This window comes from Barbus barbus (assembly GCF_936440315.1).
Source record: "Barbus barbus genome assembly, chromosome: 1".
In the NCBI taxonomy this organism is placed as follows: domain Eukaryota; kingdom Metazoa; phylum Chordata; class Actinopteri; order Cypriniformes; family Cyprinidae; genus Barbus; species Barbus barbus.
The window spans coordinates 10,621,130-10,683,265 of NC_136729.1; the positions used below are offsets into that span (position 1 = coordinate 10,621,130).

Here is a 62,136-nt window from a genome sequence, read left to right on the forward strand (position 1 = left end):
TTCAGTATATTTCTTACACCTTTTTGCTTTAACTTTTAATTATAATTGTTTATTCAAATTACTTTTCACCTGCAAAAAAGTATACAAAAGAAAAATTAAAATTTCCCCCCAGACAAATAGAAAATCTTAAATTTAATGTTTAATTTATCTGTAATGTTTCTCATTGTATACAATGTACACAATTAATGTTGTTAATATACACAAATTTTCAAGTACATTTTTCTCAACATTTCAACATCAATTATTTTTCACATTGTTTCAGACCTTAGATGTGTTATTTCCATAACCATGGCAGTCCGTTATGAAGAAGGAGGGGCATTTTTTAAAGTAAGAGAAGTGTCTTGTGAGAACTGCTTGGTAAACCATGTGGTTTTGTTGCTGTGAAAGAAGGTAAATCTTGTGGTTGGAAAACATCTAAACATTGATACATAAACATTCAAAAGCAAACAACTCATGCCATTGTGTAACTTAGTCTAAAGCATAGTTTAAACTTTGTTATGAATCTAAAATATGTACAAAAATTAACAGACTTGTTTTAAGACTTTTCTGTTTCCTGGATTGTTGATACTGTTATACTCTATTTTTTATTTAACAAATTAATATTACTAATGTAAATTGCATGCAAAACTCAGTGCATAAGTTGGTCCGCTGATGTTCACTGCAGCAAAGCTCAGTCTGCTCTGAACAACTACTTCCTTTACAGGAAATGCTTAAATTGTCTCCGCCTACTGTATTAGGTCTCACATCATTTCCTTGTACAGAAAATAACTCCTCTTCTTTGAGGCTCATGGTTAGTGATGCTAAAGTAAAATTTTCTTTAATACTTTAATTTCATATTATTTATTCCACACTTCTCTTCTCTGAACGTCAGCTAGTTGAATCTGAGTCTGTTACAGGACAGATAATCTAAGAGATCAGATTTTGCTTCTGTCTGAGCTTCATTACCCAGATTTAAAAGTGCTAACTCCTTTTCAATGAGTGCAAATAAATCAGCATGTCATACAATCTGGTGTTTGTTACTCTTGTATTTGTTTGAACAGGTCGCAGGAGCACATATAGTATTTATTATATACATATATAAAAAAATTAATAATCATATGTATATATATAAATATTAAAAATTAAGGAATATTAATCGAACATCAGCATTAACAGGAAAAAAATATGAATTTGTTAATTGCTCTTGGCTGGACACCTTTAGTTGTAACAGAAATCTAAGATATACCTAAAAAGAAATGTTCAACTATCATATTGTGTTTCTTAGAAATCTTTCTGCTGCGATGCTCCAATGTGACAATCTTTCATCACGATATCACTTCGCTGGCAAGGCCTCACTTAATTTAACTTGTTTTCGCAGCACATTTGATTTAGACATTTGCTATAAAAATACTTGAAGAACTTGAAAGGCTGGTTGGTCAGTGCCTTTCTGTTTGTTTTGTCTTGTCTTATATATATATAAATAGCCCTTATTGCTGAGGGCAATTATTATGAGAACGTTTCTCGTTATTTTGAGAAAATAAGTCATTATTATGAGAAAGTTTGACTCATTATTTCGAGATGACTTATTTTCTCGAAATAATGAGAAACTTACTCATAATAATGACTTATTTTCTCATAATAATGACTTATTTTCTCATAATAATGGCAAGGCAAGGTAAGTTTATTTATATAGCACATTTCATACACAGTGGTAATTTAAAGTGCTTTACATAAAAGAAAGTGAAATAGACATTAAAAATCAATAAAAACATGGAAATAAAAATAATAAAAACAAGGAATTTTAAAATGATATAGAAATTGATTTAAAATAAATTTAAAGAGAATGATTATACATAAAATTCATTGCAGTCAGTTCGGACATATAGCACAGTGCTCATTCAACAAGGCAAGAAATAATGACTTATTTTGCCGAAATAATGACTTATTTTGTCGAAATAATGACTTATTTTCTCATAATAATAATGACTGATTTTCTCATAATAATGACTTATTTTCTCATAATAATGACGTATTTTCTCATAATAATGACTTATTTTCTCATAGTAATGACTTATTGTCTTGTAATAATGACTTATTTTCTCATAATAATGACTTATTTTCTCGAAATAACGAGAAACTTTCTCATAATAATGACTTATTTTGTCGAAATAATGACTTATTTTCTCATAATAATAATGACTTATTTTCTCGTAATAATGACCAGAGGTGGGTAGTAACGAGTTACATTTACTTCGTTACACTTACTTGAGTACATTTTTTAGGTAACTAATACTTTTAGAGTATATTTTAAAATGGGTAATTTTACTCTTACTCAAGTATATTTTTAGAGAAAAAACGGTACTTTTACTTCGTTACTGTGGGCGACTCTCCTCTCGTTACTCTATCTTAATGCAATACAAGTTAAAAATGCTTCGGTTTATTCCAAACGCGCCGTCTACTTTTCTCTGGGCAATGAACGATGCCCATTCGCGAATGATTCATTCTTTTGAGTTGATTCGGTTTAAAGGCTTTATCAAACCAGTTGGCAAACCAGTGAATCGGTTCGCGAATCAGTTTGAATGATTCGTTCAGTTCCCTGCCGCACGCGCTGAGTCTCTGAAGCGGTTCTCACTCAGATAACAGAGAGTTTAAGAACATCAAGAGCGCTGAAGACGTGGCTTTGGATCCACAGTCAGTTGAAAGCAAATCTGCAAAGGCTTGTTTGCTAGAGCTATATGAAGATCTTTTATTAGATGAACACCGCGTGTGCTGTTTACTGTTCCACAGGTATAGGCCACGATACCCAGAGGTGGGTAGAGTAACCAAAAACTGTACTCGGGTGATTCTCTGAATTGGGTGCCCTTCAAGTCCCCCAAACTTACTTCAAAGATTTTCAATTGAAGGAAATCACAAAATGCATTTTAACGCTGTCAATTAATAGAACCAGGTGCCTTTGCATTATAATGCAACACAATTGCTTTTTTTTTTATTTTAATTTAAATATAATGGGTTGCCTAAGTAGTAGACAACAAGCATGTTTGCATGTCCTCACTAACCATCATTACATTTTCATTGAATATCAAACAAATAAAAAGTGCAATTTATACCAAAATGTTGCTGCTAATATAATCATATGTTGGTCTACTTAAACTAAAATATACATATATATATAAAAATGCATTAATTATATATGAAATTGCAATATTTATACACGTACTCCAGTTTGTTTTCAACCCCGTCACGCCATACTATTTACCCCCCTATAAAAATAATGGATCAATCCCTGTGGCATCACATCCAGGCAGTGACATCACACAAGTCTCTTGAAGAACATGCTGCAAAGAAAGGCACTTGCCAGTATCTTTTCTTACCTATATTTCATATTTTTCACTGTCAGATTAAGATTGTCAGGCTCAACATTTCAACTCTGTTATATGACTAAATGATAGTAAACAACGGTTTAAGAAGAATTAAATAATAGTTTTGCAAAACATAAAAATTTTATGATGTCCTAAATGCCATGTGGTGCTACTGTCTTAGCTAAGCTAACTGTTTTAGCTACTGTTAGCCAAAAACTTCAACCCCGTCACATTCAACCCCGTCACATTTTTTATTATAACAGGGTTGAATCGTTGTGACAGGGTTGAAAGTTTGACACTTCTTAGTAGATTACTCAATTGTAGACTTGCTGTATTGTAATGTGAACTGTCAGAAATAATCAATTATGGTATTTTATGTTCAATATTTCCAAATGGAAAGATCGATTGATGTTAGTGATTAATTAATGCTTAATGCTTTTGATTTAATGTTAAATACTTACTAAAATGTTTGTTTGTTTTTGCCAACTTTAATAAAATAAAATGTTATTGAATGTGATATCATTAATTTTACAGGTAAGAAATCCATACTATATTGAAATAATGATCATCACTTCAACCCTGTTATCATTTTCAACCCCGTTATGCAGAGTTCAACCCTGTTATTTGACAGTTTTTATAAATATTTTCGTGATAAGAAGACAAATTAGGTCAATGTTTGTTTTGCTGTGTGCAGAATTTACAGGACAGTCGGAAAAAATATGAAAGCCTAATTAAATCCTAATGTTAATGCATATTTTGTGATAAGATATGAAGACCAATGTTAGATGCAGTTTTCATGACCTGATTTGGTATTCAAATGGTGAGTATTTAAAAATAAAATTCTACATGCAATAAATGATATCAAACAAGGGACATCTCATTGAAAAGCTTCTACAAAAATTTACTTGAAAATCTTTTTAAATCATATTTAAACAGGGTCCAAGTGGTCTGTGACGGGGTTGAACTCCAAAACAACTTTCAGTAAGAAAAAACACTCAATATCGGCCACGATACCACTATGACATTACCAGTTTATTGTACATGTACCTTACATTAAATACAATGTATAATTTATACATTAAATAAGCTGTCACAGAGTATGAAATGAAAACCCGCGGAACCCGCGTTAGCTCTGCGCAGCGGCGCGCGGCCTGTTCTAGACACAATTAATATTCATATTTTTACAATATTTACGCTTGCAAAAATATAGGCTACATTTGTTTACATTTTGCAGAACAGAAGATCCGTCAATATGCATTTGTTTCGTTATGTTCAGAGCAGTCATGTGAGGCCTTTTCAGAGGTTATAGGATAATACATAATTAATTTACTTTAAAATATAATTTAATTCAGTGATGCAAATCAGATTTTTCATCAGCTGTTACTCCAGTTTTCAGAGTCATATGATCCTTCAGAAATCATTATAATATATCGATTTATTACCAGTGTTGGAAACAGTTTTGCTGCTTAATATTTTTTGGAACCTGTGACATTTTGTTCAGTATTCTTTGATGAATAGAAAGCTAAAAAGAACAGCATTGATAATAAATCAACATGATTTCTGAAGGATTATGTGACTCTGAAGACTGGTAAAGGCTGATGAAAATTCTGATTTGCATCACTGAAATAAATTACATATATATATATATATATATATATATATATATATATATATATATATATACAGTGAGGTCAATAAGTATTTGATCACCCTGTGATTTTGCAAGTTCTCTTACTTAGAAATCATGGAGGGGTCTACAATTTTCAGCATAGGTGCATTTCCACTGTGAGAGACAGAATCTAAAAATAAAAATCCGGAAATCACATTGTATGATTTTTTAACAATTTATTTGTGAATTACTGTGTCAAATAAGTATTTGATCACTTGCTTATCCGCCAGATTTCTGGCCCTCAAAGACCTGTTATTTTGCTTTTAAATAGTCCAGCTACACTCTGCTCATGATTCTAAATTAGTAGCAACTGTTTGAGGTCGCTAGCTGTCATAAAGACACCTGTGCACCCCAACAATCAGCCAAAGTCTAAGAAGCAACATGGGCAAAACCAAAGAGCTGTCAAAAGACACAAGAGACAAAATTTTAGACCTTCACAAAGCTGGAAAGGGCTACGGGGCAATTGCCAAGCAGCTTGGTGAAAAAAGAACAACTGTTGGAGCAATTGTCAGAAAATGGAAGAGGCTAATGATGACTGTCAATGTCCCTCGGACTGGGGCCCCACGGAAGATCTCTCCTCGTGGGGTATCAATGATGCTAAGAATGACGAAGAATCAGCCCAGAACTACACGGGAGGAGCTGGTCAATGCCGTGAAGAGAGCTGGGACCATCGTTTCCAAGGCTACTATCAGTAATACACTAAGACGTCATGGTTTAAAATCTTGCATCGCACGGAAGGTTCCCCTGCTTAAGTCAGCCCATGTCCAGGCCCGTCTGAAGTTTGCCAGGGACCATCTGGATGATCCAGAGGAGTCATGGGAGAAAGTCCTGTGGTCAGATGAGACCAAAGTAGAACTTTTTGATCTTAACTCCATTCGCCGTGTTTGGAGGAAGACACATTGGTGTCTCACAGTGGATTCGAACCCGGGTCTCTCACACCAAAGGCATGTGTCTTATCCACTGCGCCATCACCACCCCAGTACCTATATGATCCAAAGTAACTAGTAACTAACTACTTGAGTAGTTTTTTTATCCGATACTTTTTTACTCTTACTCAAGTAACTATTCAGACGATTACTTTTACTTTTACTTGAGTAAATATTTCTAGAAGTACTTTTACTTTTACTTGAGTACAGTTTTTGGGTACTCTACCCACCTCTGATTAATATATATATATATATATATATATATATTGAACGGCAGTGTGTGTGTGTGTGTGTGTGTGTGTGTGTGTGTACACATACACATTACATAAATGTAATCTATATATCTAAATAAAAATAGACTATATTCAGTATATGATCCAAAGTAACTAGTAACTAACTACTTGAGTAGTTTTTTTATGCGATACTTTTTTACTCTTACTCAAGTAACTATTCAGACTATTACTTTTACTTTTACTTGAGTAAATATTTCTAGAAGTACTTTTACTTTTACTTGAGTACAGTTTTTGGTTACTCTACCCACCTCTGGGTATCGTGGCCTATACCTGTGGAACAGTAAACAGCACACGCGGTGTTCATCTAATAAAAGATCTTCATATAGCTCTAGCAAACAAGCCTTTGCAGATTTGCTTTCAACTGACTGTGGATCCAAAGCCACGTCTTCAGCGCTCTTGATGTTCTTAAACTCTCTGTTATCTGAGTGAGAACCGCTTCAGAGACTCAGCGCGTGCGGCAGGGAACTGAACGAATCATTCAAACTGATTCGCGAACCGATTCACTGGTTTGCCAACTGGTTTGATAAAGCCTTTAAACAGAATCAACTCAAAAGAATGAATCATTCGCGAATGGGCATCGTTCATTGCCCAGAGAAAAGTAGACGGCGCGTTTGGAATAAACCGAAGCATTTTTTACTTGTATTGCATTAAGATAGAGTAACGAGAGGAGAGTCGCCCACAGTAACGAAGTAAAAGTACCGTTTTTTCTCTAAAAATATACTTGAGTAAGAGTAAAATTACCCATTTTAAAATATACTCTAAAAGTATTAGTTACCCAAAAAATGTACTCAAGTAAGTGTAACGAAGTAAATGTAACTCGTTACTACCCACCTCTGATTGCAGACAAACACCACATGGAAGAGTGCTGAACAATCTGAATTAACCAAAAGAAAGAAAGAAAGAACAATGATCTTTATGGAACAAATTATATATATATATATATATATATATATATATATATATATATATATATATATATATATATATATATATATATATATGTGTGTGTGTGTGTGTGTGTATATATATATATTTTTTTTTTATTATATTATTAAAATCATAATTAGTATTAGTTGCTAAATATTGGACTGATAACTTCCTCTTCTGCATCATGTGAAAATTTATAGATTACTATTCTATTCTTGGGTGGAATTTTGTATCATAAGAGCAAGTTACTTAAGAATGTGTGCTGTTATTCTAATATTCTATTATTGTTCTAAACTATTGGAGAAAAAATGTAAATATAATCTATACATAATATATATTAATATGTGAGATGTATAATAATAATAATAATATAGTAATGTGTTATTATTATTATTATTATATTGTAAAATTGCAACTACTTATAATTATTGTTTGACATTTTGAATACAGAAAATACAAAGGCCTAATAATAATAATTAGCAAAGGTCTTGCATTTACAAAATAAATCATAATAATAATACAAAAATAATCTTGATGGGATAAATGAGAATAAATTTATATATCAAAAATGCAATGGTTCTATACATTATCACTTACTGCAAAAGAAGAAGTTATCAGTCAGATATTTAGCAAATTACTAATTATGATATCAGTAAATATATACAATATTCTATTTCCTAGATGGAATATTGATTTCCAAAAGCAAGTTACTTCAAAATTGTGTGATTATTCTAAACAATAATAATAATAATAATAAATGATGGCAGATGCTTTCATCCAAAGCGACTTTCATTGCATTCAAGATATACATTTACATTTTTTTTTTTCAGTTCTTATGATATTTTAAACATACATAATTAAATAATCACACACCAAATAAGTTGTAATTTGCATTCAACAAGCGATGCAGTTTATGGAAATTGCAACTGTAATATTAAAGTCAGTATGTATTTGTACATTACAGAAACTTGAGACAGTTTGCACATGCAGATATTATAGAAATATTTTCCCAAAACAGAGAAACATAAAATAGGATTGTTTAATATAAACACAATTTTTTACATTTAAAATATTTAGTAAATACATACTTATCTCAGTTTAAGTAGTAAAACTGACTTACGCATCTATTACGCATCATTGCCACCAAACTATGCCAATTACCTAATGTGAAGATATATATATATTTTCAAATATTTCATATTTAATTGCATATTAATTATATTAATAATAATTAAATATAATTGCATATTAAATTACATATTAATTCAATAGAGCATATCAGATAAGTATTAGGTTATCTTGAAAAAATAAACTCATGCGCCAAATGCACTTATGCAACAAGTCCAACTTTGCTGTTGCCACATATGTTAATTTAATTTAATTTAATAGCACAGGCCAAATTATTTATAGCAAATATGCCATATTAGCCACAAAAATACCATTTTCAGAATTTGAATTCAAAGTTTGTATGTAAAGCAGTGACAGTGGTAAGTATAAGGTTGCAAGTCCTTGTCCATGGTTCTAAATGTATACATGATAAGTATTTACTGTAAATTATGTTCTTTTGTTTAAAATTTTTGATCATAAATTATTTTATTACTGGTAGAAAAATAACATGTTAGCTTCAAGGATCTATATGAGATCCATTGATTGTTTTTATTGTGCATTTTTCTATCTGTCATGAAAACACCCCCTGGGATATTAGTGTAGTGTGAACTTTATTATGGGAATAATTTACTTCTATATTAAATGTACAGTGTGAACAGTTTCTCAGGAAATGTTTGACCACATAAATGTATGCTCTGTTGGGGCTTTTCTGAGGTTTGGTTTATTTTCACTCTTTCAGGTTGAGCTTTGTGGCCTGAGATCATAGAACAAACTGCATGTAGCATCTCATCTGTCTGCAAACATAAAGCATTAAACTAAATGGTTGATCATATGTTCTGTTCCACAAAGAGCAAATTGTGCAATAAAGACAATGGAAGTAAAATGGCAATGAATTCACAAAATACACACACACACACACACGTTACATGTACCGACAGTCTTAAAACGTATTTCTATTTTTCTAATCATTAGTGATGCAGTCAGCTGCTTTTGGTAATGGAAAATGTTTTGCTAACAATACTATTTGTGTGGTTTTGAAACAAAGGCATGAAAAGAGATCATTGCTGTGGGTTGGAAAGACTCAAACTATGATTAACAAATTTATGCAAATGATGCAAACTGCAAAAGGCCTGAATGCCTGAATGCCACATACATTTGCTGCAGAAAAACAAACAACATATTACTGCTAATATTGTGACAAATGACCTGAAGTTAACCTCAACTGGCCACACACAAAGCTTATACTTAATATTTAAGGAGTCACCATCTCTTGACTGTTTGTTTAGTTCAGTTACAATTGCAGCTTTTATTTTAAAATAAATTCAAACTGTTCATTTTCATTTTAAGTTAGTTTTAAATTTGGCTATAATTGTAAATTAACTCAAGAACAAAGTGAAGTGAAACCACAGTAAAGTATCAGTGACACACCTCATTAAAGCTTTTGTTTATCAAAATGCATGCAAAGCATGACAGGAACCATCAAGGCATTCTTTTGAATAAAACCTCACTAATAAACAATAGTTATATAATAGCACTCAAGCTCCCTAGCTTATGCATGTATGTATGTATATATATATATATATATATATATAAACTGTTGTATTTACTACACTGAAAAAATGGTAACTTGAATATGGTAACATCTAAATTAACTGTTCCCTGGATAAATCTTCTTCATTTATTTGTTGTTTGTGTATTTTTTATTTTAGTTTTTTAGTTTTCTGCTTGGTATGCTGTAGGGTGAGAATACTGACAGCAAGTGACAAGAAAGGGAGACCAGTAGGGGGCAGTATGTGATAATATTTTCCTTCAATTCCTTTTTGATAACGCCACAACACTGCAACGTATTGTGCATTAATCCATTATGAACTTCATAAAGTCATATTCTCAGTGTTAAAAATCATATCTGAACGTGAGAACGATTAAACTCACAGACCGTTATAGACAGAAATTTACACCTTAAGAGATCTGTAACATAGGAAAATATCTAAGCTATTTTAGTGTCCTAATACTGTAGTTCACTGCAATAAACATTTTATTGTTTGTGATATTCTCACCTTTGAAGTTCGAATGTTTTGATTGAGAAGTATGTTCTCAACCACAGAAGTGTGAATTTGCAACGGTGGGACTCAAGTCAGAAAGCGAGCAAAGAAGAGCATAATTTCCTGCAGACACTAAGACAGGAAAAAGCCATTCAGTACAATGCGAGAAATGATGAGGCGATGTTCTAGCATAGGGCTGTAATACAAAGCGGCCTCTTTTTTGTGGTCTATAAAAGGTCTGCATTTGAATGTCTGCAGTTGTACAAATAACAGTGGTCTGTAATTCCCCAGTTGTAAGTCGCTTTGGATAAAAGCGTCTGCCAAATGACTAAAATATAAACACTCAATAATTATAATAATAATAATATATGGCCATTTAATTGTATGTCTCAAAAACTCTTTATTCGTATCTGTTTTTATGTTATAAAAACAAAAATCTTTACTTTAAAATCTAAACTATATACTGTACTGCATGTCCCGAATCCATAATATCATTACAAAACAATTCTCAAACAATTCTTATGAAATTATATGTTCTAGATGTCTCAACTTGTATGGGATGAATTTATGCATATAGTAGGTCTAATAAGGACAGATCAACTGTAACAGAATTTCATGCATAAACATGCAAATCTACATGTTAGAACATATATATATATATATATATATATATATATATATATATATATATATATATATATATATATATATATATATATATATATATATATATATATACTTCACCAGTCACCATTAAACTGGGTAAGTTTTTTTTCTTTAATTACATAGAAATGTCTGTCTGTTAAGAAGGATGTTTTTGTGGTTTTGATTCAGAAAGGGGCTTCAAAACAGAAGCAAGAGGTCAGTCCTGTGGTTGGAAATTTATCAAACCACAATGTGCGCAAGCAATGCATGCAAAAAGGTACACACACAAGTGCAAACAAACATCTCATGATCTCTTTAATCCTTTTTACCTTTATATCAATAATAAGTGCAACAAAAATTTAACTAATCAAAAATAACTGTTAATACACTTTTTATTAAAACTCTTTTAAGAGGCTGTTTCTTTTAGAATTTTTTAATGCAATTAAAAAAAAAAATGCTGCCTTACATTTTACATTTACTCAACTTGTAGTACTGTATTAATGTCTTTAAAAGTTGCAAGTATAGCAGTGCTGACTACATTAAAATGTGGTTATATCAAATATTTTATTTAGTTCACTCAGGTGAATGTTATAGCTGGTCCGCTGAAGTTCACATCAGCACATCTCTCTCTGTACTGAGCTGCTTCTCTCTGTCACTCCTCTACAGGAAGTGATGCTGCTAACAATCTGTCTTCTGGTTGGAGCCCCAGTTGCTGTCACATCCTCTGCTTGTGCATTTCTTGTGCAAAAGCCTAGGGTTTATGATAAAACTGACCTTTTACAAACAAATAAGATAATCTGTCTCATAATTATCAGATATATGACTAACTGTCAGACTGGTCCTGGCCTACCTGAAGGACATCACTAGACCCTTGCTGGATCCTCTTCAGTTTGCCTATAGAGCAAACAGGTCTGTGGATGACGCTGTCAATATGGGACTGCATTACATCCTGCAACACCTCGACAAACCTGGGAATTATGCAAGGATCTTATTTGTGGACTTCAGCTCGGCCTTCAATACCATCATACCTGACCTTCTCTCAGACAAACTGAGACAGCTCTCTGTGCCCTCCTCCATCTGTCAGTGGATCACCAGCTTCCTGACAGACAGGCAGCAGCTAGTGAGGCTGGGCAAATTCACATCCAGGACTCTCACCATCAGCACTGGCGCCCCTCAGGGTTGCGTTCTCTCCCCACTGCTCTTCTCCCTCTACACGAATGACTGCACATCAAAGGACCCCTCTGTCAAGCTCCTGAAGTTTGCGGACGACACTACAGTCATAGGCCTCATCAAGGACGGTGACGAGTCTGCTTACAGACAGGAAGTTGAGCAGCTGGCTGTCTGGTGCAGTCTTAACAACCTGGAGCTGAACACGCTCAAAACTGTGGAGATGATAGTGGACTTCAGGAGAAACCCCCCTGCTCTCCCCCCACTCACCATCATGAACAGCACTGTGACTTCAGTAGAGTCATTCAGATTCCTGGGCACCACCATCTCTCAGGACATGAAGTGGGACAATCACATTGAATCTATTGCGAAAAAGGCCCAGCAGAGGCTGTATTTCCTCCGCCAGCTAAGAAAGTTCAACCTGCCTCAGGAGCTGCTGAAACAGTTCTACTCTGCAATCATCGAGTCTGTCCTATGTTCTTCTATAACTGTTTGGTTTGGTTCAGCTACCAAAACAGACATCAGAAGACTACAACGGACAGTTAGGACTGCTGAGAGAATTATCGGTGCCCCTCTGCTCAGCCTCCAAGAACTTTACACCTCCAGAGTGAGGAAAAGGGCTAAGAAAGTCACTCTGGACCCCTCACACACAGCTCACTCTCTCTTTGTACTGTTGCCCTCTGGCCGGCGCTACAGATCACTGAGCACCAGAACAGCCAGACACAAGAACAGTTTTTTCCCCAGGCCGTATCCCACCTGAACAACACATAACACACCCCGGTACTGTACATCTGTAAATAACCCATCAAACCTTCATCTGTACATAGGACACATGCACATTCACAGTTCTGTCTATGGTCAAGTCTCTTTTCTGTATATTTTTATTTTTATTACTATTGTTATTCTTAATTATTGTATATTCTCTTCATTAGTGTTCTTTATCACCTTAATTATATGTTGTCTGCACTATGTTTGTACTTTCTGTACTGGTAGCTCATAACACCAAGACAAATTCCTTGTGTGTGCAAACACACTTGGCAATAAAGCTCTTTCTGATTCTGATTCTGATTCTGAGATGTTCTAGGGGTTAATGATTTTACATGTAGGTGCTTTTGAGGCTTAAAAAAACATGAAATGCTTAATCTTGCATGTGCAACTGAGTCAAATAAATATGGCAAACAAGATAACGGTATCAGTTTGACATCATAGCCATGCGATATCTGGAAATTAATGAATCATCAAAGTAAAGGGCAAATTCCCCCTTTTGGTACATAATATTACTAAGATGAATCAAAAATTGATTACTAATTGTTTACTAATTAAGAGGATTTAATTTGCATTGTAGGACACAAAGAATAAACTAACCAAATCTGGTGGGTGAAAATGCAAACTGGCATTTGAATATTAGTGTTTAAAGACATTGTGGTACAATGTGGTGCAAATTTTCTTTTTTGGGGTGAACAATTCCTTTAAAAGTAGAAAATGTGAAATGTAACAAATATATAATTTGTCTCTGTCCGTGGTGCTGAAATCCTTTTTTATGATGAAGTGTGTTGCAGCAGAACACCTCAATCTGCCTTTGCCCAGATTAAGAAATTATGTCCTGATTTGTAAATGATCACAAGTAATTTTTAAATAAAAAATAGCATTTGGGAGAGTGTGAAATTGCCACACTACACTGTAGGCCTATTATTTAATGCAACCAGCCTAAAGCACGAGGCCAAACTTCACTGAGTTGCTGTTAGTCAGTCACGCTCACACTTTAAACATAAGTGGTTCAATGGAAAGTTTCAGCTGCAAAGGTGCGGCCACTGATGAGGGCTATCTCATTTTTTCCATTCTTGATCTTACTAAGTGAGTGCAGGGTTTTTTTTTTTTTTTTGTGGCCTGGGCTCATAGTTCAAAACCACAAGTGTATAAACTGTTGTGATGCTGCTTCTACCAACATTAGACAACAGAGAGAGAGATAGAGAGAGAGAGTTTCTTACTACATTCCAACTATTTTAAACTGCATTCGTGATTAATCGTTTGACAGCACTAATATATATATATATATATATATATATATATATATATATATATATATTAAAATGAGTGCTGTTAAATCAATTCAGACATGATTATTTTTGTAGTTTTTATGTTTGTTTGTTTATTGTGTGTGTGTGTGTGTGTTTTGTGACAAAAACTTGTTTGGAAATAAATGTGTCACAAAATACTGTTTATATGGTTAATTTAATGAAGTCAAACTGTACATCTCAGTTTTGTGAGTGGAAAAAAATAGACACACACTTTAAATAAACAAAATCTCTTCTCAGTTATTACACTTAAGCATAATATATAAATGACACACTGAAGCTAATGACCAAAGAATTCATTCTGAACTAAGAATAAAAAAATTATTTAATTTCTACACACCTGTGAAACTATAAAATAACTTTAGTGATATGTAGATTTATCACTAATGTAGTGGTAAATAATAAAATGAAACAACTATTGCTAATCTAAAAAGTGAACTAAAGCTCAATCATTGTGTGTTGATCTACTGAACTGCTACTTCCTGTCCCTCCCTACAGGAAACCATTCTTTGTTTCCATCCCCTGCCACTTTATTTGATGAAAGGCTGCATTTGTTATGGCCATGCGTTTAGAGTTGTGGTTAGTCTATAATCACTATGCTCACATATTTCTGAAAAAGGGTTAATAAGCTACATGCAAGTTATTTAATAATGCTATAAAACGTTATATATTCATAGACTTACTGTGCACAATTTTAGCTAGTAGCCTACATATGTATTTTACTTATAGCTATTGCACTACTTATCACGGGTTTCTTAATTTATGTTCAATAAACATTAAATAATAATAATAATAATAATGATAATCCTTCTTCATCTTTTTGAAATTTGCTATTTATGTAGGCCTATCTGCTTGCCAGCTCTGATGGCTCACAACATTTCAAATATGCTCATAAAAATGAATCATGATACTATGACAGAAATGTCTCCACCTATTGGCTGACCTTTAGCTTTAGTTTTGAAAATGTTGTAAGTCTCAAAAAATTATGCAATGTAAGGGTCTGTCATTAAGCTTTTTCATTTAGATGTAGACAAATAAGAGATTTTAAAATACATGAAACAACAATTGCCTGGCTTAACTATATATTTATTTATTTACTTGTACATCATATTATTTTGATTTTTTTCAGTGATTTTAGAATATTATGTACAACTAGGTCTACAGACCTAATTAGATCAGAAGTACTGTGATGGCACTTTTTTATATAAAATAAAAAAAAAACGAAATCCAAGACCTATAAGAAGGTGTTTACTAGCATTTCTATTATTTTATTACATTACAACATTCATTTTAGACAACTCTCCAGCCCTCGGTTTTATTGATTTTAGCTCGATCAGAGCAAGTGGCGACTCGACATCGAGATGGAGATTTTTGTCAGGAGAGATCTCCTCTCACAGGCAGGGGGGCACTATCATCACCCTCACCCAGAGCTGTGGAAGCTGTGAGTGTGGCCTCTGAGGAGGAACAACTCATAGCTTCCGGTCTCTCAACCGCATCCTCCAATCCAGAGCTCCCTCTACGAGGAAACTGTATGCCCTGAAGTGGGAATTTTTCACTTCTTGGTGCGGAGACCGCCACCTTGACCCAGTTAACTGCCCGATTGGTACAGTGCTGGAGGCCCTGCAGGCCCGTTTCTCCACAGGGGTAACCCACTCCACCCTGAAGGTTTACGTGGCAGCTTTATCGGCCTACCACGCCCTTCTCGGTGGTCAATCAGTGGGTAGACTCCCCCTGGTTATATGTTTAATCCGCGGTGTGCTGAGGCTGAGGCCTCCAGTACGATCCCGTATCCCTACGTGGGACCTGGCTGTGGTTTTAGAAGCTCTCTGTAACCTCCATTCGAGCCTATTGAAGAGATTTCTGATCGCCTTCTCACTATTGAGACTTCCTTACCTTTTGGCGATATGTGCTCTTAAGAGAGTTTGGGATTTGCAGGCCCTGTCAGTGGCCCCTTCTTATCTCGTCTTTGCGCCCGGGTTGGCCAAAGCATTCCTCTACCCTCGAGCGGGTTATGTTCCTAAGGTCCCCTCTTTTATACCACGGCCTGTCGTGCTGCAGGCCTTCAGTCCTCCTCCCTTTGGGGAGCCCGACCAGTGGAAGCTTAATGTGCAAGCAAGGTCTGCCTGCTTCTAAGCAGACCCTTAGTAAAAAAAAAAAAAAAAAAAGTGGTTTGTGGATGCTTTTTCTTTTGCTTATGGATCTTCTGCTCTCCCCTCACCTATGGGGGTCAAGCACTCTACCCGAGGTATGGCGGCCTCCAAGGCCTTTCTGGCAGATGTTCCTATGCAGGACATCTGCGATGCTGCGGGTTGGTTCATGCCCCTCACCTTTGTTCGTTTCTATTGCCTTGATCTGAGGGCCACTCCTGGCTCTTCTGTTCTTTCACCCTGCTGTGCTCCCGAGGGATACACACAGGGCAGGTACTTGGAAGTCTGGAGGCATGGGCATCTCGTGGGCACATTAAGCTTTCCTATAGCTCAAATGGTAGAGCCTGGCGCTAGCAATGCCAAGATCATGGGTTCGATTCCCAGGGAAAGCAAGAGCTGATAAAATGTAAAACTGTAACTTGAATGCAATGTAAGTCGCTTTGGATAAAAGCGTCTGCTAAATGCATAAATGTAAATGTAAATCTCATTCCCCTAGTGCTTTCGACGCAGCTTGAGTTCCTGGAAGGGAACGTCTCGGTTACGTATGTAACCCTGGTTCCCTGAAGGGAACGAGACGCTGCGTTTCGAGGCCATACTTCCTGCATCCCTGCGAGCGGTTGCTTCATTCCTATAAGCAAACGCCGGCTCCGCCGCACGTGCTTTTATGCTTCCCGGTCGGTGACGTCACCCGCCTATGACGTCTCGCCCATCCATTGGAGAGATTACAGTCTGGTTCAGAACACGGTCACGCTGAAGGCATTCCCCTAGCGCTTTCGACGCAGCATCTCGTTCCCTTCAGGGAACGTCTCGGTTACGTACGTAACCCTCGTTCCCTGATGGAGGGAACGGAGACGTTATGTCGTGACGACATAGGGGATTTACTTGGAAGCCCCAATCATCTCTGACTTAAGAGAAAACGCCAATGAAATTGGCTAGTGGATTTTGCATACCTGAGCCACTCCCCGTGCATACGGGTATAAAAGGGCGACAGGTGCATCCACTCATCCGGTTTTACCCGCTGAGGAGCCGAGAACGTGTCCCTGGCAACCAGCAATGGTTCAAGATTGTGGCATGGGGACATAACGTCTCCGTTCCCTCCATCAGGGAACGAGGGTTACGTACGTAACCGAGACGTTCCCTATCTGTCGGTCACTACGAGTTATGTCGTGACGACATAGGGGTCATATGGAAAGCGCCACAACCTGAACCCCGTCACGACCTTATGCATGCAAATGTTGACAAGCTAGTGCGTGACAGACAAATGCCATGCGAAGGTCGCAACCTTCCCATCGCCCCAGCGCAAATTCGCTAACCTTGGTGCCCGCAGGGACCACTGAGTACATTGCTGCTGGAGATAGCCAAGCCGCTGTTCCTTTCCCCAAGAAATCGGAAGGGATTTCGACCTTCTATGAAAGACTGCTTCAAGTCTTTCCTATTTGTTGTTACAGCTTGGCGGTAACGACGGGGAAGCGAGCCTTCCGGAGAAGGGCGCTACGGAGGCCACATCCTGCCCGAAGGGAGGTAACATGTGGAGACACTGATATGGACTGACCCAGGCCTGGGGCAGTACTACATACGACTGGACCCTGGGGCAGATCCTACCTAGGAGTAGGGAGGAGGGCTGCCAGCAGGGCCTGACAGAGCTCTGCCAAAGGGAAGACACGGGTTTACCGTGAGGGAAACCGTACCGTGGATGAATACACGTGTGGGATTACCCGAAGGGAATCAGGCCATACGGACACCTAGCCGAGTACAGGGGCTGACCGGAGACCCGGGCGAGCTAGCACCAGTACTGGGCCTGGCGTCAGACTGCTCCGCCCAGTCTGACTGCCGGGGGTGCTGGAGGTCTCCACCAGGGTTCGCCGTCCGGGGAACTGAACTGGAGGAGGAAAACAGGCGCTCGTATCCCCGGGTGAGGGGGAATGGCGCAGCAAGCGTGACACCGGCCAACTCTTCCCGCCACTTACCTGTTACCCAACACACGGGAAGAGACTGGCTCCACGCGGAGACTGTAAAATCTCGCGAAGGTGTTCGGTGTCGCCCAGCCCGCAGCTCTACAGCTGTCTGCCAAAGAGGCGCCGTGCGACAACGCATAGGAGGAGGCAACACTCCGTGTGGAGTGAGCCCTCACCCCAAGGGGGCACGGCTCACCTTGGGATTGGTACGCCAAGGCGATGGCCTCCACTATCCAGTGGGCCAACCTCTGCTTGGAGACAGCCTTCCCTTTCTGCTGACCTCCGTGGCAGACAAAGAGCTGCTCAGAGCTTCTGAAGCTCCGGGTGCGGTCCACGTATATGCGCAATGCTCTTACGGGACACAGCAACGCCAAGACTGGATCTGCCTCCTCCGAAGGCAGTGCTTGCAGGTTCACCACCTGATCACGGAAGGGCGTGGTGGGAACCTTGGGCACGTATCCCGGCCGGGGTCTCAGGACAACGTGAGAGTAGTCCGGCCCGAACACAAGGCACTCTTCGCTCACCGAAAATGCTTGGAGGTCCCCGACCCTCTTGATGGAAGTGAGCGCGGTCAGGAGCGCTGTCTTAGCCGACAGGAATTTCAGCTCGACTGAGTCCAGCGGCTCAAAGGGACCCCTCTGAAGTCCCGCCAGGACGATAGAGAGGTCCCAGGAGGGCATCAGGGGTGGCCTAGGCGGATTCAACCTCCTGGCACCCCTCAGGAACCTCACGATGAGATCATGCTTTCCCACGGACCGGCCGTCCACTGCATCGTGATGGGCCGCGATAGCAGCCACATACACCTTCAAGGTGGAGGGTGACAGCCTACGCTCCAACCTTTCTTGCAGGAAAGAAAGCACTACTCCAATCGTGCATCTTCGGGGGTCTTCCCGGCGAGAAGAACACCAGTTCGCGAACAGACTCCACTTCAGAGCATAGGCTTGCCTTGTTGAAGGAGCTCTAGCCTGAGTGATGGTGTCTACCACGGCCTGTGGTAGACCACTTAAGTCTGCCGCGTCCCGTCCAGGAGCCACACCTGGAGGTTCCACAGATCTGGACGCGGGTGCCATATGGTGCCGAGCCCCTGAGAAAGGAGTTCCTTCCTCAGAGGGATACGCCAGGGAGGGGCTGTCGCGAGGAGAATGAGTTCCGGAAACCAGGTCCGGGTGGGCCAATACGGCGCGACCAGCAGGACCTGCTCCTCGTCCTCCCTGACCTTGCACAGTGTCTGTGCGAGTAGGCTCACTGGGGGAAATGCATACTTGCGTAAAGCCCGAGGCCAGCTGTGTGCCAGTGCGTCCGTGCCGCGGGGCCCCTCGGTCAGGGAGAATATAGCTGGCAGTGGGAGGACTCGCGGGAAGCAAACAGGTCTACCTGAGCTTCCCCGAATCGACTCCAGATCAGCCGGATCGTCTCGGGATGGAGTCGCCACTCTCCGAGAAAGTGAGCTGTCGTGAGAGCGCATCGGCCGCACGATTGAGCTCCCCCGGAATGTGGACAGCGCACAGCGACCTGAGCTGCGTGTGACTCCAGAGGAGGAGATGGCGGGCGAGCTGTGACATGCGGCGTGATCGTACACCTCCCGGCCGGTTGATGTACGACACAGCCGCAGTGTTGTCCATGCGGACCAACACATGCTTGCCTAGCAGCAGTGGCCGAAACTGCCGCAAGGCCAGATGCACTGCCAACAGCTCCAGGCAATTGATATGCCAAAGCAGTCGAGGCCCTGTCCAGAGCCCCGAGGCTGCCTGCCCGTTGCATGTAGCGCCCTAGCCCGTACTGGAGGCATCTGTTGTGACAACAACATGCCAGGACACTTGTTCTAAGGGCACCCCGGCCCGTAGAAAAGCACGGTCCGTCCAGGGGCTGAAGGAGCGGCAACACTCGCGCGTGATACTCACCCGAAGTGAACCGCGGCGCCATGCCCACCTCAGGACTCGGGAGTGCAACCAGTGCTGAAGTGGTCTCATATGAAGCAATCCGAGCGGCGTGACCGCAGCTGCGGATGCCATATGCCCCAGGAGCCTCTGAAACTGTTTCAGTGGCACCACAGTCCTGCCTCTGAAGGAACTCAGGCAGTTCAGCACTGATTGGGCGCGCTCGTCCATGAGGCGCGCCGTCCTACTCACCGAGTCTAACTCCACACCGAGAAAAGAGATTCTCTGCCCAGGGGAGAGCTTGCTCCTTTCCCAGTTGACCCGAAGCCCCAACTGGCTGAGGTGCCGTAACACCAGCTCCCTGTGATCGCACAACTGCTCTCGGGACTGGGCCAGAATGAGCCAGTCGTCGAGGTAGTTGAGGACCCTGACGCCCACTTCCCGTAGCGGGGCAAGGGCGCCTTCAACGCCCTTCGTGAAGACACGGGGAGACAGGGAGAGCCCGAAGGGGAGGACCTTGTACTGCCATGCCCGACCTTCGGACGCAAACCGTAGGAACGGTCTGTGTCGCGGAAGGATCGAAACATGAAAGTAAGCATCCTTCAGGTCAATCGCTGCAAACCAATCCTGGGGATTGCACCCCAGGATTGGTCGAAGACCACCGCCTTTCTTGGGTACGATGAAGTAAGGGCTGTAAAACCCCTGCCTCATCTCGGCTGGAGGGACCGGCTCGATTGCATCCTTTGCCAGGAGGACAGCAATCTCCTCGCGCAAGACAGGAACGTTCCGAGCTACCACTGAGGTCTCGAGAACGCAGCTGAACTTGGGAGGTCGCCTGGCGAACTGAATCGCATAGCCGAGTCGAATTGTGCGCGTGAGCCACCGAGACGGGCTGGGCAGCGCAAGCCACGCTTCCAGACGCCGTGCAAGGGGCTCCAACGGCACAATCGACGTACCTGCGGTGGTGCAGCGCAGAGGAGTAGGGCTGGATAGTACAGAAGGCAGCGCGTTCTGAAGCATCCTTACCGAACTCCCTAGGTCCCAAAGGGGACTGGCTAGAGGTGCGTGGGGAGGCACTGCGTCCCCGAACCGCACTCTCTTGGCCGCTGGCAAGATGGGTCGCGGGCGAGAGTGAGGAGGCAGTGCGTCGCGCGCTGTCAACCCGCGAACCTGATAACCCGGGGAAAAAGGAAATTGCTCTTCTTTTGACAAAGTGGGTACCGCTGGCTTTCTTGAGCCAGCGGCGGAACAGAATGAATGATTCTCCCCCCAACCCTCCTTCGGGGGAAGGAGCGGCGCTGATCCCGCCCTCTCCTGAGATAGAGCAGCTTCCCACACCTCCGGGTTGCCCGTGTCAGGGCCGTTTTATCGCCTCCTTGGACGATATCGGGGCCAGTTGGAACACGGGGGGGGGGGGGGGGGGCGCCACGCTCCTGCAAGAGGCTCGACGCCCCAGCACAAGGCGGAGCAGCTCAAAGGAACACAGGAGGGCGCCCACGGTGACCAGCAGACTGGGGCTTGCCCTGTGGCGGAGCGGTGCATCACGCCGGGGCAAGATGTGCTGGACGGCCTCGGTCTGCTGCAGTACTGCCGAGAACTGCTGGGCACAGTCCTCGACAGTGTCGCCGAACAGTCCAGCCTGGGAGACAAGAGCGTTCGAGAAAGTGTACTTTGTCGACTTCGCCCCTCTCCACAGGCTGAGCCACAGACGGCACTCTTGGACCACAAGTGTGTGCACATCGCCTTCCCGAGGCACTGCGCTGTGACTTCCGTTGCCCGTAGGGCAAGGCCAGTCGCTGAGCGCAGCTCCTGCGTCAACCTCGGGTTGGTACTACCCTCGTGCATTTAATGCCTTGGCCTGTGTACTCGCAGGATAGCCGTGGCATGCAGGGCAGGGGTGGCCTGGCCCGCAGCACTATAAGCTTTGGCCGAGAACGGCCATCAGCCTATAGGCTTTGGACGGGAGGCGCGAACGACTCCCCTAAGTGGCGGCGTTTCGCGGGCACAAGTGCACCGCGACCGCTCTCTCCACCTGGGGAATGTCAGCGTCACCCTTAGCCGCCCCGCCATCGAGGGTAGCGAGGATGGAGGAGGCAGACGCGCCGCTTCTGGCCGTAAAAAGGGGCCGTCCACGACTTCATCAGCTCCTCGTGCACTTCCGGGAAGAAAGGAACCAGGGCAGGGCGTGGTCGCGAGCCACAGCCTCTGCCGAGGAGCCAATCATCTCACCGCGAGGGCTCAGGACTGAGAGGTGTGCACGCCTCCAGCCCGATCTCGCGGCGGCCCGGGAAAGCACGGCCGTCAACTCTGGGTCCGATTCGGCGGCGGCCGCGAACCCCGCAGCTGCGCCGAACCTTCATCCTCAGAGGACGATTGCCCATCCCCCGATGCCGCGATCGACATCTAATCCTCTATCGGCGCGCCGAATGAAACTGCTGGGCACGCCGTGAGACGGCACAGCAGAATCACCGGGGAGCCGCACAGAACAGCTGCTGCAGGAGGAGTGAAAGGTCCGTGGGGACTGGCCCGGCGGAAGGCTCTCACTGTAACCCTCAGATCGCCCAGAGCACTAGCCGATGGTTCTCTGCTCGTGGCAGAGAAGCCAGCGCGGATAGTGACAGAGGGGGCCCCTCCCATCCCCGTGAGGAGAGAGAGGCGCGATCGCAGCGCTGCTATGGTTACACGCTCAATGAACGCATAAACCATCCACGAACGCAGCTTCAGCGTGCTGGAGCCCCAGACACTGAAGACAACGATCGTGGCTGTTTACGGAGGACAGGAAACGACCGCAACCAAGAGGACACGGCCGGAACAGCGTCTTTAAAAAGACGTGAACCGACCATGATTTGCTCTTTTAGGAAATTTGCTCTTTCAGTTGAAGTGCCCAGGGGAATCGCTGCAGACAGGACACCGCTGTTCGCACCGTAACGCCAACCAGAACAGCTTCCAGACAGATGATGAATGGCTTTGTGGAGATCAACACGTTCATCCACTCGGCTCCGAAGCAAAAATCGGATGAGTGGATGCACCTGTCGCCCTTTTATACCCGTATGCACGGGGAGTGGCTCAGGTATGCAAAATCCACTAGCCAATTTCATTGGCGTTTTCTCTTAAGTCAGAGATGATTGGGGCTTCCAAGTAAATCCCCTATGTCGTCACGACATAACTCGTAGTGACCGACAGATAGGGAACCAGCGTTACATACATAACCCGAGACGTTTTCATAATATCTTATTTTGAGTTCTGCAGTTGAAAGTTACATAGAAATCATAGAAAGTACTTTTAGACATGATGCAATACAGTGTTTATAAGCAATGTGAATGCAAAATGCAGATTCCATTCAAATCTGAATCAATGTCTTTTACTTTTTTCTTATGACATTATGTATTTTTTTCAGGTGTCATCTTTGTAAAACAAGCATCTTTAACTTTCATGAAAACGGTGAAGAGGGGAACTACTGTCTCTATTCTGTGTTCAAACATGCTAAAAGAGCCCAGTTATATTGCCTGGTTCAAGCGCACAAATGATTCTCTGCCACTTTGCATTGTCACACAATATGCGGGTGAAAAACCAGCGGACTCCATATATTTGAATGGCTTTAAGAAGAATCATGCAGAGATGTTAGTGAACAAAACATTTTCTTCCCTTAAGATTGTAAATGTGGACGTCTTTTTTACTGTGAAAGTTTTTTGACAAACCACATGATATTTCACAACAAAACACAGTTAGTGGTGGTAAATGGTAATATTTATGTTTTCAGTTGATCTGTTTAGATCATTTATTTATTCCAGCACTATTTTTTATTCACTTCTTTGCTATTCACATCTTCATAGAGACTAGTCAGCCCAAAGGGGATACAACAAGTGCGGATTGTGGTATGTGCCATGCATTTTAAACTAAATTCCCTTCTTCATATTTTTATTTTCCTATTTCTATATCACAGCAATAATGTTGTTCTCTCTCTTCCCCTTTCTCTCTTTAATTATTTGAATGGTTTTATCAGGGGTGACTGGCGAAAATGAGAGATCCTGTCACATATACTGTACACTGACACTGATCTTGAACGGCTTGGTTTTGCTTTCAACTGTTTTTGCCATTGTAGTCAGGTTTAAGGAAAGAAATAAGCAGAAAGAAGGCATGTGAACAATGCAATAGCACAAAGATAATAGTACATCCAGGAATAAAAACCTTTAACTATAAGAATAATTTGTTGTTTTGTTTCTGTAATTCTGGTATTAATAATGATATTACCATATTTCCATAAATAATAACTACTGCCTTAGGATGGCAAATAATGATGACCGTCTTGTTTTGTTTAGATGCCCAGTACTGTGAAAACAACAATGAGATGAACAAACAGTTGCAGCAGGTATCTCATAGGCCTTACAGGTTATACATTTGATTTGTGCTGAGGTTTATAAACGTTAAATGACAGGCCCATATATATATATATATATATATGGGCCTGTCATGTAACGGGGTAAGCAGAGCACATCCATAATATGTTTGCATTTTTATATTGCCAGGAGCAAGATGCAGACTTGAACTATGCAGCTCCTAAGTTTAGACAAAAAGAAGAGCAGAAGACCAGTAAGAAGACTGAAGGAGGTGGAGCCAAATGTTGTATATGCTGCCACACGGTGATCCACAGATCATCAGACCTTTTGTCACAAAACAAAAATGAGTGAAACTCTGCATATGCTAAACCACAGATCATTGTTAATTGCACTTATTGCAGTTAGCTAGTGTTAGATCGAATTTTACTGGACTTCTCTCTATCGAGATCATTTCAGAGGATCTATGAAAGAGGACCTATTTTCATTAATGAATTTGTGTTTTCATAGTTACAAGTTCATATTTAAAACATTAATTTCATCAAGTATTTCAACAACTGTAAATCCATTGTAAATGCATTCATGGCACCTCTGCAACATTAAACAGTCTCTGTAAAGGTAGCTATTGCTGCTACAGATAGCTACAGATACACCTTTGCATTATTAGGTACTCTGCAGAATAATCTGAACTGTTTGTCTGTGTGGAAAGATTTCCGATCTGCTGATGGTGATGTGGTGTTATGCCATGAAGGTTCCGAATAATGATGACAAAATTGGACACGAATGTCTCATGTTACCATGATTGACAGGCATGCTGCATTCAAATAAATGATGTGGTTTATAACAGCAGGATCTCATCTACTATTTAAGTTGTGAGATCTGAAAAGGTCAGAAATATTTATTATATACAGTCAATCAACTGAACACAGGTGAATTAAAAAAAACGTTGGGATGTAACTAGTTAATATAGTGTGATCTTACTAGATATCTGAATAGTGGGTCCAATTTAACTTGCAAAAAAGGGGGGAGCGGATATACTTATGTCATCTAATTTAAATCTTGAATATATTTTTTTATTCTGAAGATATTTAAAATACTTTAGTCATTCAGCTTATCATTAGCATTTCTCTATACTGTTAAAATGAATTAATGACTCAGATGGTCTTTCATATCACATTTAATTTTCAAAAATAAATAAAACTAATTTTCAATATTCATTTAAACAATTATAAAAATTCAAGCATATTCTCAAAGCAATATGACAATGCAGTGGAATGGATTTTTTTCCGTCAAACAGCATACAGTACACATCAAATTGCTTGCTATACAAAACTTTGAATCGTGATCATAATTTGTAAATAATCTGTGTGACCTTTTGAATAAACATTTTGCTTTTAAACTCATTTTCAGTTTATTTGGTGTGGTTTTTTTTTTTGGTAAAGTGCAGAGCTGCATAATTTGCCAGCTGTGTCTACAGTCTACAAAGGGAAAATACAAAACATATATTTTGTGTTCCTTATCACAGAATGCAAGATGACCTGATGAGTGTTCCTGTGTGCTAAAGATATAATACTTATTGTAATTAATAATTATCTGACAATCAGAAATTATAAAAGTCAAGGAAATAGACATTTTACAGTTTTTTTCAATCGCTAACAAGCATTTACCAATACTTAAAGTACTTTTTCTAAACTCTTAACACAGCAACACACCTACATCACAGTTAGCCAAATAGTTAATTTTCTGGCCAAAACCACATTTTGCTAAATAAATATAAACTCTACATTTCAAAATGCTGAATACCTATTTCTTCATATACTAACTCTATCAAAACACAGCCAGCCTGATTCAAAATCGAGTCATTCGGTCAAAACATTAGCACTGGTTCTCTATCCAACAGGAACATGTAGTCAATTATAGTGCATAGAAGGGAAGTCGTGGCCTAATGGTTAGAGAGTTGGACTTGTAATCCGAAGGTTGCGGGTTCGAGTCTCCGCCCGGCAGGAATTGTAGGTGGGGGGAGTGAATGGCCAGTGCTCTCTCCACCCTCAATACCACGACTGAGGTGCCCTTGAGCAAGGCACCGAACCCCCAACTGCTCCCCGGGCGCTGCAGCATAAAATGGCTGCCCACTGCTCCGGGTGTATGTTCACGGTGTGTGTGTGTTCACTGCTGTGTGTGTGCACGTTGGATGGGTTAAATGCAGAGCACGAATTCCGAGTATGGGTCACCATACTTGGCTGAATGTCACTTCACTAGACTGTCAAAATGCTAACAATTAATGGCATTACAAAAACTGCATTACTTATCACGTATCAGTTCCACCTGTATAGAACATACAATATGAGATCCATTAAAAATATAACAACAATGACAACAATAATAGTAATAATAATTAAGCCAGCAATTCATTTTTGTGTGTGTGTGGATTCGTTTCACATAGTATGTGTACAGCATAGTGAAGGATCATCAGTACTTTATGGAATGTAAAAGAAAAGTGACAGAATTGCAGCAGTAAAGACTTTCCTGGCAAAATGAAATTGCTGTCAGTGATTAAAAATAATGAAATTTACAAGTGTGCAGTTCACAAATGAACAAATTTCGGGTTTCTCTGTATAAATGTGTCAGTTATGATGGACAATGTATTGTTATGAATGTTTTACAATTGTTCAGGCTGAATATAGCCTGTGTTAAGAAACTGTTCTTGTGCCTGGCTGTTCTGGTGGTTGGTATCGTTGACCAGAAGGCAACAGTTCAAAGAGAAAGTGGGCAGGTTGTGTGGGGTCCAAAGTGATTTTCTTTGCCCTTTTCCTCACTCTGGAGATGTAAAAATCTTGGATGCTGGGCAGGGGGGAACAAATATTCCTCTCAGCAGTCCTGACTGTCTGCTGTAGTCTCTTGATGTCTGATTTGGTAGCTGAACCAAACCAGACAGTCCTGGTCCAACTACTCCTCTCCCTAGTCCACCTTGTCCTCTCCCTGGTCCAACCAGTCCTTTTCCTCGTCCCAACTATTCCTCTCCCTCGGCCAACTCTCCCTCCTCTAAACATTTTCTTTCTTTTTATGCTTCTCTGTGTTGTTCTGTATTGTTTTGAACAAAACAAATCCAGAGAGTGCCTTTTTATTGTGCATGGCCATGTATGGAAAGACTTTGAAGTACATTTTTTATGATTGCTTAAGCACAATTTTAAAAACAAGTCTCTTTTTTTCAAAACACAACACACAATTCACACATCCAGACACACAAGTATCAGAACACCTCAGATATTTAGCAAAATTAAGCACTTCATTCAAAACTTTACAATCATTTAACAAAACTCAATTTTGGCACCACATGGCACACACATGGTTCATACAACCTGATTCTGTTTGAACCACTTACACACTATGGTGCTCAATCTTAAACACATGTAACATTTCTACATTTTTCTAATGATATACTAGTGTGATTTTTTCAGAAATATTGTTAGAGTACAGTACATGATTGACCAAACACAACACACAAGACCAGCACTGTACATTGATGAAAGTATTTATTTCTCTCCACATTGTCAAAATCCCAGTCTGAATCAAATGATTTGCGCTCCGCATTCTAAAGTTCCAATCTAAAAAAAACTACGCATGCGCTGATTTGTGACTGCGTGTTTTGAGTTTGAGCTCCATCAAATTGATTCTTTATTGTCTATTTTCTATCTTAAAAACTATTTTATACACTATGATTTTCGTTTCTATAACGTGTGAGTATATCCCCTATAGCATTCTGAAACAAAACCAAACAGAGCGCCTTATCACTAGTTTTATTTTGATTTCTCGAGTCTGCTATTAGCTTATAGCCCGTTAGCATCGGCAGCGTGGCTGCCGCTAATCTCACTTACATTGCTAATACTCTATTCATACACATTACCATTGTTTCACTGTTACTTGCTTAAATGTCAGATTTGTGTCTACCTTTGAGTGTAGGTGAGGATACATTCGAGCTGCATTCGGTGCAGCTGGAGCTGGAGGCCGTGGAGAAGCAGACCCGCGACCTGGTGGAGAAGCAGGCCCAGCTGAGAGAGCGGAGAGCCGCGCTGGAAACATCCCGGGCTGACGCTCACAAGTCCGGGGTAAGTATACAGCACGCTGCTAACACTCCCAACCACCTCTACTCCGTGTGTTTCTCTGCACAGACCCTGTGCACCCAGGACGCGATCTTCCCAGATGTCCTTCACTCCGGCGCCGGGACGCCACGGACCCTGGGTGCACCAGCAGCGGAAGATGCAAGCCAGGCCCCGGGCGAAGACCTCTACGCCTCCGGTCTTCGAGATCTCTACCCGGAACCGCTTCGCTCCCCTCCGCGAGACGGAACGCAACACTGTGATTGTCGGAGACTCCATCGCCCGGCACGTCCGTGCTACTTTAGCTGAAGGTAAAGTGCACACTCACTGTTTCCCCGGTGCTCGTGTTCTCGATGTTTATGCGCAGATACCCGCGATAGTGCTTATTGCAAATAGTGCACTTAGTGCAAATAGCCGCTGCCAAGAAAATATGCTGCATAAAAATATTCCTGTTATCATGGCTATATATGATTCCTGGATGAGTATATCCTGATGCATGTTTGAACCAGCAAACACTGTATTTTCCTTAATATTTCTATGAAATATATAAATATTTATATTAAATTATATGTAATAAATATATATTATATATAATAAATATATTACGGTGACGCATTGCTGCCGCAGACATAATATTTTTTTCCACTCAATTATGTCGTAATAACGAGATTTTTTCTCGTTAAAACGACATCTTTTCTCGTTAAAACGCAACCTAGTCTCATGGCATTTACGTACCTGGGTGCACTTTTTAGCGGGACACGAAATACATACCAATAACTACATATTACTGCAGTTTCAGTTTCCTGAAGAAACAAACACTAGAGGCAGTAAAACTCTGACACCTTTTACTCCTTTTCACACAAATTTACAGAGTTTTGATTAATAAAGAGTATTTTACGCACAATTACTTTAAGAATATCATGTTACGACTTCAAAACAATATTAATATGCTGGGAGATTTGAAAACAGATGCTTTTGAATGAATGCTTTTGAATCGCACATATCTAGCCTCGTATCTATGGGTTTTCATAGATGGAAAGTTTATTCGGTAGTTCACGGAGTACGGAGCCGTACTTAGAAGGCGAGGAGCTCTGATTCGAATCCCGTGTAACTACGGTTCGACAAAACAAGTATCTATATCAACATAATAAAAACACAGCAGTACGTACCTATATCAACATAATAAAAACACAGCAATACGTACCTGTCACGGTTCAGTGTGCCTTCTCGGCTCCTCGTGCTGTCTGTGTTGTCCTGTCATGTGCGGCAGCTCGTGGTCTGGGCAATCAGTGATCGTGCAGCGGGAGGGCACGGATCACGAGCTGACTCTCCCCCACCTGTCGCTCATTCCCCCGCTCCCATATATGTCCCTGTTTTTCTGTTTCTCGTTGTGAGTAGTTAATTTTGTCCATACTCGTGTTATGTGTTTTTTGAGAATCTCACTTCTTGTTTCTCTGACCCTCTATTCCCTTGTGCTACAGGACTCGTATTCAGAGATGGATAAAACATTCACATTAACCATTTCATTTATTATGTGTGTATTATTGTTATGTTAACTTGTTAGGGTTATATTTTTATATTTATTTCATATAAATATAATATTTTATTCCCATTTCAATTTGTGTATTGCTTTACCTAATTAACGTTCTGTATATAATTATGCTATTTGCTACCATAGATTTTACAAATACTGTAAACGCCTGACAATTATGCCAATACTTTAAAATGGTAGGCTATTTGCCAGTGCGTGACGATAAATGAGTGTGTTGTTTTCATTTACAAAAACTACGTGAATGATTAATTCTTCAACGAAACACTGGCAGTAGGCTATAATATTAATCATTATTAATTCGCAGTAAAAAAATAAATGTATGTTAAATTCAACCTTTAAACTGCATTTCCAATAGGCTATAAATTCCAATCAAAGCGCAATTCGAGCATTTACAGTAGGCTTATTTACAAAACTGGTCAGAACGTTATGTAAAGAAATGAAGGGAAAAAACGAATATTAAAATATAATAATAGGCTAATAATAATGATGATGATGATGATGATAACTAATAATAATATACAAATATTACGGAAAAAGACGATCAGTTGGACACACACAGCTAGCAAGTGTTATGGGGCGAACAAGAAGTGATTTGGCAGACGCTTTTATCCAAAGCGACTTACAATAATCCTAATAAACATGAATCTACAATTAAAACCATTACTTTAAAATGCATTTAAAATAGTGTATTTCAATTCAGCATCGTGCAAATCTTCGTTTATGTCAGACTGTGGCGACAGCAGCATGAACATTCGCTCAGCTCGCTCATGTAATGTACCATATATCTATTATAACGGAAAACGTTATAATTTTTTATGACAATGTCTTATTACGAGAAAAAAAGATGTCGTTTTAACCACATATCTCGTTTTAACGAGAAAATTATCGTTTTTACGAGAAAAGATGTCGTTTTAACGAGAAAATTATCGTTTTTACCAGAGAAGATGTCGTTTTAATGAGAAAACATCTCCTTAAAACGACATAGCATCTCGTTATTACGACATAATTGAGTGGAAAAATAATGTGTGAGGCAGTAATGCATAATATATATATATATATATATATATATAGAGAGAGAGAGAGAGAGAGAGAGAGAGAGAGAGACATATATATGACCAGTACATCCCTATATATATATATATATATATACACGATCTCATGTATCAGCTGGTGCAGCAATTGTTGGTAATCAACCGGATGACGTTCCCTTTCATCTTTAAGGTGAACAATCTATCAACACAACAGTTTTTCCCCACATGATGGACTGGAAAGAAGGTGCAGAAGTTATATAAGTATATATATAAGTTATATATTTATACATAAAAAAAATTAAAAAATCAGATGTACCTCTGAGGAGAAGCACTTAATTTTATTGTAAAGTTACTCGATCACAATGACGTTCTATTCTATTCTATTCTATTCTATTCTATTCTATTCTATTCTATTCTATTCTATTCTACTACAAAAACTATGTTAACAACAACAAACAATAGCATTAGTAATCATCTGAACTATTGCGTTGTGATCTGTGAATAAACAGTTTCTTCTGTTTTCCCTGAAGATCTTTTTGAGGTTGTAAGCCTTTTGGGAAAACTCAGGGCTATATAATTTAAGGCATCTGTTTCCTGCAGAGAAAATAAAAACCCACAGACATTAAACTACATCACTGAAAAAAAAATAAATAAATAAATAAATTATATATATATATATATATATATATATATATATACACACACATTTTGGTATAAATGTACTGTAGCCTACAGAACTTTGAGAAAACAAGTTGCTAATCGAGTTGCTAGATTTTGACATTGATCCACATATAACTGTTTTCCTGAAGTCAAAATTTTTCATCACTGTGAGCTGTCAGCATTTATGTAGGCTAATGTGCTATTATAAAACATCCAAATTCCTTTCAATACAGTGCAAATAAAAATGTATTACCTGATTCCTTTGATTTCTGGGTTGTTTTGAAGCTTCTATGGATAATAATTTTAAAAAATTATATTTTTTAAATGTATATTAATATTAATTACACTTAACTGAATTTCAAAAATAGCAATTTGCTGTTTAATATTAGTACATTATAGAATTTTACCATAAGCTTATGTTAATATATTTTTGTACCTTTTTTGTGATTCTTGTGAATCAGTCTCACCAGAAATATGTTCACAATAATGGATATTATGATTATTGTGAAGAGGGTTATAACAACTGGATTCCAAGAAGTCAAAGTCAAAGATGCTGTAATAGTAACAGACCATAAATGCAAAGATATAAGTCAAATGGTCGACTGAAGATAGTGTTGTACTATATATTCTGCATCAAAATCAAATATATCTGTACCTTCAATATTCAACTTAGTTCCATTTCCAAAGTGTATCTTCCCACATGTGGCAACAGCGCAGTAATAAATTCCAGCATCAGATGTTGTGAGTTCAGTCTGAGAGAGACTGTAGACACAGATCTGTGTAGGAGAGCCATTCTCTGACCTCTCCATGCATTGATCACTTCTGTTATCATGGGTGTAAATGATTCCTGGATCAGAATGTCCCGATGAATGTCTGAACCAGTAGACGCTGTATTCTCCTGCACAGATCTGACTGATGATCGAACACTGCAGATTCACTGAATCTCCTGGATGAAGTCTGTCAGATAAAGACTCCTGGAGAACCGTGGTCCTTCTCATTCCATCACTCTCTGAAAGAAATGTAAATACATTAAAACAACACACACATATGTGCAGTCAGATTGAGGGTGAAGCTCAGAATATTGTCATAAACTCACTTTTATGTAGAAGAATCGTCCCTTCTCCAAATTTAATAACGTTCAAGAAACTCACAGCACAATAGTAGGTTGCAAAATCATATTCTTCCAAGTGTTTGATGGTCAAATTAAAAGAGCCAGTTCCAGTTAGGATAACGTATCTATTTTTCTTGTTAAAGCCATTTTGATATGTAACACTTCCAGAGCCATGTTCTGAATATGCAATGAGAAGTGGTTTCTTCCCAACAGAATGTTTATACCATAAAACAGTATTTATAAAGTCGTCTGAATGAGAGCAGGGTATAATCACACTGCTTCCAAGCTCAGCAACTAGCAAAGGATCCTGGTGAATAAAATTATCACTTTCCCATGTTCCATCTAAAAACAAAAAAGCAATATGGTAACAAACAGAAATATGAAATAAAATGGTCAATTAAAACTAAATTTTAAACATACTTGCAAATGTAAGGAGAAAAAGGGTAGACAAAACTCTGAACTTCATTTTGTAGCACCTGTACTTAATCTAAAAGAGAAATGAACCTGTTTATAAAGAAGTTTGAAGCATGAAAATGTTTTTAAATGGACAAAATGAATGACTTTTAGATTGCTAACAATTTAAACATACTGACCCTGTTAACATCCAAATCTAATATAAAAGAACTCATTAATTTTGTTAATAAACTATACAGTAAGAATGAAAAAAAATACAGGTATACATAGTTTTGCTATAATTAATTAGGCAGATCTTAAATGTTTAAAGTGATTACTTACAACCTTAATAGAAAGATGTTAATTTGATATTACAGTCCTCTAATAATGCTTGAGGCTCAAAGAAGTAGATCCAGTATACATATTAATACAGTATATGCATTAATCTCAGATTAATATCATGCAATACAATTAAAATATGGATTTAAAAGGACTAAGGGGTCCTGGTTATGTTGATGAAAGTTTCAATTTCGTAGTATGTCTTACTTTAGGCTGCTTCCTCTTTTATACACGGCAGTGTTCAAAGATCAAACACTCAAACTATGAAGCTTGACTGGTTGCTTTAAAAAAGGGGCAGAACAAAATTTTCTTAATAGAGAATTTTTACTGACCAGTACACTGAAGACATGAGAAACATCCGCAAATAATGTCAGCTGGCAATTAGATCCAATTAGTGTGTTCAGTATGACTTATTATACAATAATTGCAGTTTTGTATGGTTTGTGCAATTTTTGCATTATGCAGTTTTTGTATTAAATACTATTATTTCAAAGTATTTAAATATTAATATTATTTAAAAGTATCAACAATAGTTTGTTGGAGGCACGCTACCTTCCTTAGAGCTGACCTGGTCTTTGGAGGAAGAATCAAGGATTTGACACTTTTTGGCTTCAATGCAGCAGAGAGAGTATTTTTACTTTATTATCCAACACAACAGTATCTTAAAATAACTGTCACTGCAAATAATGTGCAGGAGTGCCAGTAAAGAAAACCACCACTTCCGATTGGCCAATAATGTCTAAATGGGCATATCAGCTGAGTAGTAGACGTGTATGGCCTGTTACAGTGTGAACTGATTCATATAATTCCTATAGGGAATAATTATACATACAATTAACACCTACAAAACATCCAGAAATATTCAGGATCAAACACAGTGAAAAGCCAAACAATTAATATAGTCAAATTTATGAAAACAGAGATAAGGGAAAAAAAATCCTACAGATGTCCATTCCCCAGATGCTCGACAACAAAACTCGTGAAAGAAATCCCTCTCTTTGTGCGACAAAATCTGTCTGTCTGTCGAGGCACACACTTAAAAAATAATAGATTAATAGAATCAACACTTGTTCTAATTAGGATACACTGACAGACCCTAGTAAAAAAGTAATATATTTAAAATACATTTATTTCAGACTAAGTATAGTTCAAATCTATTAACACATTTACTGACAGATAAATCAAGATAACTCAGGACATTTTATTAAGTACATAAATGTGAAAATCTATTTGAAGTATGCTTAACATGAAATAAGTATAAGTATAAGTATATTTATTTTTCACTAGGGGAAATTCGTCACAAATATCACTTATTTTTAATATTCATAAATATGTTTATTTTGTCACTCAGGAATATATTTTTTTATAAAATAAGCAAAACTGCATAAAATGATGTATGATAATTCCCCTTCATTCAGCATGGCTCTATATTTATTAATTATTGATAAATATTGTATTTTTAGATACATTTTAATATTCTGCTTTCATGCAAATTAGTCCCGATGTATTTGTTTGTTTCAAATTAGTTTATATCAATACCATCAGATATTTATGGATTAATTCCAGAAAAATATTGAAATTATATGGATATAGACTTTACCATTTTGGTCACAAAGGGGGTTGGGAGGTCCCTCAGACACCTGTTCACCTCTCTCTCCCTCTCATTTTTCATGAGTTGCTCGGCGTGCTGGTAGCCTCAAGCTTATTATTGATTTCAATAACTGATTACTTTAATTTGCAATATTATTTTATATGCCCACTGCTAAGGGAAAAATAAAGCCTCTTTATTCAAAATCATTCAAAATAATTTACTTTGCACACTGATTAGAAACATACACACTGAAGACATCTGCTGGTCAAATGCATGTTATTGCAAATGGAAAGGCTCAATGCTCACTGCCATATTTGCCAAATTTATATAAAATGGCAATCTACAATATCCTTAAATACACATTTCTAAATTTTTGAATATGTAACATATATTAATGTAATTATAATTATTTTATATATTTTTGTTGTTTCAAATAAAGTTGATCATACTAATTCTATATTTATTTAATTTAGTGAAGTGAAGTGACATACTGCCAAGTATGGTGTCCCATACTCGGAATTCATGCTCTGCATTTAACCCATCCAACGTGCATGCAGCGGCGCCCGGGGAGCAGTTGGGGGTTCGGTGCCTTGCTCAAGGGCACCTCAGTCGTGGTATTGAGGGTGGAGAGAGCTCTGGACATTCACTCCCCCCACCTACAATCCCTGCCGGCCCGAGACTCGAACCCGCAACCTTTGGATTACGAGTCCAACTCTCTAACCATTAGGCCACGACTTCCCGTACTTCTAGCCCATTTATGCGTTCATAGTATAGTTTACAAGGATTTTTTTTTTTTTAGTTCATTGAGTGTCACTTTGTGACTCTTTGCTCAGGGGCATTCAGTTTATTTTGAGCTATTTGCCTGAGGCTAAATGGCATGGAAGCATTTCACCAAATTCACGTTTTCAGATATATGTAATGGATTAAATGTAGTATGTTCTAAGTAATCATATCTCTAAATTAAATAGCCTTTTGTCAGTCTATGACCTGGCCAGGTCCATTATGTGTATCTGAAGGATGGTTGCAGTATAAAAGCCACACATGTTCTCAAGTACATCAGCAGGCCCGGCCCCAGCTCTAAGGTGTAAAGTGAGCTCTCAAGGTGTAAAAGCTGAGCCTGATAAATATTGCTGCAGCATTGGGTTATACTAATTATTACAGTATATAAGACCATGAGTCAAAGAACCCTTTCAGTTTCACATGGCACTGTTGTGAATTATTGAGAAGATTTAGCTGTTTTCGCTGTCTCTGCTAGACGTAAAACTAAGGAATAAGTTGTGACAAAACTGTACACATGGAAGGGTTATTTTTGACTCCTATAATGGAGGCAAGTCATTTTTTAGTCAGAGAATGGTGCATGTGTGGTTTTGATTCAGAGAAAGGTGTGAAAACAAGCCAGTGGGTCAGTCCTGTGGTTGGAAAATGATCAAACAGTGATGTGTGCAAATCGTGCATGCAAATGTGTGCACAGAGGTGCAAACACTCTTATGTTCTTATTTATAACTTGTACATATTGTGTATATATATATATATACACACATACACATACACACACACACACACACACTTACTACAGGTGGATTAGGTAAATATGCTTGAAATAAAGTAAAATAAAATAGAATTTCTTGATAAAATGTCTTATACTGATCCAAATTAATATTTCTAATATTTAATTATAACACATTCTAAAATATCGTTAATGCAGTTTTATTTTATTCCGATTATGTCAGTAAAGAAGTTCAATGTTTCTCTGCTGATGTTCACCACAGCAGTTCTCAGGATGTACTGAGCAGCTTCTTCCTGTCAGTCACTCTACAGGAAATGATGCTATAAACCGTGGCCTCTGACTTTGAACTCTGTTTAGTATCTTCTCCTTATATAGACAAATGATGATTCTTTTTAAGCATGACTGTGTGATTTGAGGTAGCACTTGCTACCACAGTCTTTATCAGTTATAGCCCACAGTCCTCATCAGTCAAAGCAACCGTTTTGGTATTGTCACTATCCTTTTATCACATTCTTTTTGTGATGTTGCAATCGCTTGTGGACGTTTGTGGTGAACGTGGTTCAAACAGTCTCTTGATTTCAGATTGAAAGTTCAATCAGTTAGCAGAGACTTCTGATGTGGTAAAATGCCTTTATCTCTAAACTCTTATGTATTATGCATTCATTATTTCTGGGGTTCCAATGATTTCAATGAAAAAATAATAATAATAGGATCTTTAAAATGGTTCCTTTATATTTATTTTTATTTTTTATTTTTTTTAAGGCAGATATCATTTAATCTGTCTGTTGTATTACAGTGTTTGACTGTTATTTAATATAGTAGCATTCCCACCATCGAATTCCCTGTAGTACACGAAACACAGTACATAGGTCAGATGTGTTTTGAAAACAACATTCATAATGGCTGAGCATCAGTGATCAAACTAAGCATGCTCAGCTGCCTGCTATTGATACCTTATAAACTTGTTGAGGTGAATTTCCCTGAACAACAGTGCGTATTTAAAAATACTTTGCACCAATCTTTCCAACGACAACACTGAGCTCCCTTCCAACTCTTTGATCATACTCAAACTTTTCACCCAAGTCTCATTTTCAAGAGACCATATTCACAGCTCTTTCCATCACATAGGTGTTATTTCTTTTCTTTTCTGTCTGCTAGCGTTGCTACACAGATGGTTGCTATTCAAAGTGACATCTAGGCTCTCTCAAAAGGTTTTATTTAGTATTATTTTATTTATTTATTTTTTGAAGGGACTGTGTGATCCACACTTAAAGGTGATGATAAATGTAAATCGCATATCAGTATTTAGCAGAGAAATGCAACAAATGAAGATAATTCAAAGAAATGAATGTGACAGATGATCAACACATTGAACCGACATTAAAAGTACCATTAAAGATCTAACAGTAAATGTTCAACTGATATATTATTTTCATTTCATTATTTATTTAACATTAGCATTACCAGAAGAAAACAAAACAAAACACTTCATTTCATTGCATTGTTTCTATTTTATATGTGTTTTGTGAATTCAGTGCAAAATTTCTAGGGGCATTAGCTCTACTACTTCTTTGTATATGTACTTAGGTATGCATGTCTTTAGGTGTTTATGTACACACACATACGCACTCGCACACACACTTAGAATAATGTAAAGTTGTTCTTTAGCATAGGGAAGTGTAGGCCTATATAAAGGCAAACCCCTTTGTGTTTCTCTCTTTCAGTGTCACTATCAAGGAGGGACATGAAACCTGTCTGATGATTTATATGGCACAACCCCATGATCTTTAATGATGCCTGTAAGTGTACAGTTTTAAAACAGAGTTTTGTTTGTTAGGGAGAGTAGTGGTTTGCTAGAGTAACTTTTTAGTACGTCAAGCTGCTTAATGGACCACAGTAATGGATGTTTTGAAGATTGGTAACAGTGTCCTGAAAGTATATTGTTGTTGTTGTTATTATTGTTTATACATCTGGATATGTGTTCTCTCACTCTTTTTTCTCATGGTAGAAATTAATTTCAACCTCTTTGTAGCCAGCTCTACAAAATGCTTCATTTTCAGACTCTGGCTTGACGTGAGCAGACTCTGCTCACGTCAGAAATCGTGACGTGATTAAAGTAAACCTTTTGAATAACATTGTATATTGTAACACAAAATTTATTTTTAAAATAGATTCTGTTCTTTTTAACTTTTTATTAATCAGAGAATCCTAAAAAAATATCACAGGTCCCAACAAAAATTATGAAGCAGCACAACGGTTTCCAACATTGATTATAAATCAGCATATTAGAATGATTTCTGAAGGATCATATGACACTGAAGACTGGAGTTAATGATGCTGAAAATTCAGCTTTAATATATAAAATATATAAATATATTATATATATATATATATATATATATATATACTTATTTCTACATGTTCTTCCAGCCGACAACTGCATTAGTCAGTGCAGTGTTTGGTTTTTCATAGTGTACCACTTAGATGTCAAACTAAATTTTTAATTATTAGCCTATAACAGAAGTTAACGCCTGTGACAAATTTTATAAACCCATGAAATCAAAGTGTAAGTGTACCAGTGTTTGTTTTTATTGGATGTTTAACCATTACCATAATTTCTGTATATGTATATATAAATATGCACACTCTTGTGGCATATATTGGTACATACATTTCTGTCTTATAGTAACAGTCTAAGTTTTAGAAGCTGTTGTGTAAACGACACATTATATTAACAAAATGTGCTGAAATTGTGTTAAATCACTGTCCATGGTACTGAAATACCATTAAACTGCTTTTGTAATGTAATAGCATGACTTCATTAGATGGGAAATCTATCTAGAAATTGATGACATGCTTGTTCACAAAGAGATGACTTAGCCCATTAATAAACTGCTCAAGTATTTAAAGTGTGACACAAGGAAGTTCATTTCCCATGTGCAATTAATTCAGTAACAGATTGTACTAATAGCTCATCTTGACCTTTTGACCTATGTAGATCATTGTTCAAAATAACCTTTTTTTTTCTTTCTTTCTTTTTATTCATTTCACACACTGTAGATAACTAGCACACAGCAATTAATTGTTTTATAATTGTCTTCTGCCATTTTCAGAAACTATATTGTAACAGTCTTTTTACCTGCAAATATAAAAGATGTGGACTGAGATTACTGTTTATGTGCAGGTATACGGTTAATGTGCAATTAACTCTTCACATAAATAATGTTTAGAAAATGTATGTTTTTGTTTGATTGTTCTAAATTGGACCTTTTCATATTCTAACTATTAAATAGCTATACTTTTGCTGTATGCATTTTGCTGTGTTTGCCGGTTGACTTAATGATAGGTCCTTTCAAATATAGCAGCAAATCTCAAATAGTACATGATGGCCAGTCCTGAGAGACACATGGTGCAAACATTTCTGATGACATTTAAATGTCTATGTAAGTGAAATATCGCAGTGAATAATACAGGTGAGCATACAGTAAATACTGTATGATGGACAAAGGATGCAGATCAGCTCCCTCTGGTGGAAACAGTAAAATATCCTGAGGCCTTCAAAATAGTCTGTAAGGTCTGCTGTGCAGCAAGAACGTCTCGGTTACGTACGTAACCCTCGTTCCCTGATGGAGGGAACGGAGACGTTATGTCGTGACGACATAGGGGGGATTTACTTGGAAGCCCCAATCATCTCTGACTTAAGAGAAAACGCCAATGAAATTGGCTAGTGGATTTTGCATACCTGAGCCACTCCCCGTGCATACGGGTATAAAAGGGCGACAGGTGCATCCACTCATCCGGTTTTACCCGCTGAGGAGCCGAGAACGTGTCCCTGGCAACCAGCGATGGTTCAAGATTGTGGCATGGGGACATAACGTCTCCGTTCCCTCCATCAGGGAACGAGGGTTACGTACGTAACCGAGACGTTCCCTATCTGTCGGTCACTACGAGTTATGTCGTGACGACATAGGGGTCATATGGAAAGCGCCACAACCTGAACCCCGTCACGACCTTGTGCATGCAAATGTTGACAAGCTAGTGCGTGACAGACAAATGCCATGCGAAGGTCGCAACCTTCCCATCGCCCCAGCGCAAATTCGCTAACCTTGGTGCCCGCAGGGACCACTGAGTACATTGCTGCTGGAGATAGCCAAGCCGCTGTTCCTTTCCCCAAGAAATCGGAAGGGATTTTGACCTTCTATGAAAGACTGCTTCAAGTCTTTCCTATTTGTTGTTACAGCTTGGCGGTAACGACGGGGAAGCGAGCCTTCCGGAGAAGGGCGCTACGGAGGCCACATCCTGCCCGAAGGGAGGTAACATGTGGAGACACTGATATGGACTGACCCAGGCCTGGGGCAGTACTACATACGACTGGACCCTGGGGCAGATCCTACCTAGGAGTAGGGAGGAGGGCTGCCAGCAGGGCCTGACAGAGCTCTGCCAAAGGGAAGACACGGGTTTACCGTGAGGGAAACCGTACCGTGGATGAATACACGTGTGGGATTACCCGAAGGGAATCAGGCCATACGGACACCTAGCCGAGTACAGGGGCTGACCGGAGACCCGGGCGAGCTAGCACCAGTACTGGGCCTGGCGTCAGACTGCTCCGCCCAGTCTGACTGCCGGGGGTGCTGGAGGTCTCCACCAGGGTTCGCCGTCCGGGGAACTGAACTGGAGGAGGAAAACAGGCGCTCGTATCCCCGGGTGAGGGGGAATGGCGCAGCAAGCGTGACACCGGCCAACTCTTCCCGCCACTTACCTGTTACCCAACACACGGGAAGAGACTGGCTCCACGCGGAGACTGTAAAATCTCGCGAAGGTGTTCGGTGTCGCCCAGCCCGCAGCTCTACAGCTGTCTGCCAAAGAGGCGCCGTGCGACAACGCATAGGAGGAGGCAACACTCCGTGTGGAGTGAGCCCTCACCCCAAGGGGGCACGGCTCGCCTTGGGATTGGTACGCCAAGGCGATGGCCTCCACTATCCAGTGGGCCAACCTCTGCTTGGAGACAGCCTTCCCTTTCTGCTGACCTCCGTGGCAGACAAAGAGCTGCTCAGAGCTTCTGAAGCTCCGGGTGCGGTCCACGTATATGCGCAATGCTCTTACGGGACACAGCAACGCCAAGACTGGATCTGCCTCCTCCGAAGGCAGTGCTTGCAGGTTCACCACCTGATCACGGAAGGGCGTGGTGGGAACCTTGGGCACGTATCCCGGCCGGGGTCTCAGGACAACGTGAGAGTAGTCCGGCCCGAACACAAGGCACTCTTCGCTCACCGAAAATGCTTGGAGGTCCCCGACCCTCTTGATGGAAGTGAGCGCGGTCAGGAGCGCTGTCTTAGCCGACAGGAATTTCAGCTTGACTGAGTCCAGCGGCTCAAAGGGACCCCTCTGAAGTCCCGCCAGGACGATAGAGAGGTCCCAGGAGGGCATCAGGGGTGGCCTAGGCGGATTCAACCTCCTGGCACCCCTCAGGAACCTCACGATGAGATCATGCTTTCCCACGGACCGGCCGTCCACTGCATCGTGATGGGCCGCGATAGCAGCCACATACACCTTCAAGGTGGAGGGTGACAGCCTACGCTCCAACCTTTCTTGCAGGAAAGAAAGCACTACTCCAATCGTGCATCTTCGGGGGTCTTCCCGGCGAGAAGAACACCAGTTCGCGAACAGACTCCACTTCAGAGCATAGGCTTGCCTTGTTGAAGGAGCTCTAGCCTGAGTGATGGTGTCTACCACGGCCTGTGGTAGACCACTTAAGTCTGCCGCGTCCCGTCCAGGAGCCACACCTGGAGGTTCCACAGATCTGGACGCGGGTGCCATATGGTGCCGAGCCCCTGAGAAAGGAGTTCCTTCCTCAGGGGGATACGCCAGGGAGGGGCTGTCGCGAGGAGAATGAGTTCCGGAAACCAGGTCCGGGTGGGCCAATACGGCGCGACCAGCAGGACCTGCTCCTCGTCCTCCCTGACCTTGCACAGTGTCTGTGCGAGTAGGCTCACTGGGGGAAATGCATACTTGCGTAAAGCCCGAGGCCAGCTGTGTGCCAGTGCGTCCGTGCCGCGGGGCCCCTCGGTCAGGGAGAATATAGCTGGCAGTGGGAGGACTCGCGGGAAGCAAACAGGTCTACCTGAGCTTCCCCGAATCGACTCCAGATCAGCCGGATCGTCTCGGGATGGAGTCGCCACTCTCCGAGAAAGTGAGCTGTCGTGAGAGCGCATCGGCCGCACGATTGAGCTCCCCCGGAATGTGGACAGCGCGCAGCGACCTGAGCTGCGTGTGACTCCAGAGGAGGAGATGGCGGGCGAGCTGTGACATGCGGCGTGATCGTACACCTCCCGGCCGGTTGATGTACGACACAGCCGCAGTGTTGTCCATGCGGACCAACACATGCTTGCCTAGCAGCAGTGGCCGAAACTGCCGCAAGGCCAGATGCACTGCCAACAGCTCCAGGCAATTGATATGCCAAAGCAGTCGAGGCCCTGTCCAGAGCCCCGAGGCTGCCTGCCCGTTGCATGTAGCGCCCTAGCCCGTACTGGAGGCATCTGTTGTGACAACAACATGCCAGGACACTTGTTCTAAGGGCACCCCAGCCCGTAGAAAAGCACGGTCCGTCCAGGGGCTGAAGGAGCGGCAACACTCGCGCGTGATACTCACCCGAAGTGAACCGCGGCGCCATGCCCACCTCAGGACTCGGGAGTGCAACCAGTGCTGAAGTGGTCTCATATGAAGCAATCCGAGCGGCGTGACCGCAGCTGCGGATGCCATATGCCCCAGGAGCCTCTGAAACTGTTTCAGTGGCACCACAGTCCTGCCTCTGAAGGAACTCAGGCAGTTCAGCACTGATTGGGCGCGCTCGTCCATGAGGCGCGCCGTCCTACTCACCGAGTCTAACTCCACACCGAGAAAAGAGATTCTCTGCCCAGGGGAGAGCTTGCTCCTTTCCCAGTTGGCCCGAAGCCCCAACTGGCTGAGGTGCCGTAACACCAGCTCCCTGTGATCGCACAACTGCTCTCGGGACTGGGCCAGAATGAGCCAGTCGTCGAGGTAGTTGAGGACCCTGACGCCCACTTCCCGTAGCGGGGCAAGGGCGCCTTCAACGCCCTTCGTGAAGACACGGGGAGACAGGGAGAGCCCGAAGGGGAGGACCTTGTACTGCCATGCCCGACCTTCGGACGCAAACCGTAGGAACGGTCTGTGTCGCGGAAGGATCGAAACATGAAAGTAAGCATCCTTCAGGTCAATCGCTGCAAACCAATCCTGGGGATTGCACCCCAGGATTGGTCGAAGACCACCGCCTTTCTTGGGTACGATGAAGTAAGGGCTGTAAAACCCCTGCCTCATCTCGGCTGGAGGGACCGGCTCGATTGCATCCTTTGCCAGGAGGACAGCAATCTCCTCGCGCAAGACAGGAACGTTCCGAGCTACCACTGAGGTCTCGAGAACGCAGCTGAACTTGGGAGGTCGCCTGGCGAACTGAATCGCATAGCCGAGTCGAATTGTGCGCGTGAGCCACCGAGACGGGCTGGGCAGCGCAAGCCACGCTTCCAGACGCCGTGCAAGGGGCTCCAACGGCACAATCGACGTACCTGCGGTGGTGCAGCGCAGAGGAGTAGGGCTGGATAGTACAGAAGGCAGCGCGTTCTGAAGCATCCTTACCGAACTCCCTAGGTCCCAAAGGGGACTGGCTAGAGGTGCGTGGGGAGGCACTGCGTCCCCGAACCGCACTCTCTTGGCCGCTGGCAAGATGGGTCGCGGGCGAGAGTGAGGAGGCAGTGCGTCGCGCGCTGTCAACCCGCGAACCTGATAACCCGGGGAAAAAGGAAATTGCTCTTCTTTTGACAAAGTGGGTACCGCTGGCTTTCTTGAGCCAGCGGCGGAACAGAATGAATGATTCTCCCCCCAACCCTCCTTCGGGGGAAGGAGCGGCGCTGATCCCGCCATCTCCTGAGATAGAGCAGCTTCCCACACCTCCGGGTTGCCCGTGTCAGGGCCGTTTTATCGCCTCCTTGGACGATATCGGGGCCAGTTGGAACACGGGGGGGGGGCGCCACGCTCCTGCAAGAGGCTCGACGCCCCAGCACAAGGCGGAGCAGCTCAAAGGGACACAGGAGGGCGCCCACGGTGACCAGCAGACTGGGGCTTGCCCTGTGGCGGAGCGGTGCATCACGCCGGGGCAAGATGTGCTGGACGGCCTCGGTCTGCTGCAGTACTGCCGAGAACTGCTGGGCACAGTCCTCGACAGTGTCGCCGAACAGTCCAGCCTGGGAGACAAGAGCGTTCGAGAAAGTGTACTTTGTCGACTTCGCCCCTCTCCACAGGCTGAGCCACAGACGGCACTCTTGGACCACAAGTGTGTGCACATCGCCTTCCCGAGGCACTGCGCTGTGACTTCCGTTGCCCGTAGGGCAAGGCCAGTCGCTGAGCGCAGCTCCTGCGTCAACCTCGGGTTGGTACTACCCTCGTGCATTTAATGCCTTGGCCTGTGTACTCACAGGATAGCCGTGGCATGCAGGGCAGGGGCGGCCTGGCCCGCAGCACTATACGCTTTGGCCGAGAACGGCCATCAGCCTATAGGCTTTGGACGGGAGGCGCGAACGACTCCCCTAAGTGGCGGCGTTTCGCGGGCACAAGTGCACCGCGACCGCTCTCTCCACCTGGGGAATGTCAGCGTCACCCTTAGCCGCCCCGCCATCGAGGGTAGCGAGGATGGAGGAGGCAGACGCGCCGCTTCTGGCCGTAAAAAGGGGCCGTCCACGACTTCATCAGCTCCTCGTGCACTTCCGGGAAGAAAGGAACCAGGGCAGGGCGTGGTCGCGAGCCACAGCCTCTGCCGAGGAGCCAATCATCTCACCGCGAGGGCTCAGGAATGAGAGGTGTGCACGCCTCCAGCCCGATCTCGCGGCGGCCCGGGAAAGCACGGCCGTCAACTCTGGGTCCGATTCGGCGGCGGCCGCGAACCCCGCAGCTGCGCCGAACCTTCATCCTCAGAGGACGATTGCCCATCCCCCGATGCCGCGATCGACATCTAATCCTCTATCGGCGCGCCGAATGAAACTGCTGGGCACGCCGTGAGACGGCACAGCAGAATCACCGGGGAGCCGCACAGAACAGCTGCTGCAGGAGGAGTGAAAGGTCCGTGGGGACTGGCCCGGCGGAAGGCTCTCACTGTAACCCTCAGATCGCCCAGAGCACTAGCCGATGGTTCTCTGCTCGTGGCAGAGAAGCCAGCGCGGGTAGTGACAGAGGGGGCCCCTCCCATCCCCGTGAGGAGAGAGAGGCGCGATCGCAGCGCTGCTATGGTTACACGCTCAATGAACGCATAAACCATCCACGAACGCAGCTTCAGCGTGCTGGAGCCCCAGACACTGAAGACAACGATCGTGGCTGTTTACGGAGGACAGGAAACGACCGCAACCAAGAGGACACGGCCGGAACAGCGTCTTTAAAAAGACGTGAACCGACCATGATTTGCTCTTTTAGGAAATTTGCTCTTTCAGTTGAAGTGCCCAGGGGAATCGCTGCAGACAGGACACCGCTGTTCGCACCGTAACGCCAACCAGAACAGCTTCCAGACAGATGATGAATGGCTTTGTGGAGATCAACACGTTCATCCACTCGGCTCCGAAGCAAAAATCGGATGAGTGGATGCACCTGTCGCCCTTTTATACCCGTATGCACGGCGAGTGGCTCAGGTATGCAAAATCCACTAGCCAATTTCATTGGCGTTTTCTCTTAAGTCAGAGATGATTGGGGCTTCCAAGTAAATCCCCCCTATGTCGTCACGACATAACTCGTAGTGACCGACAGATAGGGAACCAGGTCAATATACTCTAGTCCTTTTTTTCACCCGTGCCCTTTAATTCTCATTGAGACACATCAATATACAGTGTGGTACATGTTTAGTCCAACTACAAAATACAAGAACACAGAAAGTTAACAAAAAAAAAAAAAGATATTGTAGTTGTTCAATCTACTTATAGACTTAAGGCAGACTTCAGCAAAAACAAATACAAAATTTCAAGTGCTCCACTCTAATAAATGGCTTTAGAACAATACAAAATGTCCCTAGTTTTATTACTGCTGTTTCCTTTTGCTAATGTTGTTGTGGATCAGAGCAATGAATCACACTATTCCACAAGTCTAAAATACTAACAATTTAATTATTTACAGACGATGGAGGAATTACTGAATTACATAAGCAAAGGTGTCTATAAATGAGTGAATAAATCAATGATTTATTTATCAGGCTTCTCATGTGATCTATATATTTTTAGTCCTTTTAGCCACCCTGCTCTTTTTTTTCTTACCTCCCACACTCATTCACAGCCCACAAACAATGTTCTCAGCGGAAATGATTTTCACTGCTCTTTTCCATTACATGCACTGTTTTTTGTTTTTCCCCCTTTTTTCTTTTTCTTTTCCTGACACTAATTATACAGTAAGTTCAACAACTGACACAAAATAGCATTTTTTTTAAAATAGGAAATTTAGAAGATGCTTCAATACATGAGTCATATCTGATGTGACTAACTAACAGATATGAGCAATAATTAATAATAATGAACTGAGAGAAGGCAGAATAATAATGCCAAATAATGAATAATGTAGAAGTTCTTCTGTCCATTTATATCATATTATTTGCTTCATAATTAAGTGGCCTCGTGGTTCAAATACTCCATTTACTTTGATTAAATATAATTATGTGTATGTTATAATGCTAAACAAGGCAAGCACAGACACACTTTTAGGTTTTCAAGGTCAAGGTTTTACACTGGTACCAGCCTCAGTTCTGCTCATGAATTTCTGGTGGTGCATAACAGTAGTGCACGATCCTCTAGCTGTGGTCAAAGTGTGACAGCAGGAAGGAAGAAAAACATACACTTCAGTTATGTTCACAGCCAACTGCTGTGCTAAAAAAAGTTTCCACATAACACCTTACAGAATTACAGTATTATTTGATACATATACAGCCTCCTCTGCTGAAAAACAACAAACATCTCTCTCAAATATCACTATAATAAATGTCATGCACATGTTTAAATCAGCATAAATACTTTGATGTGTGAATAAAATTTTTCGTCAATAAATATTTTGTAGATGTTTCATTTTCATTCAGGTATAAATGTATCAGTCTGCTACAAAACTTTAAATTTGCTGTCACTATGACTGTGAACGTGCCATTAAGATGTGCACTGTGTTGAATCAGCCAATAGGATCGTGTACATTTTCTTTCATACAGGGAGGTACAGTATATAAAGGTGAGTCTCTGTATGTCTTTCTCTTTCGGACTGTGTTTCGGACTGTCGTAGACTTCACATGAAAACCAACCTTGATCTTAAATGAAGTCTGTAAGTACAGATTTAAAACAGAGTCTGTCTTTTCATTTTTGTTTTGTTTATTTTCTGTATTGTACATCAGCTTTACAAAGCAACATTTTTATCACATATCCATGAATGATGTGAAGTCATGCATTAAAATGTTTGTGTAAAAAATATTTCTAATCCACACAATGTAAAACTTGTCAGGTAACCTAAAAATGAGTAACATCTAAAACAAGTTGTTTGACTCAAAAACAACAACAACAAAAAGAGTAAATAAAATGTTATCTTCTTCATGTATGTAATTTTTTACTATTGTTATTTTTTCTAGATGATTCACCCTAGAGGTTCTGAATCAACCAGTTTAGAACTATCTCCTAAAAATGATTAATCATTTTTTCATCCTTTTGCTTTACCTTTCAAAATGTAAGTATTTATATGCCTGTACTGCTTAATAAAGCAATTCAACAGCAAGCTATACTAACCATTTTCTCATCCATGACATTTCATTTTGAATTGGTCTAGGCAGCTCAGACAATGTAGACGTTGTGGCTCAGAATCATCTGAAGATTGTTCAAGCAGGAGACAATGTTACCTTCACCTGTATTAGTCCAAAAGAGTCAAGAACCAGTGTTGTGTGGGTCAAACAAAAAGCTGGAGAGAAACCCCTTTCAATCGCTTCATCATATCAAGCTTTAGATGTCGTGTTTGAAAATGGCTTTGACAAACATAATCACTTTTTTGTAGCAAAAGACGATAGCAGTTTTAATCTGAGCATCACAAATGCAAAAGAATCAGACACTGCAACATACTATTGTGTTAAATTTATATATCAGTTCAAATTTGAGGAAGCCACTGATCTGATTGTTAAAGGTAAGCAGAATGTTCACTTAAATATTACTGTGGCACATGTAGTACATTGTGTCTGGTCAAATTACCATCATGTCATTGTGGTTTATTTTCTTTTAAGGCAGAGAACTGAACATGCAGTCTGACCATCAGAGAGCTGTGATAGATCCAGTGCATCCAGAAGACTCTGCAGTGGCGCTGGAGTGCACTGTCCTCACTCGGAGCTGTGCAGGAGAACACAACGTCTACTGGTTCAGACGTGAATCTGGAGAATCTCCTCCAGGAATTATATTCACTCAGGAGCGCAGGAACGCTCAATGTGAGAGGAACTCTGATGTGAACTCTACTGCACACAGATGTATCTACAACCTGCCCAAGAGGAACCTCAGTCTCTCTGATGCTGGGACTTACTACTGCGCTGTGGCCGCATGTGGAGAGATACTGTTTGGAGATGCAAGAAAACCTGACATGCCAGGTGTCCATTTAAATTACAAAACTTTTCTGTCTGCTCACAGATTTGTTGCTAATTTTTTAATTACTGTAATGTTTAATTAAGGTTTTCAGGAACCTTGGAGTATAATTGCCCTGATTCTAGGAATTTTAAACTGTTTATCAGTGATTGTGATCATATTTCTGGGCACACAGCTGTACATGCAGCGACGAAAAGGTAGGAATTACTGCATAAAATTTCTCATGTGTAAGAAAATCCACATCTTTCAGAGACAGTGCAGTTACGTGTAACAATCCTTATTGTTTTTCAAGATGGGACTCAGAATATTCAGATTGGTCACTTAATGGTAAGCAGTTTAATATTTCATGTGCTTTTATACCATATGTTGCTTATGTTGCCTTAATAGGAAATATATCTGACTGAATGTATCATAATTGCTGTTTTAGGATGAAGACAGAGATGCTTTGAATTATGCTGCTTTGAGCTTTCAACAAAAGTCCAGCGCGCCTAGAAGACCCAGAGAAAAACATACAAGATAATTTAATATTTGCACATGAGAAATCTATACATGTTGGTAATAATAAATTCTCTGTTGTTTACAAAACAATAGGGCTTTAAGTGATAAAGATTACCATTAGAGTACTACAGTAGTAAAATATTTCAGGTTTTATACTTCAAAATTTCCCATTTAAGTCAGTGTTTTACTTGCTGTTTCTAATTGATTATGAAATTTACTAGAAATTTCTGAAATTAAAATTGTTTCTGGACAAAAAAAAAAAAAAGTTAAATAATTCTATCAAATAAACTGAACTGTAATTTTAAGCGACTTCCATGGACCCCTGTTTGCTGAATTTCTGCATCAACACAGCATATCAGTTTTAGATTTACTGATTTGTTGAAAAATGTCTTAGGCTGAAAAGAGGTGGAGAAGTTGAAATCCCTGTCCGTGGTACTGAAATGCGACACTTGTGACCATTTTGGCATTATTTAATATGGTAGTTAGACTACAATGTAGGCTGCTACTACTACTAACACATACTTATGATGTTTACTCATGACAACAACATTAATGAAGTCAATATATACTTCTCATGTGTCTAGAACGTAGCATAAGCAATATTTTCACAGGAACATTAAACAATGTTTCAGAAATATGTTTATTGACCTATAGGTTGATACCCTTGTGGTCAATCAATCAAAAACAAAACAGATAATCTATCAACTTTTTCGTAATGATTACAATAAATAAACTTAACTTTTGCACTAAGTGCAAATAGCGAAAGATGATATTTACACTATGTGAAAATTAGCAATATTTTTTAGTTACATGCTATTTACACTAAGTGCAGATGGTGATAGATTATGTTTACACTATGTAAAAATAGCAGTTTATTCAGTATTTTCAGTATTTACTATTATTGCAATAACTGTAGTCTTTTGCAAACTTGTCTAACCCTACCACATGTTTGTGAGCGGAGTTATAGCCTCTGCCAAAAAGGCAGGCTATTTGCACTTAGTGTAAACAGACACTGCGTAAACTTAAATACATAATCAAATTTGGGATAGCATTAGTCTGCATCATATTTTTAAATAGTTACAAAAAGTGATGCTGCCCAATATTAGCGATAAATGGCTCACAAGTACGGTGGCCGAGAGAGCGCAATGCGCTGCAAATAGAAAAAACACCTGCAAATTAAGAAAACAACTTCCTCAATTGTACAACGCACATGCTGCAAATGCTCACAACATAACAAAAAAAGAAACTCACTGCAAATAGAAAAAAACGCCTGCAAATTAAGAAAACAACTTTCGTCAATTTGACAACACACGTGCTGCAAATGCTCACAAAACAAACAAACAAAGAAAAGCACTACAAATAAAATGTATTTGCTTGTATTGTGAGCATTTGCAGTGTTTCTTTATTTGTTTGTGTTGTGAGCATTTGCACCACCTGCTGTCAAACTAATGAAGATGTTTTCTTGATTTGCTGGTGCTTTTTATATTTGCATGTGTTTTCTGAAGTTGCAGCGCATTGAGCTCTCTCGGCCACCGTACACAAGGCCCCTATAGTGGAAACGTGGCAAATATCAAAAGATCATGGAAATATGAGGCTGTGAGGCCTGTACTACAATAAAATGAAGGTATTTGAAAATTCCGCATTCATGCTAAAATATTAAATTCCATGTTTCTAACTTCATGCTAAAATTCTATGCTTACTGTCAGGTTTAAATATACAGTATAGTAAAATGGAAAATAACTTGGTGTCCTGTTAAATGCACGCATTGTAACTTGCAAGCCCAGCTGAGCACAAAGTATTTGTAGTGTTAAAATAAGCTTACTATTATGTTTTTGTCCCCCGGCCGTAATCATCAAAAGGTAATTTAATCCTTTACAAATGCAAGGTAAAGTAATTACCATTTGAGAAAGGTGCATGTGTGGTTTTTGATTCAGATAGCGGTGTGAAACACATCAGTGGGTCAGTCTTGTGGTTGGTAAAAAAAATTTCTATATAAAAAAAAGTACATATCTATCTATCTATCTATCTATCTATAGATATATATAGTAATTTTCAATTGCAAAATTAGAATGCTTCAGACTTTCAAAGTATTAAATGCTGACAGTTATGTCTAAAGTTCAATGTTTCTCCGCTGATGTTCACCACAGCAGTTCTCATTCTGTACTGAGCAGCTTCTTCCTGTCAGTCACTCTAAAGGAAATGATGTACTTTTGTCATCTTACTGGTACTCTAGTTGGTGTAACATATTTTTACATGGGCATACACTGACTTTGTGGAGGAGTCTGTGCTTTGTGGTATTAATAGCTTAAAGCCCAGTGAACTGTATTCCACTGCATATCTAGGGTTGTTTGGGCCCCAGTGCAAAAACACTTGATGGAGCCTCCACCACAATCACCTGCAGCTTAAACAGAGGATGTGTACTATTCACATTGTATTTTATGCTTATTGTCTCAACCAAGTTTGTGGTCTCAAGGCACAGACAAACTATGAAATGTCTATGTGTCTCCTTAGATCAAAGTTCCCCTAAAGGAATTATACAACATTAACCAGTTATATCTTCATTTTTAAAAGCAAGCACAACCCACATTTCATTCAGTAATCTGAAATGTAGTATGATATATTGTTTGAAATGAGAAATGTTTGTATTTTTCCCTTTCATATTCAGAGTAAGGTGTTAGACTTAATGCACTTTATGTACTTAATGTAATTTATGCATGCTAACACCACAGCTGTCAAGCACTAAATGTAGATAGATAGATAGATAGATAGATAGATAGATAGATAGATAGATAGATAGATAGATAGATAGATAGATAGATAGATAGATAGATAGATAGATAGATAGATAGATAGATAGATAGATAGATAGATAGATATTGAAAGACAGACAGACAGACAGACAGACAAACAGATATACAGATAAATATTTTTAAATATATTTTACCTCATAATTTTTTTTTGATTATTTATTTATTTATTTGTTTTTTGCAGCCGATCTGTAAGCATTAAAATATAATTTTTTTTTCTGCCAAAGGAAAGCAATGCTCTGTGGTTGGCCATTTGAAAGTTGTTTCTGTGGTTTCGATTCAAAGTGTGGTGCAAAAAAAAAAAACAGACAGAGGCCAGTCTTGTGGATAGGAAATGGCTTTAGTCATGTTGCTATTGAAGTATGCAAAGACCTTCGTATGTCAGAATACTGAACAGTGGGATGTGTTTATGAATTTAAAACACTTCTCTTTTGAAAGTAAACGTGTGTGTGTGTGTGTGTGTGTGTGTGTGTGTGTGTGTGTGTGAGTAAGAGAAAGAGAGAGAGAGCGAGAGATGATTCGGCTAGAATTCATAGAATTTATTTGTTCTATTTTATTTAATTATATATACACATGCATTTATTTATTAAAATACATATATGTTCTAGATTCAATGTAAACACTATGCTTTGGCAATACATTGTAACAATGGTCATGCCAATTTCTTTCAATCAAAATTATGCTTGCACAGAAACGTTGTGTCTGCCTGTGTTTTCTGCATGAATACGAATATAAAAAGATTTTGTTAGGTCATGTCGTATGGCAGTGTAAAATTATTGATTATATCTCTGTCCTTGGTGCTGAAATAACAAATCTGTGCCCATAAACTTCTGATTTGAATTACCTTAAGGCCTAAAGAAAAGCACAAAGCACTGGTTCTTATGGTTAATTCATTGATGTATGAAATGTATGAGGACAAGAGAGACATATTTTTAAAGTAAGAAAAATGTTTATACTACAGGGCCGTTGAATGCTTGAATCTGATTGGCTGACGAACATTCTAAGGTGTGCAATTATTTTCAGGGAAACGCACGACGAACGTAGTTCCAGGTCTAGACCGCATTACATAACCATATCAGTTATTTCAAAGGTCCTTACAGCAAAAGAACCCAAACCCACAAGGACACTGGACAAAGAAATAAATATAGTAAACAAAGAGATAAAAACGACAGATCGTGTACATGTTTTTGCCACAAAATTACGTTTTATTATGTACGGAAAGTGCATACTCTATCTCTCCCTCACAGCCGCACATACAGTTTGAACACACATTAACATAAACGCTAATAATATTAGCGCTACTCTGATGATTTTATCAGTAACATAGTTTAACAACTTAAAAACTACATGACTTTTCACAAGCGAGGTAAGAACAACGGCGTTGTTCGTGAAGAAAATGAACTTAACTAGACATTGCTGCTGAACACTTTTGAGAGACGCACAGATTCACAGAGGTGCTCTCTCTCTCTCATAATTTAGGGAGGCGATGGATGAGATGCGGAAGAAATAATCCTACTCACAATAACGATTTAAGTAGAAAAACCAGAGGAATGCCATGAAATATATAATCTGATCGATGTCTTGAGGTGTGGCAACGGTAGTATACGCGGAATAATTGACGACGGTCCATTGAATTATTAAAAAAAATAATGCACACCTGATTCAACGGAACGTCGTCAATTATTCCTTATATAATGTCCACTGCTACACCCACTAAAATATGCAACATCAGGCCAATATTTAAGGTGGGGGTGGGGTATTATGCTATTTCATGCATGTTAAGTTATTGGATTTTCAAACATGGCCAAAGTTTAAAAAAAATGATTTGGATGTAGAACAGAGTATTTCTGTGCCAAATGCACTCCTTCCAGGTTCGTACAAGTTTCGGAAAGTATTTTTCAGTCATGGCTGTTCATGATGTCATGAAAGGTGGAACTCCTTATATGGGCACTTCTGCTGTAAGAGCACACCTGCGCACACATCCAGAGCACATCGACGTGCTTCATTCGGCTGCACTATATGGGATTTGCTCGGGAAGAATGTCTCCAAAGAAGCGTGTTTTTGGCTGTAAGGGAACGATAACCTTGTTCAGCTTCCTGAAGAACCCAGCGTTACGTAAACGTGTTTGTTAATGAACGCTTTAAAACAAGGCCCAGTTCGACACTGGATTTGCACATCGTTTGATACTGAAAGATGGAGTGGTCCCAGCGATGAAAGATCCCGGTCATGATTCAGAACTGTAGACGGTAAGTGAAACGGCATCAAATGTCTGTGTTTTGTTGGCAATCGGTGCTCAAGTGCGCTCACTCTTTAGCTCCACCCACAGCGCGCCTCCAGAAACTCGGCTGTTTTTGGAGAGAATCATAAAGCTGTATCTTTCTTTTATAAAAAATGATTAAGCTCAAGACTGGAGATATGAAGGATGCAATACTCCTTTATAGGTACTCAAGATTAACATGAGATTGGATGAAACTGTGTGTGTTATGTCCCCTTTAAATATTGTTATTGTTGTTGTTACAAAATAAGAGACTCATTTCTTGTTTTTGTTCTTATGATACAAACCAAATAATCAAGCATTAACTGCATATGTATGTACAGATGCCAAACTTTATGTAAACCTTTAGTTTTAATATAGGCAGATTATCAGATGTCAGCTGTGTATAGTACATAACCCTTTTTTTTGGTAATGAAATAGCTGGGTTTTAACATGTTGTGGTTTTGATGGAGCAAAAAGGTGTGAAAACAGAAACAAGTCTCAGTGCAAACTATTTAGTGACATACTCACTAACACTCAGATATGACCCACCTGCCAAATTTATAATGCAACTAACTTTATAATGCTAAAAATAGCATTTATGACATTCAGTTACAATGTTCGTTTGGTCTGTGATTTTCAGCAAATCTGCTTTAAAACAATACAGAATGTATCAGGAAAAAGTGCTTAATTTGTAAATACAAATAGCAAAACAAATAACTTAATATTCTAATCCTAATTTTCTTTTTTCACATTTATATTATATTTAGATATTGACTTCTTAAAGAAACAAAAGTGCAACATTGCAAACTTCATGACATGAGCTGATTGGCTGCTATCACACAAGTGGTTTCAGCTCAATGCAAACCCAAGTGACCAATCAGCTCTTAAAGGACTGAATAAATAAGACAGAAGTGCATATGCGTCTCATTTGTCTGAAGCCGAGATTGAAGGAGACATGGTATGGACAGTTTACTGATCTACCTCTATTAGTTGGTGTGAAAAGTTTTTTATTATTTTGGTGGCATGGGTGGTGGGGGGCTGACTCATCTTTTTATCATTTAATTAATTAATTTTTTTTTTTTCAGGGGAATTTTGGAAGGTCGCTGATCATGAGATTTTTTTTGTTGTTGTTCTCCTCAACAATAGGTAAATGTACTTTTATACTTTACAACAATCTATCACTACATAACACTAAAGGTCCTTGCACACTAAGTCTGAAATTTTCGTATGCGTTTTTTAGTTTTTTTCGTATTAGTCATCCTTACCTATCAATATGCTTTTTACGGATGTGAAAATGCAGAAAATCCAACCTGATCCGAATTTTTTATGACGGACAAGTTTCGGAGGTAGTGTGTAATTGTGATTGACACAACGTGAGGTCGTATTTATTTTTAACGTGACAAAAATTTTGGACCTTAATGTACCTTTTTAATTTTGCAGTCTGCTCCTCTGATGTGGATGTCGTTCAGGAGGATAATGTAAAAATAGTTCGAGCTGAAGTGGATGTGAACCTCACTTGCACATTTTCAAATGTTCTGCAATCAACAAAAGCATGGATTAAACAGACGGCTGATGGAAAATCTTTACAAATTGTATCTTTATATTTAAATCAACAACCCATTTGGAATGAGGACTTTGAGAAAACAAAACGTTTTAATGTTAATAAAGGAGATAATCATTTAAATCTGACCATTTTAAAGACGAAACCTTCAGACTCAGCAATGTATTACTGTGTAGTCTCGTCATATCACATTATTAGAATGGGTGCAGGAACCAGATTACTTGTCAGAGGTAAGTTTTCCTGTTTGTTATTGTAGCTTTGTTTGGGTTGTGGTGTCTGATTTTTTGTCCTTACTATCTCTGTCTCTCTTATGTCCCTTTTAAACATGCAGCCAGAGGTAGAAACACAACTCTTCAGCAGTCTTTGATAGACACGCTTCATCCAGGGGATTCTGTGAGTTTGCAGTGCAGCATCTTCACTGAGAGTTGTGCAGGAGAACACAGTGTCTACTGGTTCAGACAAAGCTCAGGAGAATCTCAAGGAGTGCTTTACACCAAAGGAGAGAGAAATGGTCAATGTGAGAACAGCACAGAGTCTCAAACACAGAGCTGTGCCTACCATCTCTTCAAGAGCAACATCAGTCACTCTGATACCGGGATTTACTACTGTGCTGTGGCCGCATGTGGAGAGATACTGTTTGGAAAAGGAACTGAACTAAATTTTAGAGGTAAGATGAAAATACCTGCTTTAAAATGCTGAAATGTTTGGTTTGATCTTCCCTCTCTAGAAGAGCATTCGATTCAGATACTATAGTACACAATGCCGAACTTATCTAATAAATGTAAAAAAAAATGTTATCTAAGAAGTTAAAAATCTTTTTATTTATTTATTTTTTATTTTACTTTGTTGAAGAGAGAAGTTATGTGAATCCAACTCTTATTGCTCTTGGAATTTTAAACATCCTTTTTTTGGCCCTTGTTGTTTTTCTGGGAATAAAACTATGCATGGGTCAGAATAAAGGTAAAATTTTCTGAACTTAACTTTTTTTAATTTTCTTAATTTATTATAGTAATTTAAGATAAGACATGACTGGCGTTTATAATGACTGTTTTTTGATTTCCTAAAGCACCAAAATCTCCAGAAAGTTTAGTAAGTATTTATTCTATTTGAGATCTTAAATGTAGAAAGACTTTGTTTAATCTGTGTATCAATTTAATGTTATATTTTATTATTATTATTATTATTTAAATATTGCAGTAAGTACAAAAGATAAAAACTTTATTACTTTTGGTGTATTTTATGCCATATCACGTGTCATTTTCCTCTCATAACTGAAGTATCTTTTCTCTTTTAATATTAGAATGAAGACACTCTAAATTATGCAGCCATTAGTTTTGGTCAGAAACCTCTGAACACAAGAAGAGCCAAAGCAAAGATTAGCCAGGACCAGTCTCTATATGCACAGGTCAGATCATACCAGTGACATTCAGAGCTTTAGAGGAATATTTGACTTCTACACTGTAGAAATGTTTCCATCATTGTCTCTTAAAAACACATTTGTTGCATATGTTTAACTTGTCAAAATAGTTTCTGTCAATTCTACTTATCTTCAAAGTATAGCCAAGGATTTTTAGTGTAATGAATTATCACTGCTGACACAAATTTGATTTTCATTTGAATTTGTCAGCAATTACAAATATACTGGGCAGCTATTTTCTAAAAGACACTTGTAATGTATTATAATTTAATCTATAATGCCTATAAGGATCATGTCCAGGGTTTTCCTAAGAGTTAAAATAGAGTGTTTTGTTACCTCAGACAACAGTAACTAACAATGTCATTAAAATATGGATGGCAAGATACAGGTGGTCATTTTAAATGTCTTTAAATGTTACTGTGCTATTTAGACTTGTACTGTATATTGTTAGATGTATGAATTTGTTAGGCATAGTAAGGTTTGTTAGACTGTGTTATTTTCTGGCCAACTTTGAAAATTTATGTTATGTTCCGTAACATGTTCAATAACAATTTTGTGTATGTTTGTTTCTTTTACATCTTCTAAATGAATAAATATATATGTGCATGTCATGTGCATTTATTTATGTGTTCATGTATGAGTATTCATGTGCATTGTCCTATTGTGGTGTTTGCAATTCATAGGAACACTGAGAATTTAGAGAAACTGATGGTGGAAATTGCGTTGTTTTTTATACATTTCATTCAAATGATAGGTTCCTGGTGCTGGTGTAAAGTACAGTTCCCTGGGGAAGTATTTGTGCACATTTTGTCTTTACTGCAAGAATTATTCAAACATTAACTTGCTGAATGCTGAATTCAACCCATGGTCTCTACTGTCACCTAGTGGTAAGAGAATATTGGTATCCTGCTCCTGCTTTTGAAGTTGTTTACTCGTCCGCTACACAGTTCTCTGCTCATTAAAGCTATTCCATTGCTTTTTGCTAATGTTTGTGTTAGGACAACCTCATTAATTAGGTTTTTTTTTTTTAATTCAGTAAAGTGTTGTAGTGGTGTTTGTTCCTATAGTATTTCATGAGAAAATAAAATTAAAAGAGTCTATAGAGCTGTTATAACATACTTTAATGTTCCAGAGCATGGACTCCTTTGTACATATGGCCTCACAAACATACAAACATATGTACAAACAGGAGAAAAACAAAACAACAACAATCTGGACAATGGCAATTATTGGAACGCCAAGCCAATTAGATGCTTATTTAAACAAATATTTATGATGGTATTGTCTGTACTTTTTTGTATGTGTTTTTGCAGTTTTATGTTGCTATTCCAGTGTCAGAAGAAATCTAACTAAATCTGATTCCTAAGTAAGAGTAACTAAGAGTAACTTAGTAAGTCGTTTCCCTGTTCCAAAACAAAAACAGATTTCCACCGTGTTTATCACTCAATATAGATGCATTATCAGAGGAATCCCATTCGTTGTCACATCCTCTGCTTATACATTGTTTGTGCTAGAGCCTGTGGTTTTTGCTAGAACTGACCTTAAAAATGAATGAATGAATGTGTCAGACTTTGTTTCCCTGTGTCTTGTGTTTCCACATGCTCCCTGTGTTTCCATGCCCTTATTTGGTCTTCCAGTCCCTGACCTCATTTCATGTCTTCATTAGTTAACTAGTTCCCAGCCCTGTGTCAATTATCTAGTTTAGTCTGCCCTGTGTTTCCCTGTGTCTGTGTCCGGTCTTATCGTCAGTAGATCATCATTCCATGTGTTTCTGTATCTCCAGCAATTCCTGAGTTCTGTTATTAAAAGTTTAAGAAGTTCCTTGCCTCATTTCCCTTGTCAGTGTGGCTTGTGACAAATGAATGAGAAAGAGATTCTTGCCTACAAAGTGCAAACTAATGCAAATTAGCATTTGAATATGCTGCAAATTTTCTTTTTTTTTTGGATGAACTATTCCTTAAAAAATGTGAAATATAACAAATATAATATGTCTCTGTCCATGGTGCTGAAACAAATGTTTTTTATAAGGTGTGTTGCAACAGAACACCTCCACCTGCCTTCGATCAGATAAATAAATTTTGTCCTGATTTGTAAATGATCATAAGTCTTTATGTATTATATACAATAGCATTTGTAAAATTGTTGCACTACATTGTAGGCCTTTTATTTAATGCCACCAGTCTAAAACAAGAGGTCAAACATCACTTGAATTGCAGTTTAGTTCGTCACTATCACACTTTAATCATAAGGCTAAATGGAAAGTTTCAACCGCAGAGGTGTGAGCACTGATCTCATTTTTTTTGTTTTTTGTTTGGTGGCCTGGGCTCATAGTCCAAAACCACAAGTGTATAAAGTGTCATGCCGCTGCATCTATCAATATCAGACAACAGAGAAAAAAGTTTATCACACTAAAAGGTTTCACACAATTTTCATTGTCATTTTATATTGATAATTATGCACGCACCTAATGATTTTCATATTAATTTAGTGGTTACTGGAATTTTGGACATTTGTCACAATTTGAAATGTGAATTAAAATAAAAAGATTATTAAACATTACAAATTTTACAATAAATAGACCAATTAAAGTACCCAAGATATACACTTTCTAATATTCATATATACTTTAACCTAAAATATTGATATTTGCAAAACATACAGTTTTCAACTTCAATATTAAAATGAGTTCTGTTAAATTAATTCATAGTCAGTTTTATATTTTTCATAAGACCAGGTCCAATTGTACTTTTTGTGTGTTTTGTGGCAAAAATATAAACACTGTTATATGGTTTATATGTAATGAAGTCATACTTTATATCTCAATATTGTGAATGGAAACAATAGACACACACCTGAAATAAACAACATCTTGTATTTCTGCTCAGGTATCACACTTAAGCATGATATACCATTTACAGACTGAAGCTAATGGCCAAACAGTTTTTTTCAAAATAAAAAAATAATTTAATTGAACCCTTTTAATTTTCTACACACCTGTGAGACTATAAAAGAAGCAATAATAATCATTAGTGATGTGTAGATTTGCATATAACAGTTATTGCTAACGTAGTGATAAATAATAAAATGACACAACTATTGCTAATCTAAAAACTGAACTAAAGCTCAGTAAGTGTGTGTTGGTCTGCTGAAATTCACCTCACTGGGGATTGTTCTGCACCGAACTGCTACAGGAAACTGCTTCCTGTCACTACCTACAGGAAATGATTATTTGTTTCCAACCCGACACTTTATGAGAGGCTGCTTTTGTTCAAACACGGCCATGCGGTTAGAGGTGTGGTCGGTCTACAATCGCTATGCTCCCATATCTCTAAAAAAAACAAATAAGGTACATGCACCTTATTTAATGATTTACTAAAACACAATATATTCGCTTCATTTAGTTATTTAGTTAATAGCATACATATATATTTTACTTGCTATTGCACTCATCATTATGAATTTCCTATTTATGTTGAATAAACATTATGTTCCGCATAAAAAATTTTTTCATAAAAATGAATCATGATGCTTTGGCAGAAATGTCTCAGCCTATCCGCTGACATTTACCTTTAGTTCTGTGAATGTTGTAAGACTTTCACAAGATTCATCAGAGAGGCAATCTGAGTCTGCCATTAAGCTTCTACATTTGAATTTTTTTTTTTAATTTTTTTTTTATTTAACCTTTATTTAAACAGGAAAAGTCCCATTGAGACACAGTCTCTTTTACAAGGGAGTCCGTATAGCACGTTCAAACATAGGTTACAAGACAATAAATTACAATATAAAATACAACGCAGATTTACACAAAATTTACAAAATATTTGCATGTGAAGATGCAGTGAATTTAAAATATATAAACAAACGAAAATAGTGGCTAGAAACCAATGTCCACCCACCATTAATTAAAACAATTACACATGTCCGTCCGCATATCCGATATTCTTTTTTTAAAAGCAGCTAGTGAAATTAGCGCACCAATCTTAAGTCCAGACTGGAGTTCATTCCAGGACGAAGGACCATAGAATGACAAACCCCTCTTTCCTGCTTCTGTCCTCATTCTTGGTACATTAAAAAGTAGTACATCACTAGATCTTAATCGATATGTACTTTGGGTACGAACAAATTTTAAACAAATATAAGACGGCAAAATACCTAAAATCGCTTTATAAATAAAAATGTACC

The 62,136-nt window shown here is 39.7% G+C and overlaps 3 protein-coding genes across 3 annotated transcripts; 2 read left to right on the top strand and 1 right to left on the bottom strand.

Annotated features, from left to right (window-relative positions):
* Positions 1-31,477: 31,477 nt before the first annotated feature.
* On the bottom strand, positions 31,478-33,885 carry LOC306860656 (uncharacterized protein). Its single transcript, XM_079402465.1, has 7 exons — positions 33,689-33,885; positions 33,374-33,440; positions 32,939-33,295; positions 32,498-32,851; positions 32,279-32,395; positions 32,096-32,130; positions 31,478-31,776 (listed from the first exon to the last, which is right to left on the bottom strand). Exons 2-7 carry the CDS (start codon positions 33,417-33,419, stop codon positions 31,663-31,665), a joined length of 1,023 nt encoding a protein of 340 aa, XP_079258591.1. The 5' UTR covers positions 33,420-33,440; positions 33,689-33,885; the 3' UTR covers positions 31,478-31,662.
* Positions 33,886-48,507: 14,622 nt separating this feature from the next.
* Positions 48,508-50,222, top strand: LOC306874781 (uncharacterized protein; the record flags this gene model as incomplete). Its single annotated transcript, XM_079425023.1, has 6 exons — positions 48,508-48,521; positions 48,625-48,968; positions 49,066-49,419; positions 49,501-49,611; positions 49,707-49,741; positions 49,842-50,222. Coding segments are annotated over 6 exons (951 nt in total), but the record flags the coding sequence as incomplete, so codon positions are not given.
* A 4,401-nt stretch (positions 50,223-54,623) lies between these two features.
* On the top strand, positions 54,624-57,960 carry LOC306874860 (uncharacterized protein; the record flags this gene model as incomplete). The annotated part of the gene is made up of 6 exons (XM_079425143.1): positions 54,624-54,786; positions 56,417-56,767; positions 56,869-57,204; positions 57,390-57,497; positions 57,604-57,626; positions 57,838-57,960. 6 exons carry the CDS (start codon positions 54,624-54,626, stop codon positions 57,958-57,960), a joined length of 1,104 nt encoding a protein of 367 aa, XP_079281269.1.
* Between the last annotated feature and the right edge of the window lie 4,176 nt (positions 57,961-62,136).

Bases quoted from the DNA above. Each gene is read 5' to 3' on its own strand.
- LOC306860656 (XM_079402465.1), bottom strand. From the start codon at position 33,419: ATGAAGTTCAGAGTTTTGTCTACCCTTTTTCTCCTTACATTTGCAA. The intron at 33,296-33,373 runs GTATGTTTAAAA...TTTTGTTTTTAG, and splicing joins TTTTCTCCTTACATTTGCAA to ATGGAACATGGGAAAGTGAT. The intron at 31,777-32,095 runs GTAATACATTTT...TTTTCTCTGCAG, and splicing joins CCAGAAATCAAAGGAATCAG to GAAACAGATGCCTTAAATTA.